The sequence below is a fragment of the Lynx rufus genome, unplaced genomic scaffold (assembly GCF_022079265.1).
Source record: "Lynx rufus isolate CCGP_SWC_20201006 ecotype Redwood Valley unplaced genomic scaffold, mLynRuf1.p SCAF_19, whole genome shotgun sequence".
Classification (NCBI taxonomy): domain Eukaryota; kingdom Metazoa; phylum Chordata; class Mammalia; order Carnivora; family Felidae; genus Lynx; species Lynx rufus.
The window spans coordinates 16,117,628-16,189,716 of record NW_025814833.1 but is presented as its reverse complement, the minus strand read 5'-3'; the positions used below and the strand labels follow the sequence as shown (position 1 = coordinate 16,189,716).

The 72,089-nt window shown below is 36.0% G+C and overlaps 2 pseudogenes; one reads left to right on the top strand and one right to left on the bottom strand.

Annotated features, from left to right (window-relative positions):
- Nucleotides 1-26,481: 26,481 nt before the first annotated feature.
- On the top strand, nucleotides 26,482-26,957 carry LOC124513807 (60S ribosomal protein L21-like; annotated as a pseudogene).
- Nucleotides 26,958-61,893: 34,936 nt separating this feature from the next.
- LOC124513810 (39S ribosomal protein L20, mitochondrial-like) lies at nucleotides 61,894-63,067 on the bottom strand (annotated as a pseudogene).
- Nucleotides 63,068-72,089: the final 9,022 nt, after the last annotated feature.

Sequence of the window (72,089 nt, the reverse complement as noted above, 5' to 3'; positions counted from 1 at the left end):
CGTTGAAAAAAATTTATATTCATTACAAATATAATTAATATAATGTATATTTCTATATTTAACAATTACATATTTTATATAAATATATATTTGATTTTTATTTTCATAACAAGCCCAAGGACAACCCCTAGTATATACCTCCTGGATACTGGGATACAGAATGACATGAGATTTATAGCAGGAGAATCTACTGATTCCAGATAAAGCAAGTCATATAACAGAAAGATAATTTCCATGAATACAACAGATTTTTAAAAATGAGGGACTCAATCCAAAGTGTGAGCATGACTGAGTTTCCTTTTCATTTCAAAAAATTTTCATGCACTGATATTCCTTAATTTTATTAGCATTCCAAAACATGTATGTCTGGCTACATATTCATACAACAGAGATTTTTCTTCATTGTTTGCTTTGGTTTTCAAAATGCTTTAAATTCTTATAGTATGGTAAATTAATATAGTATTTCAAAACATTTTAGTGATCCATAGTTGACATTAAACCCAAATCCATATTATCATTTTTATAGATGTTTGGCTATAGTATAGGACCAGGATTGGGCACAGGATTTGAGGGGTCATAGCCATGAGAATAAGCCCCCTCTTAAATTCTGTACCCCAGGGGAGCACCTGGGTGGCTCAGCTGGTTGAAATTTCTACTCTTAATTTTGGCTCAGGTCATGATCCCAGGGTCCTGGGATTGAGCCCTACTTTGGGCTCTGTGCTGAGCATGCAGCCTGCTTAAGATTCTCTCTTTTCTCCTCTGCCCCTCTCCCCTGCGCTGTCTCTCAAAGAAAAAAAATTCTGTACCCCAGAGACGTCACTCAGCTCACCTTAGTCCTGGCCCTGAACATTGGTAATTACAATTTAAAAGTCCTGGAGACTTTTGGTGATTAACAAAGGGATGCGATCCCTGGTGTTTTATTTACCATCCAATAAGCATCATGCCTGTGGATATTTCCACTAATTCACCAAAAGCAAAAAATGTGCTTTGATTACTTAAGTAGCAAAAGATGGGAGGCATTTTAGGGAGGTATTAATATTCCATTCACTTAGTCTCCAAATCTAAGTGAAAGCTGGCACACGAACTCCAGTAAGTGTTCAGCTATCTTTGGAACATGTAATATTTTCCCCTTACATGACATCCTATAAATATGTGTAAAAAACCCACAAAACATTAGCATCATGAGCAATTAATTCCATGTTCTCCCCAGCTGATAATACTAACTCAAACTTGTTTCAGGTCTGTTCCAGGAGATGAACTTTCTTGAACATAGTAACATTGGCAGAATTTAAGAGTGGTAAGCAATTTCTGCTTATCCGAGCAGAATTTTATCACAAGGTAACTGAATTACTGAGTTACTTACTCTATAAAAAAAAATGTCCCCATATGATCACACTCAAGGTCAGTAGTGATATGTTAAAGGTGCCTACAATTCATTAGCTGGGGAATCTAGTTTAGAATTCAATTTTTTATGTTCATAATTACAGGTATCAAAATTATTTGCAGAAATCAATTTTAGAAAATGAAATCAGGAGATTCTATTATAAAGCACCCTAGACTTTTCTAATTTTCCCATTTATGAACTTATCTTCAAAAGAATGAGCACAAGGAGAAAAAGATTCTTTGAAATATAATACAAACTTAGAGAAATAATGCTAGTAAATACAAAATATATGTCATTAAAATTAGTAAATATAAATATGCATCTTTTGCACATGGCCATAAACTGAGACATGATATAGAAGTGATGTACCTGACGGGGTGCCTGGGTGGCTCAGTCGGTGAAGCGTCCGACTTTGGCTCAGGTCATGATTTCATGGTTTGTGGGTTCGAGCCCCACTTCAGGGTCTGTGCTGACAGTGTGGAGCCTGCTTCAGATACTCTCTCTCTCTTCCTCTCTCTCTCCGCCCCTCCCCCACCTCCTCTCTCAGAAATAAATAAAACTTAAAAAAAAGTATGTACTTCAGAATTTATAATGTGTACTAACATCAAATGGAATAAAAGAACTCAATATTCATGACAAGAAGAGCTCAACAGGGGTCATTGAAGGCATTCAAATGTTAGGATAAATATTATGATAAAAAATATCTAGGTAACCTCAGGTAGTATGGAATGCCATTTTAAATATAAAACCTATTCCTATAACATTAGATGCTAAAAGTCTGCTTAATATGTCCTTCTGCCTTATTAAGTGGAATCAAGTGAACAGAAATATTAATTTAAGTTTCAAAGTCTCTTCTAAATTCCAGGATCATGTGGAAGCCATTTTGTCACATCACGCAGGATTACATGTGGATATAAGACAGGAGATAGACTGACCTTGGACAGATAGGGATAAGCGGCCCCTTGTTAACAACAATGGAGCAGAGAGTACCGGACCTTCTGAAACACCCACTCCCTGGAGCAAACGGCCCAGACCATATCCTGGCTCAGCAACTGCACAGTTACTCCCCCTCCAAAGGCCCCGCCACTATAAACCCATGTAAGCCTCCTTCTCAGAAGCCTTCATGGCCTCCTCTATAAGGAGCCCCTCCCCGGTAGTAGGAGTCTTTTTCTTTTGTCTCATTGTCACCCTAATACACTTGGGGCATGTGCTGCCCTTAACCTTGTTTGTTGGTTCCATTCTTTGGCTCCCTCAGAACACTACCCCTGGTTTTAAAAAAAGCAGTAATGGATACAGAGATAACATGATGTTTTGTAGTGAACACAGACCTGCCTGCAAGATATAATACGTTTTTATTTTCATTGTGGCTCTCCAATTACTTTTTCCTGTCATTTTATTTCTACTAAAACAAAAGGCAATGTCAAATTAAACGTTGACTCAGGGTCCTAGTTAGTCAAGTTCCCATTAAAGTTTTTATGAAGACAATTTAATTTAGTGTATTTATGTTAGCAGGAAACCATAAGTAAATAACCTTAACCACAATTATGTAATTGTCCCTTTTATGTTTATTAGGTACTTCCCTAGGAGATGAGAAAGAATTACTTTCCTTTACAGAGAGTAAAGTATTAAGGTAACTATCAATTCTAAAACATTAGAACATTAGGATTAGAAAAGCTCCTGAAGACTGTATAGCCTAACTACCTCATTTTACAGAGGAAGCAAAGGATAAAAAAATTTCTAGGACACAAATCAGTCAAAGTGAAACTGACAATTTGCCACGTCACCACCGTGATCATGTACTATCACATCTCACATTCATAGAGAGAAACTACTTAGAACACTGAAATAGTCAAAAAATAAGAATGTAAATCTGTTGAGATTTGGACGGGAATATACATGAAACATTAAACATTTCTTCCAAGTTATTGGTTCCTTCACAAAATCTACTTTCCTCTCACATGTCAAGGCTGATATATGATGTCCTGTCATGATTTTCTGGACATGACAGTCACATGAAAAAATTTCCCTTCATCACATAGAGAAAAGCTGTCCCGTTAATAGCCCTCGCAATCTTGCCTGTATTTTCCCTTTAAATAGCCATTGAGTTTTTAAACTAAAAAAATATACGAGCTAAAGTATACTAAAAAAGAATACTAAAAAATAAATGAGCAGATAATATAAAGTTCTCATTTACTATACCCTACAGTTTCCCACATTATTTACATCTTACATTAGTGTGTTTGTTGTATTTGCTACAATTAATGAACCAATGCTTACAGGTTATTATTAACTATGAGCATAATATACATTTATGGGAAGTTCCACTCTTTATGTTCTACAGTTCTAAGGGCTTCCATAAAGGCATAAACCAACTGTCCTCCATTTCAATATCATACAGGATAATAATCACACCAAAAATTCCTGTGTGTTGCATCTGATCAAACCTCTCCCTCTTGATCTCTGTAGTTTTGCCTCTTCCAGAATGTCATATAGGTTGGAATCATACAACACATATGCCACCTTTCCACAATTACTTCTTTGACTCAACAATACGCATTTAAGATCCACTCATGTCTGTTGTGTCTTAATAGGTCATTTCATTTCATCACTGAATAATATTCCATTACATGAATATACCATTGTCCCTTTATCCATTCACCTATTGAGGGATACCGGGATTGCTTTTACTTTTTGCCAATAATGAATACGGCTATTAGAGATATTGATACATACAGGTTTTGGTACGGACATAAGTTTTCACGTCAATAAGGTAAATATCTGGAAGTTCAAATGACAGATCATACCATCAGATTATTTGTAGTTTGCAAGAAACAACGAAATTCACATCCTACATGACTCTACATTTTGCATTCTGACCAGTAATGACAGTTCCTGTTGCTTGGCACGCTCAACAATGTTTAGTATTGTCAGTTTTTGTATATTTGCCATTCTAACAAGGATGTAATGGTTTCTCATTGTTACTTTAATCTACAATACCGTAATTACCCACGATAATGAGTATCATTTTTAAATGGTTTTTCAAGTTTATTTACTTTGAGAGAGAGAAAAAGCATGAGTGGGGGAGGGGCAGAGAGAGAGGAAGAGAGAGAGAATCCCAAGCAGGCTGCACACTGTCAGCACAGAGCCTGATGCGGAACTCGAATCCACAAACCATGAGATCATGACCTGAGCCGAAGTCAGACACTTACCCGACTGAGCCACCCAGGTGCCCCTGACCATCATTTCATATGTTTTTTGTTCCTACTATTTTCTTTGGTGAAGTATCTGTTCAGAACGATTGCCTATTTTCTTCCTGGATCATTTGTTTTCTTATTGCTGAGTTTTAAGTAGTCTTTTTATATTTTGGATACAAGTCTTTCAGATATGTACTTTGCACATATTTTTTATCAGTATAATTTTTTGTTTTCATTCCCTTAATCTTTCACAGAACATAAATTCAAGTCCAACATGCCATTTTTCCTTTCATATATTTTGATTTTGGTGTTGTACCTAAAATTCATTGCCAAACCTAAGGGCACATAATTTTTCTCCTGTGCCGCCTTCTAGAAAAATTGTAGATTTGCATTTTACGTTTGAGTCTATGATCCATTCTAAGTTAAATTTTATGTATATATAGTTTTACAGACATAGTATGTGAGTAGGGGAGAGGGACGGAGAGAGAGACAGAGAAATAGAGAGAGAATCCCAAGCAGACTCCATGCCCAGTGCAGAGTCTGACACAGGGCTCGATCCCATGACACTGGGATCATGACCTGAGCTGGTATCAAAAATCAGATGCTCAATCGATTGAGCCACCCGGGTTCCCCAGTGAGTTAAAATTTTTAAAGTGTAAGGTCTGTGTCAACATTTTTTTATAGGCATACAGATGTCCAATTTTTCTAGTACAATTTGTCAAAAGATTATCCTTTTTGTACAGCCTTTACTCTTAAGGATCACATGACTTTATTTACATGGGTCTATTCTTTAACTTCATACTTTAATTCATTCATTTATTTGTCAATCTTCAATATTGTGTTGGCTATTCTAGGTTTTTTATTTTCCACATAAATGTAAAGTCAGTTTGTTGAGACACACAAAATAACTGGAAGGGATTTAGATGGAGACTGTATTGAATCGATAGATCAGGATGGACAGAATCGACACCTTAATAATATTCACTCTCCCTATTTATGGACATCAAATATCTCTGTATTTATTTAGATGCAGTTTGACTTCATTCAGCAGGGTTTTAGAGTTTTTCTCTTATAGATCCTATAAATTCTGTTAGATTTATACATAAGTATTTTTTTCTGTTTTGCTAATGTAAATGTGTTTTTAATTTCAAATTACTTTTGCTCATTTCTGACATACAGAAAATCTCAAATTGATTTTTAGACATTAACTTTGTACCCTACAACCTTGTTTATACTTGTTTACTGGTCCCAGGAATTTTTGGTTGTTCTTGCTTCTTTGGGATTTATACACAATCATGTCATCATGAGCAAAGAGCTATTATTTCAACCATCCAAATCTGTGTACTTAAAAAAAAAACTTTTTAAAGTTTATTTATTTATTTTGAAAGAAATTGAGAGGGGCAGGGAGGAGCAGAGAGGGAGACAGAGGATCTGAAGCAGGCTCCACAGCGTGAAGCCTGATGCAGGGCTCGATCTCACAGACTGTGAGATCATGACCTGAGCCGAAATCAAGAGTTGGAGGCTTAACTGACTTGAGCCACCCAGGAATCCCCCAATCTGTGTACTTTTAATGCCTTTTTCTTACTGCATTACCTAGGTCTTACAATATGATGTCAAATTGGACTGAAAAGAGAGAATGTGCTTATCTTTTTCCCAGACTTAGGGGGAAAGCATCTAGTTTCTCAATACACGTGTATTTACAGAAAAGTTACAAAGACAATACAAAGATTTCCTATATATACTTCACACCGTTGTATAACATGATAATCTTACATTGCTGTGGTACATTTCTCAAAATTAAGAAGGCCATGTTGGTATATTATTATTAGAGAAACTCCAGGCTTTATTTAAATTTCATGAGTTATTCTATTAATATCCTTTTCTGTCTCAGTATCCCATCTAAGATAACACATTGCACTTAGTTGCTGTAACTCCTCTTAGTGTCCTCTAGTTGTCTCTTTCCTAGTTTTTCATGAACTTTACAGTTTTGAGGAGTACAGTTCATATGTGTTATGAACTGTTCATCTCATGATTAGAATGTGTATTTTGAGTATTTGGAAAGTACCATATCCGATCCTATTAAGGGTACATAATATTCATATGACTTATCCTGATGATGATAACCTTCACTGATAAATAAAGTAATAGTTGTCAAGTTTCTCCATTAAAACTTAACCATTTTTCCCTTTGGGGAATATATTCTTTGGGAAAGAGTCACTAAATCCAGTCCACATTCAAGGAAGTTTTAGTTCCTCTTCCTGGAATGGAAAGTATCTGAGTATACATCTTCTGTAAGGAAGAGTTGTCTCTTCTTCCTCATTTACTGAATATTTTACTGATGTCAGTATAGACTCATGTAATTGTTATATTACACTTTAAATTATAATCTAATACTGTTTTATTTGTTTTGTTGCTCAAAACATTCCAGTTTTGACCATAAGTAACTTTTTCAGGTTAGCTCATATACACTTCTGACACACACACACTTTTTGTTTGTGAGGCTCTCTGCTTCAACCCTAGAATTACTCATTTCTCCAAGGAGCCTCAATGCTTTAAATGAATGTTGATATTTAGAAACCAAGATATGGGCACTGCTTGCCGTAAGTTTCAACCAGGTAAATGATAAGATCATATCTGTGATTTTTAGATCATTCTAATATTACATTCTGGAGAAAATATTTAAGGGGGATAAAAGTGGACATGGGATGACGCAATGGGAAAAAAATGAAGTATTCAAGGTGAGATGTCTACCCTAAATTAGATTCATAGAAAAATTATACTTCATGAGTTTGTGTTCTATTTCACTGATCTCCTTGTCCATTCCTAAGCCAGTGTCACGATATTTTAGTTAATTAATCTTTACTACAATATTATAGTGTCTGATATGACACATTTCTGCTAACTATTCTCTTTCCAAAATTTTCATGGGCATTCCTGCATATGTTTTCTTACACTTGAACTTCACAATGCATTTTACACCCCCTAAATTCCAAGAGGGATAGTTATTGAAATTGTGTTAATTTGAGAGAAAATGAGTAAGTTGGCACAATTTAGTCTGGGGACATAGATTTATTCTGACAGAAAGTGTGACTCCAAGTAATAATATGAGAGGTGAGGTTGGGAAGGAAACATACGGGCAAGCCATCAGGCAGGATGCATTTCCCCATCACATTGAGTTGAGGACATTCTTGGAATTATGAACAGCCACAGAATCTCCTAATCCCTGTGGAGATATAAAAGCTAAAAAAATTATCTCTCAAACTTGTCATGAGGAACTTCAGTATGAAATAGAAATTCCTGCTTACCTAGAAATTCAACCTTAACCATGGTCCACAAAAATTACTTTTGAATAACTATAAAAAATGAATTAATTTAAAGTTGAGTAATAAAAACAGGAACCAGAACAAGATCCTGTATTTAACATTAAAAGAAGGAAAGCAAGTAGCAGGAAAGGCAAATGTCAGATAACAAGCATACGCAAGAAAAATGTTTCTATAGAACTTCTATAATTAAATAATTAACTCAAAGAACTTAATGAAAAATGGTGGTATTTTTTCCAGGCATTTATTTATTCATTTATTAAGTAAATCTTTACTTTAGAATTTGACTTACAGAAAATTTGCAAGGATATTACAGATTTCCCATATACCTGATACCCAACTTCCCTTAATTTTAACATTTTACAGGGGTAAGGTGTATTTATTATATTAATGAACAAATATTAATATATTATATCTAATGTCCATATTATGTTCAAATATCATTAGTTTTTATCTAGTATCATTCCCTTTTATAATATTCCATCCAGTAAACCACATTATATTTTGTATTCGTAGGTCTATAACTTTCTTGTGGCCGTTAGTTATTCAGGCTTCTTTTGGTGATCATCACCTTTTTAAGGAATAACACTGCTCAGGTATTTTTTCTAATGTCCTTCAATTGTTGTTTGGCTTATGATGTTCTCATGGTTAGACTTGGGTTATAGGTTTTTAAGTGGAAGATCAAAGAGTTAAAGTGTCATCCTCATCTTGGCATATGATGGGAACATATTATCAATATGACTTGTCACTTGGGGAGCCTGTGTCGCTCAGTCGGTTAAGCATGCGACTTGATTTCGGCTCAGGTAATGATCTCATTGTTCCTGAGATCGAGCCCTGTGGCAGGCTCCTCACTGATAGTGTGGAGCCTACTTAGTATTCTATATCTCCCTCTCTCGGCCCCTCCCTTGCTCTCTCCCTCTCTCTCTCAAAATATATAAGCTTTTTTTAAAAAAGTATTAAAAAATATGACTTATCACTATTGATGTAAACCATGATCACATGGTTGAAGCAGTGCTTGTCAGATTTATCCAGTAATGGTTAATGTTTAACTCCACTATCTACAGTATATTTTAGCAGAAAGTCACTCTTTTAAGCAATAAGAATTTATGTTACAGGAGTGCCTGGGTGGCTCAGGTAGCTTCCAACTTCAGCTCAGGTCATGATCTCACAGTTCATGAGTTTGAGCCCCACATTCAGGCTCTCTGCTGTTAGCACAAAGTCGGCTTTGGATCATCTGTCTCCCTCTCTCCCTGCCCCTCCACTGTTTGTACTCTCTCTCAAATAAACAATATAAAAAAATTTTTAATTTATGTTCTATCTCCTTGACTAGGGAAAATCTATATAAATTATATGCATGGCAGATTTGATAATTCTCCCCCAAATATTTTCTGATTAAATCATTTATAGCAGTATGTGCTCTTAGACATTTATATTTGATGTCAAAATCCAATACTTATTTAAAATTTTTATCTAATATTTATTTTGATACTTAAATTGTTCTAGATTTCAACATTGGGATATCTTTCAATAGGATCCTGTATCTCATTAACATACATTGACTAGTGTGGGTTGTTTATTTATGTGGAGAACTTCCTTATTCTTTATCAGTGTAAGATGCTTCAGTATATACATACATATATATGTATGTACATATATATAGTATGTATGTGTATATATATACATATATATAGAATATATATACATGCACATATATACATATATAATATATATATACATATATACATATATACATATATACATATATACATATATACACTATATACATGTATATATATATATATCTATTGCAAAGCACTACAATAAATTACTTATTCAAAGATTTCTGTTTCTGGGGCGCCTGGATGGCTCAGTTGGTTAAGCATCTGACTTCCACTCAGGTGGGTTCAAGCCCCGCATCAGGCTCTGTGCTGACAGCTCGGAGCCTGGAGCCTGCTTGGGATTCTATGTCTCCCTCTCTTTCTCTGTCCCCCCCCCCGCCCAGCTTGTGCTCGCTCTCTCTCTCTCTCTCTCTCTCTCTCTCTCTCTCAAATATAAGCATCAACAATTTTTTAAAAAATAAATATATATAGGTCTGTGTAGAGAGATATATATAATACTTAAAAAAAAACAAGATTTATTTTTCGTTATCGGACAGTATTAGAAAACAAAAGCTGGGAATGAGATGGGTTTATCCATACCGAGTTATGTTTGCTTCTAAGCCCTATCAGTGGGCAGGGCTAGGAAATAGGTGTGTGTATACTAACTCAAGCACACTATAATTATGATATGTATCCATTTATATCCATATTAGGCTAAACAAATTCATAATGATATCACCAACTTAAATGCAATGAGGCATGTTCCTTCCTTACCTGTAGCCACTGGAAAACCTGGGTCTTACTGTGTGGAATCCCCTTACACAATTCTTCAATTCTCATTTACAAGTATAATGGTTCCTGAATTGTTGATCCACAACCCCATGGGAAAAATCACCAACTAGAATACAGTGCTTACGTATAGTTCCTTTTACCTTTAGTCCTAGAATTTCCATTCGATTCAAAAGTAAGAATGGCACAGTTTTGTCCAGCCCCATTTAGTAAATTTATGTAATATATATGTAATTCATTTAGAGTATTTTAGGATAGTGTCCATTCCAACATGGGATCTACTTGCTTCCCAAATGATTTTTAAAGTTGCTTAAAGATCAATCCTTGTGTGGTAAAGTTCTATTCATTTTAACAAATATTGTGTTGTTGCTACCAATAAAGTAGCATACAGAAAAGTTGATCTGCTCTAAAAGCTACGCTGCGCTACATTTACTTAAATTTTCCCCACCTTGCACACATAGCAGCTCCTACTCTGTAATCTCTTAAAATTTTACTTGTAGAAGATGTTACATAAATGGAATGGCATAGTACGTAGCCTTTTCAGATGGTTTTCTTGCCGTTAACAATATTCATTTATAATTTATCTAGGTCTTTACATGGCATTATAGCTCACTTCTTTCTACCACTGAATAGCATTCCATTGTATGGATACACCACAGTTGAATTATACATTCATCTATTTTTTAATATCTTGGTTGCTTCCACTGTTTCATTTTTGTGAATATATATACTACAAATATTCCTGTGCAGGTTTTGTATGGCCCGAAGTTTTTTTTTAATATATGAAATTTATTGTCAAGTTGGTTTCCATACAACACCCAGTGCTCATCCCAAAAGATGCCCTCTTCAATACCCATCACCCACCCTCCCCTCCCTCCCACCCCCCATCCACCCTCAGTTTGTTCTCAGTTTTTAAGAGTCTCTTATGCTTTGGCTCTCTCCCACTCTAACCTCTTTTTTTTTTCCTTCCCCTCCCCCATGGGTTTCTGTTAAGTTTCTCAGGATCCACATAAGAGTGAAAACATATGGTATCTGTCTTTCTCAGTATGGCTTATTTCACTTAGCATCACACCCTCCAGTTCCATCCACATTGCTACAAAGGGCCATATTTCATTCTTCCTCATTGCCACGTAGTACTCCATTGTGTATATAAACCACAATTTCTTTATCCATTCATCAGTTGAGGGACATTTAGGCTCTTTCCACAATTTTGGCCTGAAGTTTTAAAATCAGTTAAGAAAATACCTAGGAGCACGACTGCTATATAAAAAGGTAAGAATATGCTTAGTTATGTAAGAAACTAACAAAATGTTTTCCAGTTGCTTTACCCTTTTCCATTCCCACGGGCAACGAAGGATACTCCACATCCTCGCCAAGCATTGGCACATCAGTTATATTGTATTTTAGCCAATCTAACGTGTTTGTAGCTGAAATACGTGGCTGATTCAATTTTCATTCCCCTAATCACATAGAATGCAGAACATCATTTTATATGGTTACTTGTCTCTAGAAGTTATTTGGGGAGTAGTCTGGTAAGGTCTTTCATCAATCTGTAAAATCTGGTTGGTTTTTTTACTGTTGAGTTGATCAATTGACAATGTATACAAATATCAAATGATTATGTTGTATACATGTAATTAGTATATATGTCAATAATACCCAAATAAAAAATAGTTCTTTGGTATGTGTTTGGTTAAGTCTTTTAGGGGTTATATGTTTTATAAATATCTTGTCCTGCTTAGTGGCTTGTCTTCTCATTCTTTAAACATTTTCCTTTACATAGAAGAAACTTTTCATTTCAATAAGATCCAAATTATAATCCTTTTTGTTCATGGATGATGCAGTTAGTATCAAAATCTCATAACCAAACTCAAGGTTACATAGATTTGCTCGTATGTTATCTTCTAGAAGTTTTATAGTTTTAGATTTTCGAGTTAAGTCTATGATCCATGTATAGTTAATGTTTGTCAAAAGGTTAAGATCTATGTTTAGTTACATTTTTTGTGTGTATTGATGTCAAATTGTTCCAGCACCATTTGTTGAAAAATCTACACTTTCTCCATTAAATAACTATGGTGTCTTTGTCAAATATAATTTCATTGTATTTGCTTGAATCTATTTTTAGATTTTCAACACTACTATGCTGATTTAAATGTCTTACTATTTTTCACCAAATCCATACTGTTTTGGTTATGTTATTTATTATTAAAGAAATCTTGAAATTTTATTGTGATATTCTTCCAATTTGGTTCTTTACTATTATACTGAATCTTCATTTTCCTTTTTATATAACTTTGAGAATCAGTCTTTCAGTATCTTCAAAATAGCTTGGTGTAATTTCATTTGGCTCTGCATTAAATCTATAAAATTGGGAAGAATTGACATTAACAATGAGTGTAACAATTCATGAATTGAGATTTATTTAAATGTCCTTTTTTTCTCTTTTCCCTGTTTTTTAGTTTTCTGCATACAAATCAAGTATACTGAACTAAATTTATATTCCAGTATTTATTTCTGGTGCCATTGTGAATGTTACTATTTTTTTAACTCTAATTTCAAATGTTAATTGCTGGTATATAGATAAACAATTCACTTTTATATATTTATTCTATATCCTGAAAACTTGCTATATATGCTTATTAGTTCCAGCAGGGTTTAATTTGCTTTACTTATTAATTGAATCAGGAAATTTTGGGTAGTTTTTCAGGTGGAGTTTTCTACATAGACAATAATATATGGGAATAAAGGCTGTTTTATTCCACCCTTATAATGTGTAAAACATAAAAACAAAATCTTATTGTAATAGCTGAGCTTTTCATTATGAATCAGATAAAAGTGGTAAAGAAGAAAATCCATGAATTTTCTCCAATCATAAAAGTAAAGTGTCCAGTATATCAACATTTACAGTAATGTTAGATGCACATTTTTAGATGTCACTTATCAAGATGAGAACGTTCTTTTATTTCTATCTTGCTGAGAGTTTTATCATGAGTGAGCAAAATACTTTTCCTATATGAATTGATATGATTTTCCTTATTTAGCTTGCCATGATAGATTACACTCATTGAATTTTTAATATTGGACCAGTCTTACATATCTGGAACACATCTGCTCATAATTTTTTTTAACAATTTTTAGATTCAATTTACTAAAAATTTGTTGAGAATTTGTGCACCTAAGTTCATAAGAATTACTGGTCTGGAGTTTTCCTTTTCTGCAATATCTTTATTGGGTTTTATTAATCCTAGTTACACAGAATGTGCTAGAAGCGTTCTTTCTACTTCTGTTTCCTGGATAGATTGTATAAAATTGCTGTAATTTCTTCCTTAAATCCCTTACAGATTAACCAAGAAAACATATATCACTTTCCTTCTGGAAGGTTATTAATTATTCACTCAAATGCTGTTATGTACTAACACTATTCATATTAGCAATTTCCCATCATGTGAATTATGGTAGTTGGCCTATCACATAAGTGGTCCACTTCAGTAAGGTATCAAATTTGTGAGTTTTCTTTCAAACCCTGAGAATCTCTGTCTTCCACTGGTGCATGCAGATCATTCACATTTAAAGCCATGTGGATTATAATTACATTAATATTTACTATATTTATAATAGTTTTCTACTAACTGCTTTTTAAAAATTTCTTTTTCCTTCATTTCCTGCCCTTTATATTTTCATTGAGCATTTTCTCTATTTTTACTTTATATCCTCCTTTTTAAAAGTTGTTTTCTTGGTTGCCCTAGAGTATACAATACAACTTATTAATAATACAAATCCACTTTCAGGGCACCTGGGTGGTTCAGTCAGTTAAGCGTCCGACACTTGTTTTTGGCTCAGGTCATGATCTCATGGTTTATGAGTTAGAGCTGTGCATCAGGCTCTGTGCTGACAGTGTGGAGCCTGCTTGGGATTCTCTCTCTCCCTCCCTCTCTGCCCCTCTCCTGCTCACTCGCTCTCTCTCTTAAAGTAAATAAACTTAAAAAAATTTAAAGGTATAAATCCACTTTCAAAGAACATCATACCCACTTCATGTACAATACAGATACCCTATAATATTTTGCTAATTCCTCCTTTCTATTGTCACATTGCTGTCATTCATTCCACTTGTACATGCTATAATGACCCAATACATATTTTCTACATTAAGTAAACAGTCATCATTTAGGTCAATTAAGAAAAATATTTTAACTTCATTTATCTTTCTCTGATGCTCTACCCTTATTTAAGGAAATGCAAATCTGAACATCAAACAAATATGATTTTCCTTCTGCACAAGAAACTTCTTTTCATTTTTCCATCAGGAGAGATCTGATAATGAATATTCTCAGTTTTTGTCTGCTAATTTCTCATTCTGCTTTGAATTAATTTCTCTGGATGTATATTGTTACATGTTTTATTTCTCTCAAGTCTTTACAGCACTCGATTAACTTGCTGCTTGAATAGTTCCAGAGGATAAGTTCACTGTATTTTTTCTGCTTGTTTTTTTTAATAATTTTTTTAATGTTTATTTACTTTCGAGGGAGAGAGAGAGAGAGCGTGCAAGCAGGGGCAGAGCAGAGAGGGAGGGAGACACAGAATCCAAAGCAGGCTCCAGGCTCTGAGCTGTCAGCACAGAGCCTGATGTGGGGCTTGAATCCACGAGCCATGAGATCATGACCTAAGCTGAAGTCAGATGCTTAACTGACTGAGCCACCCAGGTGCCCCCTCTGCTTGTTTTTTTATAGGTATGATTTTTGGTGTATCATTTTTCTTTATTTTTATTATTTGTTTTTTACATTAACCCTTTTGTTATAGGCTAGCAATGCTCCAAATGGCAGAGCTTCTACTGGTCTTTCAACTCCTCAGTCTTCTGATGGCAGAGTTTATTGTGACAGCAGAAATGGGGGTATAGGTTCACACACCACCAGCTATGATGTTCATACACGAACCACAATGCCAGATCACCATAGCTTGACTTTTCATCTTTGTTCTTCCATAGAAGGAGTAAGTCTACATGGCATGCTCAATTATTTTACTCCTCTTCCACATTTTCCTAAGGCAGCAATATAACAGGTCCTGCCTTTACAGAGGATTCTGACTTTCTTGGTGCATTTACCCAGGTCACATGCTCCAAACTAGGTCTGAGCCCAGGCAGGAAGAGACACGGTGTCTGGTGTATCACGTTTTAAAGATTTTCTCTATTGTGATTTTTTTTATGCAGTTGGAATATATATCTAGTTGTAGGTATGTTTTTTAAATAACACTTGGTATTTCTTGGAGTGCCTAGGCAGCTCAGTCAGTTAAGCATCTGACTCTTGGTTTCAGCTCAGGTCATGATCTCACAGTTTATTAGATCGAGCCCTGCTTAGGATTCTCTTTTCCCTTCTCTCTGTGCCCCTCCCCCTCTCATGCACTCTCTCTCTAAACTTAAAATAATAATAATGATAATGATAATGATAATGATAATGATAATGATAATGATAATACTTGGTATTTCTGAGTATACTGGACCTGTAGTTCATTGTCTGCCATTAAATTTGGAAAGTTCTTATATATTACTGCTCCAAATATTTATTGTACTCATTATTTCTCCTCCTGGTATTCTAGTTATATGCATCTTACAACTCGTTATATTTTCCCTAGATGTTCTATTCTGTATATTCATGATTCTCTGTCCATGTGTTTCAGTTTGGGAAGATTCTATACACCCATCTTCAAAGTCAATGATTATTTCCTTTACCATATCCAGTCTATGTTGAGGCCATCAATGGCATTCTGAATCACAATGGTTATTTCTTACCAGCATTTCCTTTTGATTCTTAGAGTTTTTAACTGATTTTCATCTTTTCTTGTATCTTATCTACTGTTTCTATATTTCAGTCCATAACATAATCGTACTGATTTCAAACTGCCAGCCTGATAATTACAACATCTGTATCAAGTCTGAATCTGGTACATGGGCTATTTTCTCAATACATAAAATTCATATTGTGTTTTCTCATGTTTATAACACCCTTGTAAATTTTTCTTGAATACTGGAAATGCATCAGAAATATGAATGGAGATATATACTCCTTTCTAATTAGGCTTTATTTTACTCTTTCTATTGTGTTTTCCATATTCCCTCTCTGTAAGTGATTGATGCTTCAAATTACTTGAATGTCCACTTTTGTTTCCCATTATCACAATGGGATTCCTTAAGTATTATAGTCAGAAAGAATCTGGTTCCTATAGCAATTTCAGGTTTAATCCATTTTTATTATACTGGTGCTCTATTGTTATGGTTGGAAACTGTAAAGCTGGGGAAAAAGTGTAAAGTTGGGGGGATTTAAAGAATCTTATGATTAAGGGGCACCTGGGAAGCATAGTTGGTTAAGTTCCTGGCTCTTAATTTCAGCTCAGGTAATGATGTCATAGTTCATGAGATTGAGCCCTGCATCAGGCTCTGTGTTGACAGGGTTGAACCTGCTTGGGATTCTCTCTCTACTTCTCTCTCTGCCCCTCTCCCACTCATGTGCATTCTCCCTCTCTCTCAAAATAAATGAATAAAATTTAAAAAAAAGAATCTTATGATTGAATCTCCATCTTTTAGTGGGCCTATATTGAATTGCTTTGACATTCAAAACTGTTACTCCATTTGTGTAGCTTTTTTCCTCAGCTCATTTATTCTGCAATGCCTGGCTCCAGCATTCCAGTCAATTTCCTTGAATCCTTCAACTCTTTTGACTACATCTTTTGCCCACAGGTGAAACCAAAACACTAAAGGGATATGGAATCAACAAAATACCCTTCACACAAATGGACTAAATACCTGAAGGTCTTTAACCCTGGAGTATGATTTTGTTATGAAAAAGGCTCTTGATATATTTCACAATTATCACTCTTCCCTAATTTTTTCAGAGACGCAAGTGGACCTTCCTTGGATATGCATTATGAAAACCTGATGGGCTTCCTTTACATAAACCCATGAAAGTATGGGAAACTCCTGAAACACTGAAACACTCAGGAATTCTTTACTGTCATGATAGTTACAAATCGACCTCTAGCAATTCATCAAAATGATCATTTAAATTTTCCTTCTAATTTATGGCTTTAATGGCTTATGAGACAAATAAATCAACCTTAACAGTGACTCTTCAGAAACACACATCTCTATAGGTTTGGGGATGTTTGTTTGCTCTACAACCTAACTTATATAATTAGTCTAAGGAAAGTCACAGATTTTAATTTAGTGTCATTTTCTTATACTAAATTTGGAAATGTTGGTTTTTAAACTCTACTTTTTGGGAGTTGAAAATGTAATTCCAAGTTGACATTAAATAAAATCCCAAAATAGAAATACAGTAGAAAAATAATGAAGCAATTCAAAAATATGAAAAATGATTCCAGAAAAGAAGCTTAAAAATAGTAGAGAAAAGTGAAACCATCATAAAAATAAATGCCATATTCAAAAAGGAAAAAAAAAACATGAGGAGCACCTGGGTAGCTTGGTCAGTTAAGCATCTGGCTCTTGATCTCAGCTCAGGTCATGATCTCACAGTTCATGGGATCAAGGCTTATGTCAGGCTCTGTGCTGCCAGTGCAGAGCCTGCTTAAGATTCTCTCTCTCCCTCTCTCTGCCCCTCCCAGCTCATGCTTTCTCTCTCTCTCTCAAAATAAATAAACTTAAAAATAAATAAATAAATAATAAAAAATACAGAAAACAAGCCTCTGAAAAGTCAGCTGAAAATAGAGAGGAGAAATTAAGTAAAGTACTATCTAACATATGCAAAAAAAAAAATGTTCCTGAAGAAGATGAAAGAAATGCAAACATTTTATTCAGAAAATCATTCAGACTAAAAGATTTAGCTGTAAGATTGAAAGTTTCCTTTCACTCAGATGAAAAATTGGTACAAAAGAAAAACAAAGATAGCTTAAAATACTCCTAGTCTTTGAGATAAAGGACACCGTGCAGTGAAGCAAAAGATGAAACTTAGGCCCATAAAAAGAAAATATCAGTCTGGCTTCAAAAATCTTCACTGCAACAGTCACTGATAGAATACAGGGAGCAATGTTTACAGAAGAAAGTAACCTAACCATTTTATGCCCAGGTACAGTGTCACCTCGTTATAAAGCAATAGACAAAAAAAAACTGAACTATGCAGATTCCCGGGAAGAATCAAAGTAGGCATGAAGTAATTCCTAATTCCTCAAGTGGAATATCAAGAGATTAAAAACTCTCACACCTCCCTTTTGGGTAGATTACAGTTCTAAGAATCTTAGCAAGACATTGGCAAAATCAGTGTTGGGTTTGTGGTTTCCAAATACCATTATTTTCTAACTTAAAGGTACTATTAGGTGAATATTTTGGTACTTCATAAGACTTATAGTTGCATACAACATAGAATGGAGCATAGCCAACATCACCATGAGGTGGACTAATGGTGATTCTTTTCTCTGCCTTATTTTAAGTTGTAACTTCCACTCCACAATAAAAATACCATTTTCCAGGGTGACTAGGTGGCTCAGTCTGATAAGTAACTGACTCTTGGTTTCTGTTCGGGTCATGATCTTGCAGTTCATAGGATTGAGCCCCACACTGGGCTCTGTGCTGACAGCAAGGAGTCTGCTTGGGATTCTCTCTTTCCCTCTCTCTCTGCCCTAAACCCTCTCACACTCTCTCAAAATAAATAAACTTTAAAAAAAAAAGAAAAATACCATCTTCCCATCTAGATTCTGGCAATCCATGCACTGATACGCAGTTACCCTTTACCTCCTACTACTCCATACAAACAACAAGGAGTTTTTCCTCCTTGGACATGGGTTAATGTGTTACGGAGACAAATTTGACACCAATACTCATTCCTCACCTTGCCTTATCCCAAATTTAATTCCTGTGGACCTACCAATTTAGCCCCTAATGCTACAAGTCATCATCCCCCTCTCTTTTTTAGGACAGATCTCTTACATTCTTCTTTACTTTCCATCAACAGAGAACTCAGAGATACATTCATTATCTCCTGCGAGGTTGGGCTCCTCTCACCTTATTGACTTTAATCATCACCATCAATTTTCTAAGTTGGAGTCATATCTTAGAATGGGGTAGTTCTGCACCATCCCATGGACCTGGTATAGCTTGGGTTCCTACACACTGGGTGGTAATGGACAAAATGTGCTGCCCTTCCCCTGTGGTCTGCTGTCGTTAAGTATGTGAAGTTTGGTAGCAAGCTATATTACATTAACTCAAGCGAAGCAGACTTTTTGTTTTTTCCTTATCTCCTACAATTAGAACAAGAAGGTAAGCTCAGAAGGGCATTGGGTAGGGAAAAAGAATACTCATTTTATCAGAAAGGGGGACTTAATGAGAATGGGTTGAGGCTGAAGAGATGATTTGTGCCAGGCAAGGACAGGGTGGAGTCTTGGAGGGGAGACAGGCAATGAAGAAGAGAAGATAGGATAGGATCATCTGACCTTGTTACCATGTCTGAATCTGAATTTAAAGGTCTTCATATTCCTTTTGATGCTTGTGGATCTTAGTCTCCTAAGTACACTAGGATCCTCTATTTCATTGTCACTTTAGCCATGTTAAAACCTCAGAATTTCTACCAAAGAATATTGCCTTGCCCTTAGATACCATTCCATAGCACGCTAAAGACCACAGCCTTTCAACATTGTGGGGTCATCACAGTACTTTCCTTAGCCAATGGCAGCTATTAGAGATGAACAGCTCACAAGTCACCATTCTGACACCACCCTGGAAGGCACGGATTCTGGAGGGGAAAATGAAGTGTAGTTTGAAATAGGGGATGTTTCCTTAGCACCCCTAAAAAGCCTTCCCAGTTGACCTCCCACTCTTTCTCATCTTGAAATGTCCACTTCTTATGGTACACAAGTCAAGGATGTTTCCTCTAAAGCATTAATCATGGCCACCATCCATATCCCTAGTTAATTTTCTCTCCCATTCTTCACTATCAAGTACTAGTTTGGAATACAAACTCATTGGATATAGGAGTCATCCCATTTCTCTCCAACTAATTCCTTTTAGATGTTTTAAACATTGTTCATTTTGTGGGGCACCTGGGTGGCTCAATCAGTTGAGTGTCCAACTTTGGCTCAGTTCATGATCTCACAGTCTGTGGGTTCAAGCCCTATGTTGGGCTCTGTGCTGACAGCTCAGAGCCTGGAACCTGCTTAGGATTCTGTGTCTCCCTCTCTCTCTGCCCCTCCCCCACTTGCACTCTGTCTCTCTCACAAATAAATTTTTTTTTTAATTTAAAGACTGTTCATTTCCTACTACCAGATAATTTTCTCATCCTTTCTTTCCCCAGTGTCCACATAGATCATATCCGTTTTCTGTTTTCCAGTGTGAACTCACTTCCCCAGACTATCAAGAATCTGACGGCAAATCTTGCTATATAGTATTGTGGTCTCACTCCAAATATAGGGGTTCATGTTCACTTCAATAGCTATAGTAGCCAAATGTGCTTTGTACCACTGTGGGAGTACATACAAATATTTATCTGGTGGAAGGTGTTCTAGATATTTGTATGCAGATAACAACAACATATGGATGACAAATACTCTCAGTGAAGAGTTTGGGCTAATCAGGCATGACATACATGAAAAACTTTGTAAATATATGTCAGCACTTAACAGTAACTTTTATAAACCTATTTTACTGCTGGTACTATTTCCATCCTATTTACCTTCACTATTCTGGAGAAATGGAGCTTATCTTATGACTGGTGGCATTCAATTTTATGAATAGTGATAGCAAGCATCCAGCTTCCTAGAGGAGACAAGACCTCCAAGATGAAGTTCTCTCCAATTAACTCCCTAGATAGAGGAGCTTTAATTCAGATTTTTGGCTCTGAAGGAAAACATATGATAAGGTTAGCTACAGGTCTATGATTCTAAATTACCAACTATATTCATATAGCTTGTGGCCATTACAACCTCTAGACCAAGCAGGGTTTTCCTGAGTTTCCCATGGGGCACTCAATTCCTGGTGGAACCCAAAAACGTTCATGACTTAATGCCCATGTACTGTTAAGTTACATGGTGACTGAGATTTAAGGCTACAAAAGAAATTAGGGCCGTTAATGAGTGGACCTTAAAATAGGGTGATTGTTCTGAATTATCTCTATGTGTTCATAAAAGTGGAAGAGGGGAAAAGAAGTCAAAGTAAAAAGTAAAAGGAGCAATGAAATTAATGCAATGTGATACTCAAATTTGCTAGCTTTGAATATGAAAACAGGAGCCTATAAAAGAAATGAATATATTCTCAAGAAGGAAACACAAAGCAAGAAAACGGATTATACCCCAGAACCTCCAGAAAGGAATGCAGCCCTAAGGATACCTTGAATTCATCCCAGAGAGGCACACATTGGACTTATTCTCCCAAAAATCCTGTTACAATAAAATTGTGCATTTTTTATTGGTAAGTTTGTAGGACCTTGTTAAAGCCATAATACAAACATAATACAGGTCACAAAGTATATTAACTCATTAACAATTTATTGATAACCTGCTTTGCATAAATACTGATAGGGGCATAGGATGACACACTACTGAAAAACACATGATCCCTAAATCCAAACAGGTTCTAGCTCAATAGAACAAAAAAGTCTTGAAGGAACATCTCAGGATCATAAGTCAGTTTCTGATGACCCCATTCTCCAAACTTCTATTCCTGTTATTGTTCCCTGGTCTCTGTTCTCAGGCCCTCTTCCTTCATTACTCTCATAACCATCCTGGGACATCATCACTTCTATTGAGAGCTATATATCTGCTTATTCTAGTGTTTCCTGTGAGGTTCTCCCCAAAGTTGGTATAGATCTTCATTGAGACAATCCCCTAATAGCAAAGTCTTGGATTCTAAGACTGTCTCAAACCAGAAAACAACCTATTTGTTGATAGGATCTTGTCTTTTCTCTGTATGTCTCTATTATCTGCCAAGGATAATACTTCATCACTATAAATGCTCAATACATCTTAATTCAGTTAGCAAATGCCACCATTATTATTACTACAGAGTCAGTAGGTAGGTTCCAAGGACACAATGGTCACATTGGTTTTGAAGTCAGAGAAACCCGGGCATAAGAGGAGAAACTTAAGCCAAAGCCTTATGATGACTTAAAATCTACAAAGCTTGAGGCTCGGTACACTTCTTGATGGATACAGGAAGGAACAACAGGTTTCACAGGTTATGTGAAAGGACACTGGTATGATTCAGAAGCAAACAAATTTAACTTGAGTTGTGGATCATCAGCGAATTTTGTGGAGCTAGGTCACAGATTAGTGAACATAGAATGTTCAAATGTATAGGGCACCTGTGTGGCTCAGTTGGTTGAGTGTCCAACTCTTCATTTTGGCTCAGGTCATAATCCTAGAGTCATGGATCAAGCCCCGTATTGAGCTCTACACTAAGCATGGAGCCTGCTTAAGATTCTCTCTCTCTCCCTCAGCCCCTCCCCAGCTAGCACACATGCATTCTCTCTCTTTCACACTTAAAAAAAAAAAAGAAGAATGTTCAAATTTATTAAACAACCATTCCAGTAACTTCTCTGAAATCTGGTGAATCATATCCAACTCCTTCCCTCAGAAAAAATTCAGGGGTTAACACATATGTCCAAATAAGTGTGACAAATAATGTGTAATAAAACAGGAGACTCTGGTCAAGAGGTAAGGGGTTTTCTGAAATGAAGCCTCAAGAAGTGAATGCCATCCAGTGTGCAGAGAGCAGGTTTATAAACACATAAACTTTATTGTCACTTCTAGGTAAGCTTATATACTTACTTCTGAGCATCAGGTTTATAAAAACATAAATTTTATTGTCACTTCTAGGTAAGTTTATATACTTACTTCTGAGTATGCATCCAAGAGAAACACTCGTATAATATCCGAGCAAACGTAAAAGGCTAGTATTCACAGCAATTCTGAGAAAGTGAATATTTAGAGACTTGGTGTTCATCTATGGAGGTAAAATTAACTAAATGACTCACTCTGAAATACTAGCCAGTAATTCAAAGTAATGGACTAAACAACAGGCCACATACAGAGCACCATGTATATCACATTGACATAGACCCTGAATGAAATTAATAGTGAAAATGATATGGTGGCTGACTTTGTTTTACAAATACTCTAACAAAAATATAGAAATAAGTGGGAGTTGGATAAAATATAAATAGTAAAGTATTTACAACTGTTGAAGTTAGATAATGTACACATTATTAGCATACAAAATCTTTTCAAGTCATTTGCCAATTTTTTGTTGTACTAAAATACCTGTAAGATTGAATTCATCATTTGAACCATTTTTAAATTTAAGTATTCAGTGCCATCAAATACATTCACAAAGACATGCATTCATAATCACTATTTCTAGAATATATTCATTGCTCAAGCAAGAAAACCATAATGATTAAGTAGTGTGAATGCAAGCCAAGAAAATATCTTTAAAGTGCATAAAGGGAAAAGAAAAATGTCAACCAGGATTTCTACACCATTGACAATACTTCCAAAAGGAAGAAAAAATAAAAATTAAAAAATAAAGAAATTAAAAAATTAAAAACAAGTCATCACAAACAGACCTCCAATACAGGCCATGTAAAAGGAATTCCTTCAGCAAGAAAGAGATTTCCCATGGGAATATGTATCTACACAATACAGTGAAAACACTGGAAAATAGAAATATTTGGAAAAATATAAAAGTTTTTCCATAATTTTAAAAATCCCTTTGAAAAATAGTATTTTAAATGAAACAATCGTAACAACTTAGTTTAGAATTTAATGCATATGTAAAAGTCAAATAAATAACAATAGTACAAAAGTCATAAGGGGAGATAAACAGTAGTATATTGTTATAAAAATATTATTGATGAAGTGTTATCACATAAATGTGGACTTTCCGAAGCTATAGTTGGACAACCACTACAATATCAACATAAACAACTATAGCTAATTAGAACAAAAGATATAGGGGTGCCTGGGTGGTTCAGTTGGTTAAGCATCTAACTTGATTTTGGCTCAGGTCACTATCTCAGTGGGCTTAAGCCACACATTGGGCTCTGCACTGCCAGAGAAGAACCTGCTTGGGATTCTCTCTCTCCCTCTCTCTCTGCTCCTCCCCTGCTCACATGCTCTCTCACTCTCTTTCAAAATAAATAAATAAACTTCAAAAAACAAAAGAAAAGGGGTGCCTGGATGGCTAAGTCAGTTAGGTGTCTGACTTCAGCTCAGGTCATGATCTCACGGCTTGTGGGTTCAAGCCTAGCTGACAGCTCAGAGCCTAGAGCCTGCTTTGGATTCTATGTCTCCCTCTCTCTCTGCCCCTCCCCTGCTCACACTCTGTCTCTCCTTCAAATAAACATAAGAAAGAAAGAAAGAAAGAAAGAAAGAAAGAAAGAAAGAAAGAAAGAAAAGTGGCACCTGGGTGGCTTGGTGGGTGAGTTGAGCATCTGACTTCGGCTCAGGTCATGATCTCACTGTTCATGAGTTCGAGTCCCGAATCGGAATCTGTGCTGACAGCTCTGAGCCTGAAGCTGGCTTCAGATTCTGTGTCTCCCTCTCTCTCTGCCCCTCCCCAGCTCACGCTTTGTCTTTCTCTCTCCCTCTCAAAAATAAACAAACATTAAAAACAAATAAATACATAACAAAAGAAAAAAGACATAAAGCAAATTAATGAATATAACTAACTTAAGAATTTAGAAAAAGAGAAAAAAGGAAACAAAGTACAATGTAACAAATTGAAAATGAATATAAAATGATAGATTTACAACTAATCTTATCACATTAAATGTTAATAGTATAAATATCCCAATTAAAGGCAGAGATTATAATAATAAATTAGTAAAATAGAAATATATTTTATGAAGAAATAGAAAAAAAACACTTCAAATATAAACACAAAGATAGTTTTAAATTAAAGCATGGAAAAATAATGTGACAACATCAAGAAGAATCTGGAATAAGTGTATTAGTATAATACAAATTATATTTTGGTAAAAAGATTGCTATATATTAGTAATATTATGTAATATTACTAGAGATTAAAAAGGTCATTTTATATTACTAATTAAACCAGTTCATCAAGAGGACATAATCATAATATCTTAATCAACCAACAGAACTTCAAAATACATGAAACAAAAATTGATAGAAATATAATGAGAAATAAACACACAATTATAATCAAAGATTGAAATACCATTCTTTCACTGACTCATTGAACAAACAGAAAATCAATAAAAATATAGACAACATAAAACACCATATGAATCAAATGGACATAACTAACATTTATAGAACACTCTTCCCAGCAAGAGCAGAATAATCTTTCCAAGTAAACTCAGAATATTTACCAAAATAGATCATATTCTGTGCCAAGGAAACAATTCTCAATAAATTCTAAAAAAAAATTTTTAAGGTTTATTTATTTTTGAAGGAGAGAGAGACTGAGCGTGAGCAGGGGAGGGGCAGAGCGAGAGGGAGACACAGAGTCTGAAGCAGGTTCCAGGGTCTGAGCTGTCAGCACAGAGCCTGACACGGGGCTCACACCAATGAACTGTGAGATCATGACCTGAGCTGAAGTTGGACGCTTAACCAGCTGAGCCACCCAGGCGCCCCTCAATAAATTCTAAAAGATTCATCATATAATCATTAATATCCAGAATGGTATTAAATTAGATATCAATGACCAAGAGATGTTCATTTATCATTTATGTTGTCCATTAAGTTCAAAGTATTGAACCTCCCCTATTTAGATGATATGACTATATATATAGAAAATCACAAAATATCTAAAAATGTTCTGAGAAGTATCAAATATAGCTAGTTCAAAAGAAACAAAATCAACATGCAAAAATCAATTTTACTTCTCTATAATAGCAATGAAGAATGAGAAAATATTATTAACTACCACTTGAAATAGATTCAAAAATGAATTATTAGGAATAAATCTAAGTAAATAGATATAAGAAAAGTATGCAGAAACCTACAAAACAAACTGAAAGAAAAATTTAAAACCCTAAATAAATGTAAATACAGACATTTTATGTTTCTATAATATGAAAATTCATATAAGAACTCAATTTTCTTGACATAAACATTCTCTATAAATTGATATATCTAATGCAATCCTAGCAAGGTTAATTTGTATCTGTAAAGACGCTTGAATGAAAATTTACAAGAGCTTTCTTTCATTTGGAACTTCCATCTTCCAGTAATTCGCCAAAATGAGCAACATAAAAGGAAAAAGGAGAGGTACCCACTGTATGTTCTCCAGGCCTTTTAGAAATGGTGGAGTTGTTCCTTTGGCTAATTACATGCAAATCTACAAAGAAGGTGATATTGTATACATCAAGGTAATGGACAATGTTCCAAAAGGAATGCCCCACAAAAGTTACCATGGCAAAACTACAAAGTTACGCAGCATGCTCTTGGCATTGTTGTGAACAAACTTGTGAAGGGCAAGATTCTTGCCAAGAAAATTAATATACACATTGAGCATATTAAATACTCAAAGAGCCAAGAGAGCTTCCTGAAGCTTGTGAAGGAAAATTATCAGAAGAACAGGGAAACCAAAGAGAAAGTTACTTGGGTTCAACTAAAGCATCAGCCTGCCCCACCCAGAGAAGCACACATTATAAGAATCAGTGGGAAGGAGCCTGAGCTACTAGAACCCATTCACTATGAATTCATGGCATAATAGGTGTAAAAAAAAAGAAAGAAAGTCTTCAAAACTGTAAAAATTATACTCTTGAGTAGAACTGTGCTGTCCTCTCCCATAAAGAAATATTTAACGCAAAAAAATTAAAAAATGAACATGAAATAGAAAAGGAGGTAGATTAGCCAAAAGAATTATTTAAAAGACTACAAAGCTAAAGTACATACATAATTTGAATTATTAACATAAAGCTGGAGAATTCAAGAAAGTTTAATATTAGAAAACGGTTTAAAAACAGATAAATAAAAGTGAAGACACAGTCCAAAATTTGAAAAAAGACACATGTTGAATGATTTTTTTTAAATGTGTAAACATAATAAAATGAAGAAAACTTGTTATTTACAATAAATGATGCTGTAATACCACTAAAGTAACCCACTAAACTGTTCAGTGTAACTATTGACCATATAAAAAAAAAGCATGATCAATATAAGAAAAGAATTGATAAATAGGAATTCATCAAATTAAAAAACTTTAGACATGTAGGGGCGCCTGGGTGGCTCAGTCCATTAAGCATCAGACTCTTGATCTCAGCTCAGATAACAAGCTCTCAGTTTGTAGGGTTGAGCGCTGACAGTGCGGAACCGTCAGCACAGAGTCTGCTTGGGATTCTCTCTCTTTGCCTCTCTCTCTCTCTCTCTCTCTAAATAAAAGAATAAAATAAAATAAAAAATTTAAAAACTTTAGATATGCAAAACACACTAGAAAGGCAATAAAAAGTACATCATGGGGAATATAGTCAATATTATAATAACTTTGGTGACAGATGGTAACTACATTTAATCATAGGGATTATGTCATAATATATATAACTGTCCAATCACAATGTCATACATCAGAAACTAATTTCATATATGTGAAGTGCACTTCAATAAAAAAAAGACTATATCCTCTGAAATAAAAAAGACTATATCCTCTGACACCAATAGAATTAATCTTTAAATTAATTTAAAAATGTTAAGTAGAACATACCTAAGGGGTTGGAAATTAAGAAACATGCTGCAAATAAGCCATGTGTTCAATGAAAAAAAAATTTTAATAATTTTAAGCAAGGTGCCTGGGTGTCTCAGCTGAGTGTCCAACTCTTGATTTTAGCTCAAGTCATGATCTCATGGTAGATGGGTGTGAACCCTGCATCAGGCTCTTTGCTGAGCACGGAGCCTGCTTGTGATTTCTCTTTCTCCCTCTCTCTCTGCCCCTACCTTGCTTGTGACTCTCTCTCGCTCTCAAAATTAATAAAATGTAAAAACATAATAATTTTACCTAGACAATAATGAATATATCACATAGATCTTTCAAGATGTGGATAAAGTTGTACATAGGAAAACACGTAACCTTGAATGCATATTTAGGGAAAAAGGTAAGGCTGAAAAACGAGTATAGAAGTTTGCATCCAAGAACACCAGCAGGTTGATCCTAAGTAATACAAAAGAAGAAAATAATAAAGAGTAGAGTTGAAGTCAATAAAATAGAAAATAAAAATATTCTATGGCAAATAATGAAAAACTTGTTTATTGCAAAGATTAATAATATTAAAGCACTGATAAAATGATGAAGAAATGTCAATATATAGAGACTATATATGTATATACTTTATATATCAAAAACTAAAAAAAAGAATGCAAAACTTAGAAGTGATGCCATTTATAATAACATCATAGATATTATAAAATCAAAAGGCTGTTTAGAAACTCAAAATACTAGTAAGGAAAGATATGCAAGAACTTAACACAAAAAAATTACAAAACATTACTAGTAACACCATCCCATCAGACACAAGAAAAATCGTTTGACAAAATTCAAAGCCCATTCTTGATAAATGATATCATAAAAGAAAGCAAAACATTAAATTTAACAAAAACGCAAGCCCTGTACAAAGCCAACTAAAAATATTTTTAAGAGCAAGTATGAGAGAAATATTCCAACTTCATGGATTACAGGAATTAATATTAGATAGTTCTCCTCTAATGTGTCTAATATATTCAATGCAATTCCCATAAAAGTCCCAGAAGATGGTTTATAGCTATTGGGAAATGAATACTAAAAATTATATGAAATAGCTATTTGGAACAATCAAAACTATTAAAAAATAACAAAATGGGGAAGGTATAACACCTGATAACAATATTTATATCAGACTAATTGGAATTTTTTAAAAAGCTTGTAAAAACAAAGAAGATATTATATAAACATAAAGGAGAGAATCCAACAAGAAGATATAACAATGGTAAATATTTATGCACCCAACATGGAAGAACCCAAATATATAAAACAATTAATAAAAACATAAAGGAACTCATTGATAATAATACAGTAATACTAAGGGATTTTAACATTCCCTTACATCAATAGATAGATCATCTAAAAAGAAAATCAACAAGGAAACAAGGGCTTTGAATGACACAATGGACAAAAATGGACGTAACAGATATATTCAGAACATTCCATCCTAAAACAGTGGGATACACATTCCTTTCAAGTGCACATGTGACATTCAACAAAACAGATCACTTAAGATAACAAAACAGGTCTCAACAAATACAAAAAGACTGAAATCATATCATGCAACTTTTCTGATCACAACTCTATAAAACTAGAAGTCAACCACAAGAAAAAATCTAGAAAGACCACAAATACATGCAAGATAAACAACATGCTACTAAACAATGAATGGGTCAACCAGGAAATCAAAGAAGAAATAAAAATACACAGGAAACAAATGAAAATGAAAACACATCAGTCCAAAACCTTTGGGATGCAGCGGAAGCGGCCCTAGAAGGGAAGTATATAGCAATACAGGCTTACATTAAGAAGAAAAATCTCATATAAACAACCTAACCTTAAACCTAAAGGAGCTAGAAACAGAACAACAAATGAAGCCTAAATCCAGCAGAAGGAAAGAAATAATAAAGATTAGAGCAGAAATAAATGTGGGGCACCTGGGTGGCTCAGTTGGTTAAGCGGCCAACTTCAGCTCAGATCATGATCCCACGGTTCGTGAGTTCGAGCCCCTCATTGGGCTCTGGACTGACAGCTCAGAGCATGGAGCCTGCTTCAGATTCTGTGTCTCCCTCTCTCTCTGCCCCTCCCCTGCTCTTGCTCTGTCTCTCTGTCTCTCAACAATAAATAAATGTTAAAAAAAAGAGCAGAAATAAATGATACAGAAACTATAAAACAGAAAAGATCAATGAAGCCAGGTGTTGCTTCTTTGAAAAAATTAATAAAATTGTTAAACCCCAACCAGTCTTATCAAAAAGAAAAGAGAAAGGAACCAAATAAATAAAATCACAAATGAGAGAGGAGAGATAACAACCAACACCACAGAAATACAATTAAGAGAATATTATAGGAATAACAATGAAAAGAACCACTATATACCAACAAGTTGTACAACGTGGAAGACATGGATGAATTCCTAGAAACATGGAAAGTACCAAAAATGAAACAGGAAAAAATAGAAAATGTGACCAGACAGAAAAGCAGGAAATAAATTAAATCTGTAATCAAAAAACGCTCAACAAATATTAAATCCAGGGCCAGATGACTTCAAAGGTGAATTCCACCAAACATTTGAAGAAGAGTTAATACCATTTCATCTGAAACTATTCCAAAAAATAGAAAAGGAAGGGAATTTTCCAAATTTATTCAATGAGGCCAGCATCACCCTAACACCAAAACCAGATAAAGAAACCACTAAAAAGAGAACTACAGGCCAAAATCCCTGCTGAACATGGATGCAAAATCTCAATAAAATATTAGAAAACCAAATCCAACAATATATTAAAATAATTATTCACGAGGATCAAGTAGGATTTATTCCTGGGTTGCAAGGGTGGTTCAAGATTCACAAATCAACAGTATTACTCCACACTAATAAAAAAAGGGTAAGAATCATATGATCATTTAATTAGATGCAAAAAAAGCATTTGACAAAGTAAAGCATCCATTTGTGAGAAAGAAAAACCTCAAGAAACTAGGTTTAGAGTAAACATACCTCAAAATCATAAAGGCCATGTATGAAATACTGACAGCTAATATCATCCTCAATGGAAAAAAAGTGAGAGCTTTTCCTCTACGGTCAGGAACAAGTCAGTAACGTCCACCCTCACCACTGTTATTTAACATACTACTGGACATCCTAGCTACAGCAATCAGACAACAAAAAGAAATAAAAAGGAACCAAATTGGCAAGGAAGAAGTAAAACTTTCACTCTTTGCAGACATCACGACACTCTGTACAGAAAACCTGAAAGACTCCACCAGAAAACTGCTAGAACTGATACACAAATTCAGTAAAGTCACAGGACACAAAATCAATGTACAGAAATCTGTTGCATTTCTATATACCAATGATGAAGCAACAGAATAGAAATTAAGGAATCAATCCCGTTTACAACTGCACCAGAAAACAAGATACCTAGGAGTAAACCTAATCAAAGAGGTAAAAGACTTGTACTCTGATGAAAGAAAGTAAGGATGACATAAAGAAATAGAAAGACATTCCATGCTCATGGAATACCCAAAGCAATCCACACATTTAATGCACTCCTTATCAAAATGCTAACAGCATTTTTCACAGAACTAGAACAAACAATCCTAAAATTTGTATGGGAGCACAGAAGACCCTAAATAGCCACTGTGACCTTGAAAAAGAAAAGCAAAGCTGGAGGCATCACAATTCTGGACTTCAAATTATATTACAAAGCTGTAACGATTAAAAACAGCATGGTACTGGTGCAAAAGTAGACATATAGATCAATGGAACAGAATAGAAAACCCAGAAATAAACCCACTGTATGGTCAATTAAGTTTCGACAAAGCAGGAAAGAATATCCATTGGGGAAAAGAAAGTCTCCTCGACAAATGCTACTGGCAAAACTGGACAAAAACATGCAAAAGAATGAAACTGGACTGCTTTCTTATACCATACCCCAAAATAAATTCAAAATGGATTAAAGAACTAAATTTGATTCAGGAAACCATCAAAATCCTAGAGGAGAACACTGGCAGGAACAACTTTGACATCGGCTGTAGCAACTTATTTCTACATACGTCTCTAGAGGCAGGGGAAACAAAAGCAAAAATAAACTATTGTGACCTCATCAAAATAAAAAGCTTCTGCACAACAAAGGAAACAATCCACAAAACTAAAGTGCAACCTACAGAATGGGAGAAGATATTTGCAAATGACATATCTGATAAAGGGTTAATATCCAAAATGTATAAATAAATTATAAAACTCAACACCCCAAAAAACAAATAATTCAATTAAAAAATGGGCAGAAGACATTAATAGATGTTTTTCCAAAGAAGATCTACAGGTAGCCAAGAGACACATGAAAAGATGCTCAACATCACTGATCAACAGGGAAGCGTAAATCAAAACTACAATTACCTCACACCTGTCAGAATGGCTAAAATGAACAACACCAGAGACAACAGGTGTTGGCGAGGATGCAGAGAAAGGGGAACCATCATGCACTGTTGGTGGGAATGCATCGTGGTACAGACACTCTGGAAAACTGTACAGAAGTTCCTCGCAAAGTTAAAAATAGAACTACCCTGAAATTTAGCAACTATACTCCTAGGTATTTACCCAAACAGTACAAATTTAGTCATTCAAAGGAATACATGCACCCTCATGTTTATAGCAGCATTATCTACAATAGCTAAATTATGGAAATAGCCCAAATGTCCATCAACTGATGAATGGATAAAGAAGATGTGGTATGTATGTATATATGTGTGTGTGTATATGTGTATATATATATATATATATATATATATATAAATTCTTAAAAAAATTAATGCCTTGAGCAAATGACAAGTGGAAGTCAGAATTAGGAAGCAGAGGGAAATGAACATATATTATGCTAGATGCATATGAATATACATGTATATGGCCTTAATTTAAATCTTGTACTAACCCTGCAAGGCAAATTTCTTTTTTTTTTAATTTTTCTTATGTTGTATTTTATTTTTTTTAAATTTTTTTTTAATGTTTTTTATTTATTTTTGAGACAGAGAGAGACAGACCATGAACGGGGGAGGGGCAGAGAGAGAGGGAGACACAGAATCGGAAGCAGGCTCCAGGCTCTGAGCCATCAGCCCAGAGCCTGACGTGGGGCTCGAACTCACGGACCGTGAGATCGTGACCTGAGCCGAAGTCGGACTCTTAACCGACTGAGCCACCCAGGCGCCCCTGTTGTATTTTATTTTTGAGAGAGAAAGAGTACGTGAGCTGGGTAAGAGCTGAGACAGGGAGACAGAGGATCCGAAGAGGCCTCCATGCAGACAGCCAAGACCCAATGTAGGGCTTGAACTCATGAACCGTGAAACCATGACCTGAGCCAAAGTCAGACACTTAACCAACTGAGCCATCCAGGTGCCCCGGCAATTTTCTATCATACAGTACATTATGCATGATACTACTTCAATTATTCGATTGAGGAAACTGAGGTTCTAAGAACTTAAGATTTTTTGCCAAAGTCACAGAGTAAATGGCAAAAGAGGATTTAAAGAAATTTGCAAATTTCTATTTCATTATCAACCTAAAAAAATTATCTGGTTTTATGAAAGATATTCCAAGTAGAAAGTGAAATGTCTGTGCAATCATCTCCAAATAATGAAGAAACTCTCAATAATTCCTTCAGTTTCAAATGCTGGTGAAACCTTTTTGTGAAGTACAAAGTGCTGCATTGGCCAGCTTGGCTACACTAAAGCCACACACAGTCAGCATTTCCATTCTTAATGCTGTAGGGGCACACTGTAACTCAGCCATAATCAATCTATGTTGGCCTAAGGTTTGTCATTAAAGGCCATGACTGAAGAGCGCCTTTAAAATAAAAACTCCATTTAACCAACTTAAATAGGAATAGGGCACATGAACAGAGGCTGATTTTCCAAATGATTATAATTCACAGCCAGGTGTCAGATGTAAGTATTTGCTTTATGCTTTCCAGAAGATTGTTGCTGTTTATTTGCACCTGCAAAAAATAATCAAACAGCAGGAGAAAATAATTACAGGTACAGCTAAATCAGGCAATGTCCTTATCCAAAGATACTATGAACATTCACTTCCATTTTCAAAAGGCTTATCATACTAAAATCTCAAAACCACAAACATTGCAGATACCAGTGAAAGAAAACGAAGATGAGAACATAGGGCTAAAGTAAGTAAATATTCTGACCCGGAAGTTGAACATAACAACTTGACAGTGACTTGAGGAATGTAAGAACTCCGTAATTGTCTAAAGAAAAAAAAGGTAAGTATGAATATTAATGAAATGAAGTACTGGAAAAAATTCCAAAATTGCAACACATCCTGGAAGACTAGTCCTAATGTCATCTAATAAAGACGTCAGTATAATTAGGCAGATTCAAGCAAGTTGGCCATGAGCAGTGGTGTACGTGTAAAATAGCTCTCTACAAATAGACCCTTTCTTTGTATCCTTTGCTCATTTCTGTGGTAGAAATACCCAAAATACATGAATTTAACGGTATGAATGTGACACCACTGCATGCAGGATTGAAAACAGATGTTTACCACTGGCTCTACTAATCAGATGTTAGCCACCTATGTCACACTGATGGCTCAAACCAATAATATAATCTTCTACCATAGGGTAGGATATTAATAAGAGCAAATTAAATCTAAAACATACAAAATAAAGAAATTAATAAAGATTAGAAAGGAAATGTATACAATACTAAATAAAAACAACACAGAACAATCAATGTAACCAATGGTTGGTTGATTTGTTGAAAAAAATCAACAAAATTGACAAGCAGTTGGCTGAATTAAAATGAAAAAAAGACAGAAGAGAAATCTTATTAAAATAAAAAGTATTGGGTGCTTGGGTGGCTCAGTCGGTTGAGCGTCTGACTTTGGCTCAGGTCATGATCTCACAGTCTGTGGGTTAGAGCCCTGCGTTGGGCTCTGTGCTGACATCTCAGAGCCTGGAGCTGCTTCGGATTCTGTGTCTCCCTCTTTCTCTCTTCCTTCCCCTGCTCATTCTCTCTCTCTCTCTCTCTCTCTCTCTCTCTCTCTCTCTCAAAAATAAACATTAAAAAATTTTTAATAAAAAGTATTATAAGGAAATATTATGAGTAACTACTTCCCAAAAGTAAAGGAAATAAATAAAGGAAATGCACAAGTTCCTGGAGAGACACAAACTAGTGAAAATGATTCAAAATGAAAGTGAAAACCTGAAAGAACCAATAAACAGCAAAGCTATTGAATCAGTAATTTTGTAAAAATTCCATACTAAAGAAAAGTTCAGGACCAGAAGGCTTCACTGGTAAATTCCTCCAAACATTTAAAGAAGAACTAATACTAATCCTTCATAAATTCTTCTAAAAAACAAGAAGAGAAGGGAACATTCCCAACACACTCTACAAGGTTAATGTTGCCCTTATACCAAAACCAGACAAACATATTAGAAAAAAATTACACAATAATAATATTTATAAATATTGACACAAGATTTTCAACAATATATTATCAAACCAATCCAGCAACTTATAAAAGGGATTATACTTCATGAACAAGTGGGATTTATTACAGGATTGCAAAACTGGTTCAACAATAAAAAGTCAAAGTAATACAACATACAACAGAATTAAGGGCAAAACCCACATCATCATATCAATGAGGGAAAGAAGAAGCATTTGAGAAAATCTGGTACTCTTACATGATAAAAACACTAAAAAATTAGCAACAGAATTGAACTTATCAGCCTGATAGAGGGCATCTACAAAAACCAACCTCTAATCATGACATAACACAGAAATCATCCCCTTAAATTCAGGAAGAAGACAAATATATCTGCCTTCACCACTTCTTTCTTTCTTTCTTTCTTTCTTTCTTTCTTTCTTTCTTTCTTTCTTTCTTTCTTTCTCTCAAGAGTGTGCAAGTGAGAGAGGGGCAGAGAGAGATGGAGAAAGAGAGAACTCCACAAGGAGCAGAGAGAAAGGGAGAGAGAATCCCACACAGGCTCCACACTGTCAGCACGGAGCCTGAAGCAGGGCTTGAGCTCACTCAATGCAAGGCTCCAACTCACAAACCCTGAGATCATGACCTGAACCAAAGTCAGATGCTTAATGGACTATGGCACCCAGGCACCCCCTGCCTTCGTCTCTTCTATGTAATATTACACTGTAAACTCTGGCTAAGGCAACTAGGCAAGAAAAAAATAAAGACATCTAAATTGGAAAAGAAATAAAACTCCCTCTTTGCACATGATACAATCTTATATGTAGAAAATCATAAGGAAGCCACTAAAATAACTATCAGAATAAATGAGTTCACTAAGGATGCAGACTACAAAATTGACGTACACAAATTAACTGTTTGTATTAGCAATGAAAAATCAAAAAAGAAATTATACAATTATGTAAATTTCATTTATAATAGCATAAAAAATACTTAGGTGTATATTTGTCAAAAGAAGTAGAAGGTTTATATATTCAAAACTTCAAAACATCACTGAGAGAAATTAAGTAAGTACTACACAAATGGGAAGACATCTGTGATCACGAAGTGGAAGACTTAAGACCTTGTTAAAATTGCTATACTACATAAACTGATGTACAGATTCAACATAACCTCTATCAAAATAGCATCTAGCCTTTTAGAAGAAACAGAAAGATTATCCAAAATTTCATATGAAAATACAAGAGACCCAGAATATCCAAGAGAATTTTAAAAAAGAATGATCTTGGAAGAGACATATTTCTCTAAATCAAAACTTAGTACAAAGCTATAGCAATCGAGAAGAGTTTGGTACTTGCCAATAGAAAGACATATAGACCAAAGGAATGAAAATGAAATACAGAGATAAAGCCTGTATATTTATAATACATTAATTTTTTATGTTTATTTATTTTAGAGAGAGAGACAGAGCATGTGGGAGGGGCAGAGAGGGCGGGAGACAGAGGATCTGAAACAGGCTCTGCACTGACAGCAGAAAGTCCTATTGGGGGCTTGAACTCATGAACTGTGAGATCATGATCAAGCCAAAGTCAGACGCTTATCTGACCGAGCCACCCAGACACCCTGTAATATATTGATTTTTGACAAGAATGCCTTGATGACTCATTGAAAAATAATAACCTTTTGAACAAATGATTCTAGAACAAATGAATATCCACTTGCAAAAGCATGAAGGTGAACCCTACATCACACCGCATTCAAAAAGTAACTCAAAATACATCATAGACCTATGTGTAAAATCTAAAACTATAAAATTCTTTGAAGGAAATCAAGGACTAAATACCCATGATTGTAGATTAAGCATTCATTTCATAGATATGGCTTCAAGAGCACAAATGTCAAAAAAAAAAAAAGAGGATAAATTGGACTACATGAAAACTAAAATCACTTCTGCTTAAAGAACTACCATAAAGTGAAAAGATAATTCACAGAAAGGATGAGAATTTTTGCAAATCATATATGTGTCATAACAGAGTTATATCAAGAATATATAAAGAACAATAATAACTCGATACTAAAAAGACAAATACCTCAACAGATCAATGGGAAATTAGATTTAAAGGAAAACCTTTCTCTAGTCTAAACACTTCTGACACCAAATGTTAGGTTTTTTCCCCATACCAACTGATTTTCCAACTCCCTGGACACCAATAGGGTGCCCTATAATGAAATTCAACATTACTCCAGGTACTTAGTGTCAGACTCTAAAGGTTTAATGGCTCTGTTTCACCGACTACCCTCACTTCAGATGCCAGCTGCACGTAATGGTCCCCAGGATATTCACATTTCTGTCCCACCCAACCAGAAACTTGAAGGTTCCCGTAACCTCCCTGCCTCAGGTTTAATTATTTGTTAGAATGGCTCATAAAACTCAAGAGACATGTACTTATGTTTAGCAGTTCATTATAAAGGATATTATAAAAATATAGATAAACAGTAAGATGAAGAAGTACATAGGACAAGGTCTGGAAATGTCTGGAGTATAGGAGCTCGGGGTGCATCATCCTCCAAACACACCCATGCATTCCCAATCCTGAAATTTCTCTAAACAACATACTTTCAGAATTTTTATGAAGGCTTCATGACATAGGCATAAACAGGTATTCACTACATTAATCTAGACAGCTCTTCCCTCTCCTTCCTGTAGGATGTGGGTGGTACTGAATGTTCCAAGCTTCTAATCATGGCTTGGTCTTTCTGATAATTAGTCCCTGTGCTGAAGCTACTCAAAAGCCCACCAATAGTTGCCAGATTTGGACAAAAGACCCTCCTAACACCCAGGAAATTCTAAGGGGTTTGGAAGCCCTGTGTCAAAAACCAGGGATACATACCAAATATATATTTTGTATTATGTCACAAGATTTGGAGCAACTACACATAAAAAAATAGTCAAAATCATTAGTCATTTAGGAAATGTAAATCAAAACTACAATGAGAAACCACTTCACACATGCTAGGAGAGGTAACATTTAAAAAGAAACAAATACAACACCACACGACAAGTGTTAGGGAGAATGTAGAGCAACTAGAACCCTCAGACATTGCTGGCGGGAATATAAAATGCTACAGTTGCTTTTGGTAACAGTTTGCCATTTCCTCAAAATTTTTCAACATGGAGTTACATAGGACTGAGTAGGTATATACCTACTCCTGTGTATACACCCAAAAGAAATTAACATAGAAGTCTGAACAAAAACTTGTACACAAATGTTCCTAGGAACATTATCAATACTAGCCACATAGTAGAAACAACATTTATCAAATAATGATGGGCAAATAGCATGTGATATGTTGATACAACAGAATATTACTCAATAGTAAAAAGAATTGCTGATGCATGCTATAACATGGATGAACCTCAACAGCATTATTCTATATTGTATGATTCCATTTATCTAGCTGTCTAGAATTGCAGAATCTGAAATATCATTTCCTAGAGCTGGAGGTGGGGGAAATGGGAAGTTAATGCCAATGGCAACATGTTTATTTCTAGGAGAATAAAAATGCTTTAAAATTAGATACGGTAATGGTTGTACGTGAATTTACCAAAAAGCCCTAAATTGTATATACTAAATGGGTGAATTTTATGGAAGTAAATTATAGTATCTCAGTAAAGCTTTATAAAAAAAAGTAAAATCAACTAACATTTACAGAGTACTTATTAAGGCCCAAGCACTATGCTATTTATTATATACTTCTTATCTGACCAAGTTCTAATGATAATGCTATGAGTTAGGTATTATCATTAAACGTGTTTAAAAGAAGGATAATCTAAGGATCAAAAGTCAAGTATTCCTAGGTCTGACAGCTAGCAAGTAGTAAAACTGAATTTCAACCCAGGTTTGTTTTATTTCAAAGGCCATGCCTGCAATTTAACCACCGCCTGGTCATTGGGAAAGAGAGGGTCACTGAAGAATAAATGGACACAGTGAAAGTGTGTAGAAAGAGCAAGCAAGGGTCTACGGAGGGAACATTGGGAAACTATCATTTGAAGGGCCAAATAGAGGAAACAAAACAGAGAGGATGAAAAAGATGAATAGAAAAGTGAGAGAAAAGTAGCTCAATGGAATGATATTAATTATATGCGCTTATCATATGGTAGCACACAGGTGCTGAGAATACAGCAATAAATAAGACATAGTTACTGTCCCCAAAAGATACTAGAGAAAATAGATAATTATTTTCTTTAAAAGTCAGAGTCTAAATGGAGGTTTGACATAGCGCCTGTAGACTTCTGCCAGATGCTATTCAAGGACGTATTCACATGGACTTCAGGAAAGACAGCAGAGGCAAATTTCAGTTTAAATGGCTGTCTTCAGCATCACATTATTGATCCTTTTTGTATTACTCCATCTCACAAAACACCTTCCCTTAAGCTCCCTTACCTTTCCGATGCTTAGCAGTCTATTTTAACTTCTTCCCCTTGTTGTCTGCAAATAACCAGCTATCAGTCACTTAAACCACAGTGTGAATGAGTTAGTATTATGTGAAACTTTGGTAGAAATGAAGTGAAATAAATCACAGGTCTTATGAAAATTCTCCAAAATTTAAAGATGCAAAGTGCTCAGAATAATATATTATTTAGTCTGTACCATTTATTGCATAATCTATATAAACATAATCTAAGTATCAAAAACTTGACATATGGGGCGCCTGGGTGGCGCAGTCGGTTAAGCGTCCGACTTCAGCCAGGTCACGATCTTGCGGTCCGTGAGTTCGAGCCCCGCGTCAGGCTCTGGGCTGATGGCTCAGAGCCTAGAGCCTGTTTCTGATTCTGTGTCTCCCTCTCTCTCTGCCCCTCCCCCGTTCATGCTCTGTCTCTCTCTGTCCCAAAAATAAATAAACGTTGAAAAAAAAAATTAAAAAAAAAAACTTGACATATATATATATATTAATTTTTTTTCAACGTTTATATATATATATATATATATATATATATATATATATATCATGTTTTTCAGAATATTCTATAAATACTTTGAGAGCAAGAACCATATTTTCTATATATCCTAGACATATACTTCGCAGAGTACCAATGCAGGAATAAATATATGCTCACGACTTGTTTGACTGATTAGGAATTCTGTTAATTTTATCCAAATAATATTTCATGATATTTTCCAGGGAGTGAGAAATAGGTTTGATTTACTTATGCCCTTTACCAAAAACCAGAGGAAATTATGATAATTCCCTTCCCATAGTAATGATTTCTGAATTCACATTTTAATAATTGTAGGACTTTCCTTTTGATTATATCAATATTTTAACTCTAGTAGAGTAAAAATAATGGACTTTCAAATGCACTACATCATTCTCTCTTCACAAAGAAGGGCTTCTTATATTTTTGAAATTCTAAGCTGTTGAACTAGACCAAATGAGTGATTTGTCCCTTAGAAAAGGCAGATGTCTGTAGGTATGTTGTTTAAGAAACCCCTTGGGGCAAGGCTGGAGGGAATATATGCTAACTTCAAACCTACATATCTTCAAAACTCTCTTGAATAAAGAATACCTATACACAGTAGGCCAAGTCCTACAGGTCTTTCTTAGGAAAAGTTCCCTTTGGACTCAGTAGGAGCTTTCTCTGCATAAGGATTTCTAGCTCAGTAGAGCCTGAACTGACAATAAAAAATCCTTCACCCCTGCAGGCAAATCCTCAGATTAAAGTATATAAAGAAAATTAGAAACAAGGAGTTTCTGGTGAAATATCCCCCTAATCAGGTTTGGAAGCTGCTGAAACCTATAGCCCCTTAAATTTGTACACAAAGAAAAAGTACTTAATTCAAAGCTTACCAGGAAGGCGAAAGGTCCTTGAACAAGAAATCATCTCTTGGAAAAGAAGAGCAGGTTCTGCCTAACTTGAAGATCATCAGTTGGAACCCTTCCCTCCATGACTATTTTCATCCCTGTTCTCTCTGGTTCTGAAATGCTGGCAACACTGGAGCCTTAGAAAGGAAAAATTGGTGATTAATATTAATTGCACATTTACCATGTTCAAGGCATCAGTACCTCAGTCCTTCTAACAACCTAATGAGTCAGGATTATTATTCCTATCTTTAAAATGAGTACACTGAGGTACAAGAAAGTTCAACAATTAGTCCAAGGCCACACAACTAGCAAGTGGCAAGGACATTGAACACAAAGTATAATGCTCCAGGATCCAATACTCTGAATATGGAGACACCCACAGTCCTTCAGGCTAGTCATGAAGGTCACAGAGGAGAAACAGTGAATTCTCCAGTATGTTTAAAATGGCTGATTTGGCAGGTGAGAGTGGGAAAGTGAAATACCTATAACACACTTGAAAAAAAAATTCCCGTTCGGGTGCCTGAACCTTAGAAATTAATTTAATGTAACCTGTCTACAGGGGATTTTCTGTATGGCAAGAGTATTTATTCATATACCATCATGAGAATTTGTGCCTTCTGCAAATACTATAACCCCTACTGGTATGTGAAGGAAATATTTATCTGATTTTCAACCTCGAATAAATATTGCTGTAAGAATCTTCTGGAGTGTTTTTTGAAAATAAGTCAGCAGCTAATACTAATTTTCCCTTAAAGTTCTATAAACTCATTGCAAAAAAGCCATTTTCAGGAAATTTGCCTGTTCACACTTGTGTAAATCTACAAGGCAGGTATTACTTCATATCCCATAAAATATAATATCAACTCAAGGCAGACAAATAACATTTATCATCCGTCAGTCAAGTGCTTTCATTTTGCAGTTTTATCTGCTATCCAAAAGCTGTTTACTGGGCACTCTTATCTTTTCTCTGCATGAACTGCCCTTGCAATAAAGCAAGCCCAGGATTTTGACAATGCATGGAGATTTGGTTTTGATTTGAAACCAGGTCAAGATTTCACTTTGATTCCCTTCTCTTAGATGCTTGTATTTCATACAAAGCCATAATACCAAACCTGGCCTGAACTGTGAGCATCTCTCTCTATTATGGGAAGAAGGAGAAATATCTCCTGAGTAGCTCACCAACAACAAATTAATCTCTAGGTTTGTCAAGGGATTTTCTCAGAGTAATAAATGATCTGATACGATTGGAATTGCTGACATCTAGTCAAAGCAATATAAAAAGGGAACAGTCTATTGACTCTTCTAAGCATTTCACTTTGGAAATAACACTCAATAGGTGTCAAAGGGTAAAATGAAAGCATCATCTTTTTCAATTGCCAAATGACAAAGATGCTCTATTTAGGAGGAATTGAAAGGCCCATCTTGCCACAAATCTCTCCCCCACCAGGATATCGGGTTTCTTGAACATACTGCCATAACCATTTCTTCTCAGAGAACTGCTAGAGGGAGATGTAGTCATTTTACTCATTTAAGAGGCTGTATTAACAACAAATGTTAAGTATCTTTCTTCTATGTCACCATTATATACTATGCCAACCTTTCTCATCACATTCATCATTCTGCATCATGATTGCTTATATTCAGCCTCTCATATAATCTCTTATATCCTTGAGGAAAGGGACTGATTAGGCTAAAATTTTCAATGCCTAGAAGGATATCCAGTCTACTAAGTCATATCTCCATAGTAAATATTCTAGGAATGTATAAATGAATGGAGAGAGGAAGAAGTAATACAGACATGAATTAGAAATTGGAATGACAAATCTTATTATTAAGCCATTATCAACCAGAGCACAAAGCAAACTCCCCCAAAAGAGGGTACAACCTGGTGGCTTTTCAAGTTACATGAAACCTATAGATGAGTTTTAGGTGATTCATACAGTATAATCAAGAAGTGTTTAAAAAAATTACTTCCATTGTTGAACACCTAGGAGATTTCATATTATTTAAAAACAATCAATTATGTCTGGTTCTTCATGCGAAGCTGGAAGATAGCTCGATCAGTCAATATAAGGGTCAATATTCCTATGGGGCAGTCATCTGCTGTCCCCATTAGATGGGGCTTGGACTTTCCTTTTCTTTACGGTCCCTAGACGATCCAGTTTTTTTCTTTATATAAACTGCCTAGCCAATATAACTCCTTGAGATTGTGCACTAAAGGAAAAGCATACATGAATAGCACCTTCTCTCTTATCTATAGAGGTTAGGAGTGAGAGAAGAGAAGAGTCATGTTCTTCTGAATTAGAAGAACATGAGTAAATAAGGACCAAAATGAAAAGTACTAGCACTTCCTGAGTACACTGGCATCATGGGGAAAGGCGCACCAGTACTAAACAAAACCTCGGCCTTGCCACATCAGTTTTTTAAAGAGTAAATCCTATAAACAGGAACAACCAAACTACAGAATGAAGTGTTATGACACCCTCATTCTTTATAGACCATAATGCAGCATTTTGGCTAACTGAAAACTTTAGACAACAAACACTATTTTCACTGAAGTGTTTCAGTTAATGTTGAGGCTGAAAATAAATGAAGAAAGTGGTTCAGATGGTGTTTGCTCAATTAAAGAGCCAATCAATAATTTCTTTTCATGAACCTTGGGATATAATTTTGCTTTCTTCCATTCACATGCAAATGCGCTATTTCAAGTGAACAAAAGATGCACAAAGAAAGAAAATCAAACATTATGTATCCTAATACTAGGGGTATAACATGCCAAGTCAATTTTTTTATAAAGCATTTTTTTCAGCTTTTGTACAATAGGGCAGCTGTTTCTATTCATCCAGAGTCTGTCTGTCTTTCTTTCTTTCCTTTTTCCCTTTCTTCCTTTTTTTCTTTCCTTTTGTCTTTCATTCATTTCCTTTCTGAGGAAACTGGTGAATATGATTACAGCAGAGTGGCTTCCTAAAATCATATTCAAAATGACAGCATTTTCTTTTTAAGTATCATTGACAAATGTAAAGTGTTTCTACAACAAAGCCAAATTATAAAAACCCAAATGTTTGTTAGCAGCAAGAGTCACTGCGGAAACCATTTCTATACATTGGTTTTTTTTTAATTTTTGGGTAGAAAAGTGTATAAAAAGATGGTAAACTAAAAATGTTAGGAAGAAAGTATGAAAATGTGCACCAATCAGACTTTGAGATGATTGCATCTACTATCAAAACCAGCAATATTTCTATTTACAAACTAAACATACTACTTCCAATATAAAATAACTTGATAAATTTTCTCATTACTTTGAGTGGCTTTACAAAGCACGTAAGGTGAGGTAGGTTGATAAAAACACTTGAGAAAATAGATATTGATATGCAGAGAAAAATTCAGCTGAAATATATAACTACAGAGAAAAATTCAACAGATGAAATTACTACTTTTTTGCTTCTATCAAAATAATTAATAAGCATTCTCTAAATCACTGACTAAACACTAGACTCCACAACTGTATTATTATGACTTGAATGAAGAAACAGGAACACCCTTTGACAATGTTATAATCATTTTAGGTTTTAATTTATAAGGAATAATTGATGTCTGTGAATGACATGCTACTTGTTGAAGGAAGGTTCTTTTCTTAAACTTTTTCTTTAATGTTTATTTATTTTGAGAGAGAGAGAAATAGAGGGCAAGCAGGAGAGAGGCAGAGAGAGAGGGAGACAGAATCCCAAACAGATCCACGCTGTCGGCACGGAGCCCAACGTGGGGCTCCATATCAGAACCATGAGACCATCACCTGAGCCGAAATCAAGAGTTGGGCACTTTAACCAACTGAGTCCCCCAGGGGCCCCTGAAGGAAGGTTCTTTTAAAACATCAGATGTTTTTATTCACTAAACAAGAGAAGTAGTATTTATTGAGGATTATTTGTATATGGCTACACATGTGTTATACATCTCAATATAGATATATATCTCAACATATATAATCACATTTCATAAATATAAAATGAGTATAATAATATTTATTTCAGGGGCACCTGGCTGGCTCAGTCCATAGAGAATATGACTCTTGATCTCAGGGTCATGAGTTCGAGCCCCACATTGGATGTAGATATTACTTACAAATATATTATTTATCACATAATGTAACTATATGTACCACACTTATATCTAAGAGAGAGAGAGAGACAATATGATCTAGACATGATTATTTTCCTCACTTTACATATTAAAAAACTGAGAGAAAGTGGTAAAGTAGCTAAATCAAGATCACATGATTAATCAATGGTAAAAATAGCATTCTGATCCATCTTTCCTAAACTCCAAAGTTCATCCACATTGCATTTGGTTACACAAACTTACACTATGGTCAATGATTCCCATATTTTAAATATTAAGGTATTCTTTTCCAGGTAGGAGACTGAATTTTCAGTAAGTTATACACTTTTTGCTTGATTTCCATTATAACAAAGAATACCAGAATCGCTACGGAAGAGAAACATGAGTCAACATTCACTACTGAATTGAGCGAGATGACCTGGATGAAAGCTGTTATCCATATCTTTCCAAGGCAAAGCAAAAAGAAAAGGATTAAAATGTGGCCTTTAAGCAGGCAGAAACTCCTGACACCAAAAAACTTCAACTGACAGTAATCTGGCCAAACCCCCAAGCAGAAGGTTGGCTTCAAGAAATGTGGTAAAGCTCAATTATTATTTGTTTTAATTTTTTAATGTTTATTTTTGAGAGAGACACACACAGAGTGCAAGTGGGGGAAGGGCAGAGAAAGAGGGAGACACGGAATCCGAAGCAGGCTCCAGGCTCCGAGCTGTCAGCACAGAGCCCGACACAGGGTTCTAAGCCACGAGCTGTAAGATCATGACCTGAGCTGAAGTCGGACGCTCAACCGACTAAGCCACCCAGGCATCCCAGCTCAATTGTGATTTGTAAAGAAAATATACCAAATTCTGCACAATGATACAGAAGTTGCCTTTTTTGTAGGCAGGCAGGGCCTAAAACCTAATCTTCTTTGTCACAATTGAAGAAACAAATGTATGGTGACCAACGGGAAAAAATGAATTAAAATCACCTCAGATTCATTCAGAAAAAGAGATTTGATAAAAGCTTTTCTTCTGTTCTCATCTCATTCTAGAGAATATCAGTATCTTCCTTCAATTATGTTCTCTGATCTAAAACAACCCACTTCTAATTTAAAACAGTTTTATGGAGGTGGGGCAACTGGGGGGCTCAGTCAGTTAAGCATCCAATTCTTTTTTTTTTTTTTTTTTTTTTTTTTTTTTTTATGAAGTTTATTGACAAATTGGTTTCCATATAACACCCAGTGCTCATCCCAAAAGGTGCCCTCCTCAATACCCATCACCCACCCGCCCCTCCCTCCCACCCCCCATCAACCCTCAGTTTGTTCTCAGTTTTTAACAGTCTCTTATGCTTTGGCTCTCTCCCACTCTAACGTCTTTTTTTTTTTTCTCCCTTCCCCTCCCCCATGGGTTCCTGTTGAGTTTCTCAGGATCCACATAAGAGTGAAACCATATGGTATCTGTCTTTCTCTGTATGGCTTATTTCACTTAGCATCACACTCTCCAGTTCCATCCACGTTGCTACAAAAGGCCATATTTCATTTTTTCTCATTGCCACGTAGTATTCCATTGTGTATATAAACCACAATTTCTTTATCCATTCATCAGTTGATGGACATTTAGGCTCTTTCCATAATTTGGCTATTGTTGAGAGTGCTGCTATGAACATTGGGGTACAAGTGCCCCTATGCATCAGTACTCCTGTATCCCTTGGGTAGATTCCTAGCAGTGCTATTGCTGGGTCATAGGGTAGGTCTATTTTTAATTTTCTGAGGAACCTCCACACTGCTTTCCAGAGCGGCTGCACCAATTTGCATTCCCACCAACAGTGCAAGAGGGTTCCCGTTTCTCCACATCCTCTCCAGCATCTATAGTCTCCTGATTTGTTCATTTTGGCCACTCTGACTGGCGTGAGGTGATACCTGAGTGTGGTTTTGATTTGTATTTCCCTGATAAGGAGCGACGCTGAACATCTTTTCATGTGCCTGTTGGCCATCTGGATGTCTTCTTTAGAGAAGTGTCTATTCATGTTTTCTGCCCATTTCTTCACTGGGTTATTTGTTTTTCGGGTGTGGAGTTTGGTGAGCTCTTTATAGATTTTAGATACTAGCCCTTTGTCCGATATGTCATTTGCAAATATCTTTTCCCATTCCGTTGGTTGTCTTTTAGTTTTGTTGGTTGTTTCCTTTGCTGTGCAGAAGCTTTTTATCTTCATAAGGTCCCAGTAATTCACTTTTGCTTTTAATTCCCTTGCCTTTGGGGATGTGTCGAGTAAGAGATTGCTACGGCTGAGGTCAGAGAGGTCTTTTCCTGCTTTCTCCTCTAAGGTTCTGATGGTTTCCTGTCTCACATTTAGGTCCTTTATCCATTTTGAGTTTATTTTTGTAAATGGTGTGAGAAAGTGGTCTAGTTTCAACCTTCTGCATGTTGCTGTCCAGATCTCCCAGCACCATTTGTTAAAGAGGCTGTCTTTTTTCCATTGGATGTTCTTTCCTGCTTTGTCAAAGATGAGTTGGCCATATGTTTGTGGGTCTAGTTCTGGGGTTTCTATTCTATTCCATTGGTCTGTGTGTCTGTTTTTGTGCCAATACCATGCTGTCTTGATGATGACAGCTTTGTAGTAGAGGCTGAAGTCTGGGATTGTGATGCCTCCTGCTTTGGTCTTCTTCTTCAAAATTCCTTTGGCTATTCGGGGCCTTTTGTGGTTCCATATGAATTTTAGGATTGCTTGTTCTAGTTTCGAGAAGAATGCTGGTGCAATTTTGATTGGGATTGCATTGAATGTGTAGATAGCTTTGGGTAGTATTGACATTTTGACAATATTTATTTTTCCAATCCATGAGCAGGGAATGTCTTTCCATTTCTTTAAATCTTCTTCAATTACCTTCATAAGCTTTCTATAATTTTCAGCATACAGATCCTTTACATCTTTGGTTAGATTTATTCCTAGGTATTTTATGCTTTTTGGTGCAATTGTGAATGGGATCAGTTTCTTTATTTGTCTTTCTGTTGCTTCATTGTTAGTGTATAAGAATGCAACTGATTTCTGTACATTGATTTTGTATCCTGCAACTTTGCTGAATTCATGTATCAGTTCTAGCAGACTTTTGGTGGAGTCTATCGGATTTTCCATGTATAATATCATGTCATCTGCAAAAAGCGAAAGCTTGACTTCATCTTTGCCAATTTTGATGCCTTTGATTTCCTTTTGTTGTCTGATTGCTGATGCTAGAACTTCCAGCACTATGTTAAATAACAACGGTGAGAGTGGGCATCCCTGTCGTGTTCCTGATCTCAGGGAAAAAGCTCTCAGTTTTTCCCCGTTGAGGATGATGTTAGCTGTGGGCTTTTCATAAATGGCTTTTATGATCTTTAAGTATGTTCCTTCTATCCCGACTTTCTCAAGGGTTTTTATTAAGAAAGGGTGCTGGATTTTATCAAAGGCCTTTTCTGCATCGATTGACAGGATCATATGGTTCTTCTCTTTTTTTTTTGTTAATGTGATGTATCACGTTGATTGATTTGCGAATGTTGAACCAGCCCTGCATCCCAGGAATGAATCCCACTTGATCATGGTGAATAATTCTTTTTATATGCTGTTGAATTCGATTTGCTAGTATCTTATTGAGAATTTTGGCATCCATATTCATCAGGGATATTGGCCTGTAGTTCTCTTTTTTTACTGGGTCTCTGTCTGGTTTAGGAATCAAAGTAATACTGGCTTCATAGAATGAGTCTGGAAGTTTTCCTTCCCTTTCTATTTCTTGGAATAGCTTGAGAAGGATAGGTATTATCTCTGCTTTAAACGTCTGGTAGAACTCCCCTGGGAAGCCATCTGGTCCTGGACTCTTATTTGTTGGGAGATTTTTGATAACCGATTCAATTTCTTCGCTGGTTATGGGTCTGTTCAAGCTTTCTATTTCCTCCTGATTGAGTTTTGGAAGAGTGTGGGTGTTCAGGAATTTGTCCATTTCTTCCAGGTTGTCCAATTTGTTGGCATATAATTTTTCATAGTATTCCCTGATAATTGTTTGTATCTCTGAGGGATTGGTTGTAATAATTCCATTTTCATTCATGATTTTATCTATTTGGGTCATCTCCCTTTTCTTTTTGAGAAGCCTGGCTAGAGGTTTGTCAATTTTGTTTATTTTTTCAAAAAACCAACTCTTGGTTTCGTGGATCTGCTCTACAGTTTTTTTAGATTCTATATTGTTTATTTCTGCTCTGATCTTTATTATTTCTCTTCTTCTGCTGGGTTTAGGCTGCCTTTGCTGTTCTGCTTCTATTTCCTTTAGGTGTGCTGTTAGATTTTGTATTTGGGATTTTTCTTGTTTCTTGAGATAGGCCTGGATTGCGATGTATTTTCCTCTCAGGACTGCCTTCGCTGCGTCCCAAAGCGTTTGGATTGTTGTATTTTCATTTTCGTTTGTTTCCATATATTTTTTGATTTCTTCTCTAATTGCCTGGTTGACCCACTCATTCGTGAGTAGGGTGTTCTTTAACCTCCATGCTTTTGGAGGTTTTCCAGACTTTTTCCTGTGGTTGACTTCAAGCTTCATAGCATTGTGGTCTGAAAGTATGCATGGTATAATTTCAATTCTTGTAAACTTATGAAGGGCTGTTTTGTGACCCAGTATATGATCTATCTTGGAGAATGTTCCATGTGCACTCGAGAAGAAAGTATATTCTGTTGCTTTGGGATGCAGAGTTCTAAATATATCTGTCAAGTCCATCTGATCCAGTGTCTCATTCAGGGCCCTTGTTTCTTTATTGACCGTGTGTCTAGATGATCTATCCATTTCTGTAAGTGGGGTGTTAAAGTCCCCAGCAATTACCACATTCTTATCAATAAGGTTGCTTATGTTTATGAGTAATTGTTTTATATATTTGGGGGCTCCGGTATTCGGCGCATAGACATTTATAATTGTTAGCTCTTCCTGATGGATAGACCCTGTAACTATTATATAATGTCCTTCTTCATCTCTTGTTACAGCCTTTAATTTAAAGTCTAGTTTGTCTGATATAAGTATGGCTACTCCAGCTTTCTTCTGGCTTCCAGTAGCATGATAAATAGTTCTCCATCCCCTCACTCTCAATCTAAAGGTGTCCTCAGGTCTAAAATGAGTCTCTTGTAGACAGCAAATAGATGGGTCTTGTTTTTTTATCCATTCTGATACCCTATGTCTTTTGGTTGGCGCATTTAATCCATTTACATTCAGTGTTATTATAGAAAGATACGGGTTTAGAGTCATTGTGATGTCTGTATGTTTTATGCTTGTAGTGATGTCTCTGGTACTTTGTCTCACAGGGTCCCCCTTAGGATCTCTTGTAGGGCTGGTTTAGTGGTGACAAATTCCTTCAGTTTTTGTTTGTTTGGGAAGACCTTTATCTCTCCTTCTATTCTAAATGACAGACTTGCTGGATAAAGGATTCTTGGCTGCATATTTTTGCTGTCTAGCACCCTGAAAATCTCGTGCCAATTCTTTCTGGCCTGCCAAGTTTCAAAAGAGAGATCAGTCACGAGTCTTATAGGTCTCCCTTTATATGTGAGGGCACGTTTACCCCTTGCTGCTTTCAGAATTTTCTCTTTATCCTTGTATTTTGCCAGTTTCACTATGATATGTCGTGCAGAAGATCGATTCAAGTTACGTCTGAAGGGAGTTCTCTGTGCCTCTTGGATTTCAATGCCTTTTTCCTTCCCCAGTTCAGGGAAGTTCTCAGCTATGATTTCTTCAAGTACCCCTTCAGCACCTTTCCCTCTCTCTTCCTCCTCTGGGATACCAATTATGCGTAAATTATTTCTTTTTAGTGTATCACTTAGTTCTCTAATTTTCCCCTCATACTCCTGGATTTTTTTATCTCTCTTTTTCTCAGCTTCCTCTTTTTCCATAACTTTATCTTCTAGTTCACCTATTCTCTCCTCTGCCTCTTCCATCCGAGCTGTGGCGGTTTGCATTTTGTTTTCCATTTCCTTTAAAGCGTTTTTCAGCTCCTCGTGCCTGTTCATTAGTCCCCTGATGTCTGTAGCAAGAGATTCTCTGCTGTCCTGTATGCTGTTTTCCAGCCCAGCGATTAATTTTATGACTATTATTCTAAATTCACTTTCTGTTATATTATTTAAATCCTTTTTGATCAGTTCATTAGCTGTTGTTATTTCCTGGAGATTCTTCTGGGGGGAATTCTTCCGCTTGGTCATTTTGGATAGTCCCTGGTGTGGTGAGGGCCTGCAGGGCACTTCCCCTGTGCTGTGGTGTATAACTGGAGTTGGTGGGCGGGGCCGCAGTCCGACCTGATGTCTGCCCCCAGCCCACCGCTGGGGCCACAGTCAGACTGGTGTGTGCCTTCTCTTCCCCTCTCCTAGGGGCGGGATTCACTGTGGGGTGGCGTGGCCCGTCTGGGCTACTTGCACACTGCCAGGCTTGTGATGCTGGGGATCTGGCGTATTAGCTGGGGTGGGAAGGCAAGGTGCACGGCGGCAGGGGGGGCAGGCTTAGCTCGCTTCTCCTTAGGTGATCCACTTCAGGAGGGGCCCTGTGCAGCCGGAGGGAGTCAGATCGCTGCCGGAGGTTTGGCTCCGCAGAAGCACAGAGTTGGGTGTTCGCGCGGAGCGAGCAATTTCCCTGGCCGGAGCCGGTTCCCTTTGGGATTTTGGCTGGGGGATGGGCGGGGGAGATGGCGCTGGAGAGCGCCTTTGTTCCCCGCCAAACTGAGCTCTGTCGTCCGGGGGCTCCGCAGCTCACCCTCCCTTTGTCCTCCAGCCTTCCCGCTTTCTGAGCAGAGCTGTTAACTTATGACCTCCCAGACGCTAAGTCGCGCTTGCTGTCGGAACACAGTCCGTCAGGCCCCTCCGCTTTTGCAAGCCGGACTCGGGGGCTCTGCTTGGCCGGCGAGCCGCCCCTCCGCCCCGGCTCCCTCCCGCCAGTCCGTGGAGCGCGCACCGCCTCGCCGCCCTTCCTACCCTCTTCCGTGGGCCTCTCGTCTGCACTTGGGTCCGGTGACTCTGTTCTGCTAATCCTCTGGCGGTTTTCTGGGTTATTTAGGCAGGTGTAGGTGGAATCTAAGTGATCAGCAGGACGCGCGGTGAGCCCAGCGTCCTCCTACGCCGCCATCTTCCTAGTATCTGATAGACATTGTTCAAGCATCCAATTCTTGATTTCAGCTCAGGTCATGATCTCTCAGTTCATGAGATCTAGCCCATGTCAGCTCTGTGCAGCATAGAGCCTGCTTGGGATTCTTTCTCCCCCATTCTCTCTACCCCTTCCCTGCTCACTCACTCACTCTTTCTCTCCCTCTCTCAAAATAAATAAAACTTTTTTTAAAAAATAGAAGTTTTATTGAGGTATATTTACATACTCTAAAATGCACCCATCATAAATTTACAATTCAATGATTCTAGTAAATGTAAAGTTGGCGCAATAATCACTACAATTCAGTTTCAGAATATTTACATAACTTCAAAAAGTTCCTTTGTGCCTATTTGCAGTTTCTGTTTCATCCCAGTACTAGGCAACTACTGATTTGCTTTCTGTTTCTATAAATTTCCTGTTCTGTAATTTCATATAAACAGACATACAATATGTAGTCTTTATGTGTGGCTTCTTTTTTTTAAACTTTTTTAAATTAATTTTTTAATGTTTGTTTGTTTTGAGGGACAGCATGAGCAGGGGAGGGGCAGAGAAAGAGGGAGAGAGAGAATCCCAAGCAGGCTCCCCACTGTCATTGCAGAGCCTGATGTGGGGCTCGAATGCATGAACCATGAGATCATGACCTGAGCCAAAACCCAAAATTCGGACACTTAACTAACTGAGCCACCCAGGCACCCCTGTGTGTGGGTTGTTTCACATAGCACCTTTTGGCGGTAAATTTATTCTGTAGCATTTTCTAAGAGTTTCTTCCTTTTTTGTTTGCGTAGAGTGACACACAATGTTACATTAGTTTCAGGTGTACAACTTAGTGATTTGACAATTTTATGCATTACATTCTGTTCACAAGTGTAGCTACCATCTGTCACATTACATCACTTTAACATATCATTCACTGTATTCCTTATCTTGTGCCTTTTATTCACATGACTTATTCATTCCAAGCCTGGAAGCCTGTATCTCCCTCTTCCCACTTCTCTTCACCAATATACTACACACACACACACACACACACACACACAGGAATATTATGCATCCATGAAAAAGAATAACATTGTGCCATCTGAGTCAAAATGGGTGGATATCGAGGGTACTATGTTAAGTGAAATAAGTAAGATATCTATAAACTGCATTCCCTTGGGGTAAGTGGCTGGCTCAGTCAGTAAAGCGTGTGACTTTTGATCTTGGAGTTCTGAGTTCGAGCCCCACACTGGGTATAGAGATTACGTAAAAAAAAAAACTGCATTCCCTCAATTTGACAGGTGATGTGATGAATGTACATATCCTTTGGAGCCTACCAAAATAAGTTTAAATTCTGTCCATTGCTTGAAACTCACAGCTCACAATTTCATCAACTCTAAAATGAACATTATACTAACTTCATGGGGAAGTTATGAGAAGTAAATAAGATATGGAGTGATTTGCAAGTATTTCTAAAAAGCCTCAGAAACTTTTATTCAAATTAAATCTTGGGAAGCCCATCACATACAACAGATAAATGCACAGCTAATAAAGACGCCACCAGGATAGAGAAGGAATTCAAGAAATTTGGAAACGATTGTGATTATGTATACAAAGATTTTAGTGCTTGCCATAAAAGAGCAGAAAATAAATGGCAGCAATTAATATTACATAACCACTGTTCTTTAAATCAGCACTTGAAAAGAAACTTTAGTCATGGACCACTGGGAATAAGGTTGGAAGCAAAAGATATTTTGGCCCACTTATTTCACTTTAACAAGTTTGTTACAGGGAATGTTGCTTTTGAACTTTACAATTCCAAATCAAATTACAATTTAAATGCACTATAGCAGTTGGTCACTTAACAGACTTTGTTCCTAAATTTAGCATCTACACAAATAATTATTTCTAGCATAGTTTCTGTGTTGAAGAAACCATGAGGCATAAGAGAGCACACTGAACCTCACGGTAAGAGACCTAATTTCTAATTTGAATTCTAATACAAACTACATAAAAAAATTTATAACCTTTAAGTTTACTGATTTTCTTCTAGCATGGAGGTCAGCACACCTTTTCTGCAAAAGGCTAGACACTAAATATTTTATGCTTTCTGAGCCACAGATCTCTATTTTAATGACTCAATTCAGCTGCTAAGGCCCAGAATCATTGATAGTCAATACATTAACAAATGGTTACAGCTGAGTCTCAATGAAATTTTATTTACAAAAACAGATGGGGGACAGGATCTGGCCCCCTGGCCATAGATTTTCAAACTCTGCCAAAAAAAATACCAGAGTTGGACCAAACTATTAATTTCCAACCTAGCTATGCATCGTGATAATTTGGAGTAGCTTTCATAAAATACAGATTTCTGGCCCCAATCACAACTCACTGAATCAAAATACCAAGAGTAACATTCAACAATCTCTAAAACCCAGGCTCCCTAAGTAATTTAAATGCAGGTTCACATACAATATTTATCAATTCCTGAACTACATGATTTCTAAGGCCTCTTCCAACCCTAATGTTCTTTGATGCATAGGTATCTTCCACAGTCATTTTGATCAATATTTAACATACTTATAAATACATGATATATTGAAATAATTTCATATCTTTTGGTGAAAGAAACTGGGAAAAACTTATGTAGAATATATGAATAGATTAATTTACATAACAAAATGTGTATAAAACATGGACATGCTATAAATATTACTACTCTTAAAAAAAAAACCCAGAAGTCCTTGGACTTCACATTCTGACACATTTCTCTTAGAACAATGATTCTCTAACTATTTGGTCTTTAGGAAGCCTTAACACTCACTGTTTATTTGTTGAGAACCTTAAAGAGATTTTCCTAATAAGGATGTAGGCAAAGTTTGAGCATATCTCTTTATATTTTTTATATTTCAAATTAAAACTGACAAAAATTGTAAATTAGCTATTATTGTAATAATACGAAACCTTTAGGAATGTCTGGGTGGCTCAGTCGGTTAAGCATCCAACTTCAGCTCAGGTTATTATCTTGCGGTTGGTGGGTTCAAGCCCTGTGTTGGGCTCTGTGCTGACAGCTCAGAGCCTGGAGCCTGCTTCAGATTCTGGGTCTCCCTCTCTGTTTGTTCCTCCCCTGCTCACATTCTGTATGTCTCTCAAAAACAAATAAAATATTTAAAAAATAATAATAAAACTTTACATGTTAATATATTTTTTAAAAGCTATACTTTAAAAAATCTTGACAAAAGTAGCATCGTTTTGCAGTTTTTCATCTTTCTAAGATCTGGTTGAACAGGGGGCACCTGGGTGGCTCAGTGGGTTAAGTGACTTCAGCTCAAGTCATGATCTCACAGTTCATGAGTTGGGCTCTATGCTGACAGCTCAGAGCCTGGAGCCTGCTTCAGATTCTGTCTCCCTCTCTCTCACCCCCTCCCTCATTCACGCTCTGTTTCTCTCAAAAATAAACATTAAAAAAATTTTTTTAAAGATCTGGTTTAATAGAAGAGAGTTAAGTTTTCCGATCTGCCTCTGCATTCAGTCTGTTGCTATACATCGTATTGGTTGAAGTATATGATGAAAATTGAGCCAAACATCGATATGTAATTGTAAACTAGATATTTTAAAACCATTTTCAGATACATGTAGATATTCTCATTTGATACTACACCAAAATTGAACAACTATCATTTCAAGGTTAATTGAAACGTGGAAAGTAAAATTTTAACAATATATTTTTTGGTTGGCTACATTCAAATTCATTGGTTTATCTTGCCCTCTGAATGCACCTTTTACTCCATGCTCAATTTTGTAACATCAAACATTGGTCATCTGAAAACTACTGGTCAGATTTTCCAAATGCTAACACCTTTCATTATATAATATCCCCAAATAGTATGTATTAATATGACCACCAATCTCATAAGAAAAGCTATCAATTATTGGGTAACAGTCACAAATTTTCCAAGATATTAATTTTTACCCCAAATCACAAAATTTAACATTGGTAACTCTCTGTTGTCTTCTATGAAGTGGCAAGCTGGCTTGATTAATTAAAAAAAAAATCTTTAAACACCTAAATGTGATTAATCATATTTTGTAGGTCTGTCAGGTACAAATGGTGTTCCATGGAAAATTGGTCACTTCACCTAATATTTTAAACAACGACACAAATGGATTTCAAAAAAATCACACTTGGAAAATTAAAAAAATACTTTAATTACCCAAAACTGGGATTAGATTGCAAGACTTGAAGGATAAACATGCTGGCACAATCATCAAAATGGGCCTGCTGACCAGAAACTGAAATTAATTCAGGACAAACTGATAAAAAGAAACAAAAGTCTATTTTTTTTTTTAATTTACAGTCATCTAAGCTATTTGGGAGAGAAAACAGCCACAACTACTATTAACACAAAAGATTATGCGATCTTCATGTAACTCATTAATAGGGTATATTTCAGCAAATAATGGGTGGAAATTCAAGGAATCGAACAAAATTTCTGTCAGATCTATAGCAAAGCAACAGTGGTGTAGCCCTAAATACTTGTTATCAGCCTACACAAATATCAAAGTCTTTCTTTTAGGAATGAATTATTCTATTTTCAATCAAAATTGAAAAATGGACACTAAGAATTTGTTGTGGTCAGGGGGGCCTGGGTGGCTCAGTTGGTTGGACATCCGACTTCAACACAGGTCCTGATCTCGCAGCTTGGGAGTTGCAGTTCCAGAGTTGGAGCCACACATCTGGCTGTCCGCTGTCAGCACAGAACCTGCTTTGCATCCTCTGTCTCCCTCTCTCTCTGCCCCTCCCCTGCTCAGGCTCTCTCTCTCAAAAATAAATAAAAATTTTTAAAAAATGTATATACAAAAAAAGAATTTATTGTGACCAAGACATTGTATTAAGCACTACTTAAAAATGAAGGTATAAAAATACGGCTTCAGACATAATAAACGACATGCCTTTCCCATTACTCAAAAGGCTGTTCCTCTCTCTCTGCCCCTCCCCCACTCATGCTCTGTCTCTCAAAAATGAATAAACGTTAAAAAAAACTTTAAAGGCTGCTCCATTCTTTCTTGCCTTTATTCTCAATATTCTGCCTACAATGTTCTCTCCCCAAATGTCTATGTCAAACAAGAAAATACCCTGCTATTAAAGGAAAATCTTACACTTGCAACTAATGCACATACCCCATAGTAACACTTTCAACTTTCTCTCTCCAGAAATAAGCATTACCCAGTGTTTTCACTGTGTGTCATATACATTTGTGGGAGGCAGCCTCTAAGATGGTCCCAATGAGTCCTACTTCCTGGTATTCACGCCCAACGGTAATCGTTCCCCATCATTATGAAATAGAGACATGCTTCTAACAAATAGAATATGGCCAAAGTGATGAGAAGTCACCTCTGAGGTCAGGTTACAAAATGATTGTGGCTTCGATCCTGAGCCCTCACTCTCATTCTTTGCTTACCTTCCCTTGAGAATCCAGCTGCCATAATATTAGCACCTCGAAGGAAGGGCCCCCCTATCATGGTAAGGAATAGAGTCCCCAAGACATGAAGAGCCTGTGAGAAAATAACATTTGGCAACCCCCACATGAGCCAGCTTAGAAGTGCATCTCTTAGCCCCAGTAGAGTCTTGAGATGAGTGCAATCCCTGCTGACAGCTTGACTACAACCTCAAGAAAAACCTTGAAATAGAGGCAACAACTGAGTTGCACGTGGATTCCTGAACCACAGAAACTGTAGGATAATAAATATTTGCTATTTTGGGTACTGAAGCTTCAGTGCAATTTGGTACACAGGAATATATAGCTAATACATCCACTATGTTTTCTAATTTTTACTATATTTGTATGTATACATTAACAATAAATAGTTTTATTTATGGGTTTTAAAACATATTGTACAAACTCATTTCCACCTTTTTAATTTCACAGTATTTTTGAGCTTTGTCCATGCTCTTATATGAATAGGTATACATTACTCATTTTAACTGCTGCCTGGTATTCTGTATCATAATGAAATCATTTATTTTTTCAACCACTCATTGGGGTAAAGATGGATTGTTTATACACCATCACCATAATAAACATTATGGCAAGGAGCCATGAGTACACATGAATCCCTCTGCACGCGCTTAAAAATTTCTTCTTGAAACAGTATTGCTGTGTTATAGGATATATGCATTCCAACTTTATGGCTACTACCCAACTGTTCTCACAAGTAATTTTATCAACACAATTTTCACCACAGATGTGAAAAACTTCCTTTCCCCACATCTCTACAAATATTATCAGAAGGATCAGTGCTCCAGAAACAGATGGGCAGTCAAATGATGATAAATAAAGGATGATTCAATAAAAGAATTAACGTTAAGTGGTGTGGGCAGGTTGTAGGGAAAAGACGTGGGATTGTGTAGCATCCTAGATCTGTGACCATTACTGGCTCATAAGTGATGAGGAGTGGGAGTGCATACTAGAGTAAGGAAGGAAGTCTCATAAGTCCCCTTCAGAGAGGGTAGGAACTTCAGACAAAGGACATAGCTCAACCACTGACCAATCCGGCAAGGAGTGAGTCTGGGAAATCAATGTCTATATGCCACTCTCTTATACTGCTCTGATCTCTTCTCAATGCTCCTTACTGATGCACATTAAAAAGCATTGAGAAGGACACCCACCAATGTACTCCATACATGTCGCCACCTGGAGCAAGACTGAAAGTGTATCTCGAGGGAAAAACAGAAATATGATGAAATTCCATTCCTTACCTCACAGCGTTATCTATTCTTGTCCTTCATAGAGATGAAAAATATAGATCTCTAAACACAGGGAACACAGCAAGTCCATCATATAAATTAAGAAGCATGGTGTGCTATTAATGTTATATTCTGACTTAGAACCAAAAACTGTACCTACCATCTATGTAAGATATTGAAGGTGATTTGTGTACCTGTGATGTCACAAAATACCAATGATTATACAGGTAACACTTCTCAACAATGAAATTTTCCTTCCATTCCATGAATATGTGAATAATTCAATTGCAACACATATTTTGAGACTGGGTCTTAGATTCACTTCTAGTACCATTTATTGTCTCCCTCAAGGGGCACCACAAAACAGACGGCACCCAAAAATTAGAATGAAGGAAATTATTTACAAATAATAGGCATAGAGCAGTGTAAAAAAAGGGATAGTGCAGTATCCCAGGACTGTTACAACTTCTGCATCCCAAATGGATAAGGATAGAGAGAGTAGTAATAGGAAAGCATTAAAAGATAGAAAGTTGTCTTGGAAATATTTTTGGACTTTTATTCAAGGGATGAGATGATCCAGAGACCAGTCCACAGGAAGGCAACCAGAATAATTTCCCTGAAATCACTCTCTCCTTACACTCTGATATACTCCTTAATCCAACCAGATGATGGAGGAAAAGGAAACTCAAGTGATGTGCTCCTTACAGGTCAGTTTCCTGAACAAAGAAACAAGAGTGTATTAAGAGGGGACAGACTGAAACTACTGGGCTCATCAGGTTTTTTAAGATTTGACAATCAAAAAAGTTTGACATCATATTTTTGCTTTAATTAATAACCTTATTGTGCAGTAAATCATACAGAAGATTATCACACGTTTTATAAGCATTCTAGTTTGCTCATCCAGTATTTTTTCTATTTCCTTCATTCACTTTCACAATGTTTTCTTTTTTCTTATTAATATCACACTTTCACAACTCAGATGATGTATAACTTTTTAAGTCTTCCTGATTTCTTATGTACCCCAGAAGTAACTCCCTACATGATTTATAGTTTACTGTGACATGTCAACAAAAACAATAACTAAGAACCAGTATGATTTGATTGAACATATTGGCTGGAATCTCTGTCTACTGAAACTCTGACTTATACAGTACCTATAACTTAATAGGTAGTCAATAAATGTTTCAATAAATGAATAGTACTCAAATACTATCAGGGTATTTATATTTCTGGTTCCCTAGAGCTCAGAACTGAGGTTAGATTTAGAGAGAAAGATTTTGTGGGCACCTGGGTGGCTCAGTTGGTTAAGCATCCAATTTTAGCTCAGGTCATCATCTCACAGTTCATGAGTTCAAGGCCCGCATAGGGCTCTCTGTTGTCAGCACAGAGCCTGCTTTGGATCCTTGTCCCCCTCTCTCTTTGCCCCTCCCCTGCTCATGCTCTCTTGCTCATTCTCTTTCTCTCTCTCAAAAATAAACATTTTAAAAATAACAGATTTTGGAGTCCAGCTGTGTTTCAGTATAGTTAAATTTGTGAAGATTAAACCAAGTAAAGAGAGTTAAGGTCAAAAATTGGGAAATACCCATACCACACTGGTAATAAGAAAAGGAATGAATAAAAGGAAAAGATGAGAGGATAAGAAGAAAAGCAGAGGGTACAATCATGGAAGCCCTATGACAAAGGAATAGTAGAAGAAGGAAAAGAAGAAGAAAGAGGAAGGGGGTGGTAAAAATCAGAAGGAGGAAGTTGACAAGGTAAAATACTACAGTATCCATGAGTCATTCAGATGACTTGATTTTAGATACACACACACACATATATATATGTATATGTATATGTATATATATATGTGTGTATATATATATATATATATATATATATATATATATATATATAGTTAAAGCGAATGCAAGTGGGGGGAGAGGAGAAGAAGGAGCCTTAAGCCCTAATGTTGGGGTTGATCCCACAACCCTGGGATCATGACCTGAGCCAAAATCAAGAGTCAGATGCTCAACCGACTGAACCACCCAGGCACCCCTAGATACATTTATTTCTTTATGACTTGTAAAACCTTATTATCACTGTAGAGGGATGTAATGATATCCCCTATCATAATTGTGAACTTCTTTTGTAAGTTGTGGTTCTCTAAATTTTTGCTTTATATATTTTAAGTGGACATAATCAGGTATTATAGGATACTCTATTGTAACTTTATAAGTGAAAACAAGAATGTATCTAAACATAATTTTTATCCCTTTATACACTTATAATATTAAAATATAATGATATAAACTATCTGATTAATATTTATATGTTTTAAACTACTCCATCCTTGTACATCAATCTCTTTGTATACTTACATTTTATGAGTGTATCTGTTATAAACTGCATACTGTTGATCTTTTTTTCTTCAATACCACATGAGCTTTATTCACAGAATCTGTGCAAGAGATTTCTGAATCTGTTCCAATGAGGGAAGAAACCCTTCTCTAAAACCAGTTACTAAAATGTAAATTAATATGATTGCCTACCGAACATATACACTGTTTACAAGAGAACATATACACTGTTTACAGGTAATTTTTAGCCTCTATTTTAGTTAGGGTGATCAACAGGGAGAAAAAAATCTTTCCCTAAGATACTCAGCTGCAAATGGCAGGCAGAGTTGGACTCCCCCTCAGTGATACTGCACCACTCTGGAAAATAGACCTTCAGGCTCATTCCTGGTGCCAAAGGCAGTAGCAATGATGAGGGAGCTTGGGGCAAGCTGAGGGCAAAATATAGGATGGCATGCTCACACCCCCATCCCGGGTGGAATATGTGTGATATTCCTCAGACACTCCTGGCTGGCTACCCAAGAACAAAAGAAAGGGGTATAAGTGCTTGCCATGGTAATGTGGGAAACTAAGGCAAATGAAAAATGAAATTCCCTTACTGCCTTTAGCCCACTGACAAGTCCTTGAGACCAGCAGAGTGATGTCACTCTAGGAGCTCCACTGCCTCAAGGATGACACTTTGCTGGGGTCAAAAGAGAACCTTGGCTTAACATTAATCCCAACCTCAAGGATCCTGTAGGTCTACTTCCTTTATCTCAACTGCCCTAAGATATATGCTGGCAATCATTCTGCAAGTGTATGACCCATCAATATACATCTTAAGGGTCTCATGACTGTGGTTTTATTAAACAGTGATAAATGGTGTTTCCCTAGCAACAGCTGCCCTTCAAGGTCCTGAAAACCTTGCTTCCAAAATTCCTTAGAGACATACTCTATCCCTGACCCCCTCCCAGCCTGAGGGTATATAATCAGTTACCCCTCACAACCCTAGTGCAGCTCTTCCTGCCCACGGGTCCTGCCTCCGTGCTTTAATAAAATCACCTTTTATTTTCACCTTTTTACACCAATGACGTCTTCAAGAATTCTTTCTTGGCCATCAGCTCTGGACCCCATGAGCCCCCCATCACTCCAAAACTTCATCAGCAAATCCTTCCTGTTGCCTTCTGATGGCCAAAGCAGTCAAAGATTTAAAAGTCTTTGGTTCATAGATGGCTAGACCTTCAGGTACTTTCCTGTTGACCTCCACCTGGCACTTAATTAAATTGACAATGAAAGCTGGGTGTACTGCAGGCTGTATTCCTGGGAAGCAGGCATAATTCTATTAATCCAGAGTGTCCTCATGCTCCTCTTCAGTCTTCGCACTTTTTTACATTTCACAAAAGTTCTGGTGACAGCTCCGACCACCAGTCTGTAGCGCTGATTCTTCCTTCCCTGGAAATGCCCTGCGAGTTGAAGCACCTCTTAGACTCTCCAGTACCTCTCAGGGAGGCAAAGCTGTGTGGTGACGAAGACCATAGTGCCTGCGGGCCAGCCTTGCTAACCATTTTGAATCCTTTCTAAGAAAGTTGGTCTTTTAATGGAAACAATGAGTCTACTTGTAAGTAATGTATATTTAATTTATATTTAACACCTATAGGATTTATTCACACCATTTATTTTGTCCCCAAATAATCTTTGATTCCTTTTTCCTTCCTTTGAAACTAATTTTTCAATCTTGCCACATTATTCTTTTCATTAATTTAAAATATATACATTCCATTTCTATTCTTTTAGTGCTTTCTCTGGAAATTTGTGCATGCATATTTAAGTTAATTCTAAAGTGGACCAATACATTTTCTCTCTTCCTAGATCATATACGTATTGTGGAACACATTAATTCTTTTACCATCCATTCAGTTTTAGATCCTCCTTCAGCTGTGAATAACATTTTCATTGAATGCATTATCCTACGTTGCGCTTTAGGGTTTTTTTTTTTTGGCAAAAGTATAATATTCTGCTGGCCTTTGACTTCCATCACTGCTGTTGACAAGTCAACTGTAAATTCACTGGTTGCTCATCTCTTAAGTATATTTTCTCTTCGAAGATATCCTACATGACCTCACTTTTAAATATCAATAATTTTATTAACATGGGCCTACTGTACAATTTCCTTTTATTTCTCTTACTTGGAATATTTAAGGTTTCTTAAATCTTTTGGACAATGTCCTTCGTTGTTTTGTTTTTTTTAATGTAATCCCTATGCCCAACATGGACTCACCCTTACAACACCAAGATCAAGAGTTGCACACTCTACAGTCTAAGCCAGCCAGGTGTCCTCCTTTAATTATTTTTAAAGTATCTCTGCTAGTATGTCCTTTTATTCTGCTTCTGCTCTATCTCTTCCTATTCTGTTAGTCTGATTAAAGGATAACACCCCTATTCCAAACATGGAATGAACAGCATTATTCCTGTTACCTCTTAATGAATTACCCTTAAAATGTAAAACAAAAACAAAAACAGAAACAAGAAAACACTTATTATGAAAGAATAAAACAGAAAAAAACCCAATTATGTTGACATGTGATTATCCACCTTCATTTAGTTCTGATGAAAGGAAACGAATCCTGGTACAAAAAGAAACAAACACAAAAATGTCCAAAGCTTCATTCAACCCTAATACATTATGCAGAATGCCAATAGTGGAGAAGATAGGTGATCATTTTTGTGGCTGCTCGGGTTAAGAGTGTGGTTAGAGGAGTGCCTGGGTGGCTCAGTTGGTTAAGTGGCTGATTCTTGATTTTGGCTCAAGTCATGATCTCCCAGTTTGTGAGTTCAAGTCCTGCTTCAGGATCTGTACTGACAGTGCAGATCCTGTTTGGGATTCTCTCTCTCTCTCTCTCTCTCTCTCTCTCTCTCTCTCTCTAAATGCCCCTACCTGGCTCATATTCTCTCTACCTCTCTAAAAAATAAATGAATATATTTTTTTTAAAAAGAGCATGGTTAGAAACAGAGTCATACATTGTCTACTCAAAGGAGGAACAGCATTACAACATCATAAAGGCCATATATGATAATCCCATAACAAAGATTATATTCAATGATGAAAAACTGAAAACTTTTCATCTAAGAAAGACAAGTATGGCCACTCTAGCAACTTGTGAAACTACCTAACCTATTCAGAACAATCAGGGAAGAAAAACAAACAAATATAAGTCATCCATAAAGAATTAAAATTTTCTGTCTCTAGGTAACACCATCCAGTATATAGAAAACATTAAAGATTCAACAACAACAGCAAAAAACTGTTAGAATAAACAAGTACAATAAATTTCCTTTCAACACAATAAACATTGAGAAAAAAAGTTGCACGTCTATACACTACCAAAATCCACGTGAGAGGAAATTAAGAAAACAATCTGATTTACAATAAAAAAACAAAAAAGCATTTATACACCAAAGAGAAAAAAAATCCTACAAATAAATGTAATCAAATGGGTGAAAGATCTGTAGACCGAAAGCTATGAAACACTGATAAAAGAAACTGAATGGACAAAAAAATTAATTAAAGAAAGAAAGAAAGAAAGAAAGAAAGAAAGAAAGAAAGAAAGAAATGTTCATGAATTAGAATACTTAATAAAAAAGTGTCCATATTTCCCAAAGCGATGCATATAGATTCAAGGCTATCTTCTCAAAATACTTATGGCAGTTTTTTATAAAAGTATCAAAAACAATCTCAAAATCCATATGGAACACAAACAAAAATAACCAAAATAATATTGAGATATAAGAACAAAGATAAAAGCTTCATACTTCCTGATTTCAAAATGTATTACACAGAGTAATCAAAACATTAAAAAAACTTATACAAAAGAAATATAAAGACCAATAGAACAGAATATAAAGCCCAGAAATAAAATCATGCACACACAAGTGATATTCCATAAAGGTGTCAAGAATACACAATGTGGAAAGTCTCCTCAATAAGTCATGTGGGAAAATTAGATATCGTCATGCAAATGAATGAAATTGGACCTTTATTGTATGTATACCATACACAAAAATTAACTCAAAATGAATTAAAACCTTAAATATAAAACCTTTTGAAATGGTATAACTCTTAGAAAAAACAGAGGTGAAAGCTTCATGACATTGGTTTTTAACCATCATTCCTTACAAAGGACACAAAAAACAAAAGCATCGAGAACAAAAATACACAAGTGGGACTGTATCAAGCAGAAAATTTTCTGCACCAGAAAGGGAATGGTGACAGAGTGAAAAGGAAATCTAAGGAATGAAAGAAAATATTTGTAAACTATATATATGAGAACAGTTAGTACCCAAAATATTCTAGGAACTCCTACATCTCAGTAGCAAAACACTGATAATCTGATTACAAAATGGGTGAATATTTTGGATAGACTTTTTTCAAAGAAAGACATTCAAATGGCCAATAGGCATATGAAAAGATGCTCAACATTTCCAGTCACCACCAAAATGCAAATGAAAACTACATTGAGCTATCCCCTCACACATGATAAGATGGCTAATATTGAAAATAGAAGAGATAACAAATGCTAGTGGCAGTACAGTGAAAAAGGAAGCCTGGTACACTGTTCCTGTTGCTGTAGACTAGTACAGACATGATGGAAAGCAGCATAGGTGTGCCACAAAAAATATTCTAATAAATACTATATGATCCAAAATTTCCACTTCAGGATATTTATCCAAAAGAATGGATATTAGGATCTCAAGAAGGTAGTTTTACTTCCAAATTCATTCCAGCATTTTTTTATAGAGGTTCCAACAACCTAAATTTCCACTGATAGGTGAATGAATAGGAAATGGTGGTAAACAAATAAAATGGGATATTATTTAGTTATGTAAAGGAAGGAAATCCTGTCATATATGATAACTTCTTAAGAACATAAGTGAAATAAGCCAGTCACAAAAGGAAAATCACTGCATGGTTCTAGTTCTATGAGGCATCTACAGTAATCAAACTTACAAAGGCAGAAGGTAGAATGGTGGTTGATAAGCACTGAGGAAAAGGGAAAATAAAGAGCTGCCATTAAATGAGTGTAAAATTTTAGTTACGAAAGATAAAAAAGTTCTTGAGAGATACTGTCCAATATTCTGCTTATAGTTAAAAATGCTGTACTGTCCACTGAATTTTTTAAAAGGGCCGATTCCATGTAATGTGTTTTTCAGTATGACAAAAAATTACTCAACAAAAATGGTACATGTAATAGATAAAGAACATGTATACAAGATGTTTCATAGAGTGCCAGTTATTCATTTCATCACGGTATTGTTATTACGGTAACTAAATGTCTTCACCACATTGTGCTGCATATAATACACTCAGAAAACACATACATATTGGATACATTTAAAGAGTGTAAACTTTTCGTTGCATCCAGGTATTCTTATTTCAATGGATGAAATAGGTACAAGTTTGTATATAATACTCTGAAAATACATATTTATAAAAGATGTTTCAGAGAATGCTACCCATTCCTTGCATCAAGACAGTGTGGTTTCAGTGAATAAATGTGTTTATCACACTATAGTATACGTAATATAGTTTATCACAAAATATGTATATAGCTTTTTCTCAGAATGCTACTTGGATTAGTAAATCAGAACAGTGATATTTCAATGAAAGACTGTGCTGACCACACTATGGTATATGGAATAAACTATGAAAAATAAACATGCATAAAATATGATATTTGTAACAAGTATACACAGAACCAATAAGAAAAGACAATGGATTAAAGACACCTGTTAAAAATCACAGTTTATCAGTTTAGATTGAAAAAAACCTAAAAACCACTTGTCTAATAGTTGTCTATAGTAGCAAATTTTGATATCTAGATGTCCCTCAATAAATGAGTGGATAAACACATTATCATATATACTATCAAATAAGGAATGAACTAGAACCCATGAGTAACAAGAAAAAAATGACCAGATAATTAAAGCATAATAAAGAATAACTGTAAGTGTGTGTATGCACATGATTATAAACATACAAATTCATGAAAAACCAGATGAAAGCTGAACTTCTATGAAGAGAAGAGGGAAATTAAATAGGTTGGGATTGGTCGGACTTCCCCTTTTTACTCTAATTTTTCTACACTCTAATTTTTATCAAGAAAATATACTGAGCCTGGGTGGCTCAGTTGGGTAAGCATCCAACTCTTGATTTAAGCTCATGTTACCATCTCATGGCTTCTGAGTTTGAGCCCCATATCAGGCTCTGCTCTGACAGTGCGGGGTCAGCTTGGGATTCGTTCTCTCTCTCTCTCTCTCTCTCTCTCTGTGCCACTCCCTTGCTTGCCCTCTCTCTCTCTCTCTCTCTCAAAATAAAGAAATAAATTTTAAAAAATGAAAGAAAATATACATACATGTTAACAAAAAAGAAAGCACTTCAAAAGGCAATATTACACTCTCCTCCTTTCAGGATTTCACAGAAGCTAGTTTTTTCTCTTCTCAAATTTAATTCGTCCAGACTAAATAATCCTTACCTTACAACTCTGCTTTCACACTTCAGCCTGCTGACCTTTCAGATTCTTTTATTCATATGATAGCTTCTGTTTCCCAAGATGATTATGAAGCATTAGAAAGTGCAGAAAAGAATACAACTGAAACGACAAATAACATGAATATCTCAGTAATTGTTCTAATTCTACTTTCAACCTATTTCTTCACTCCAAACTAGTCTTCTATGGCTTGAAGTGTGAGTAGAGATAAAATATATGCACAGTACTATGTGTTGATGTTTTATTTTAGAAAGGCGTAAGGAACAGTCTCTATTTTTTAATGTTTTTTTTTTGTTTTTACTTTTAAAAGAGAGAGAGAGAGAGAGACAGAGTGTGAGTGGGGGAGGGGCAGAGAAAGAGAGAGGGAGACACAGAATCTGAAGCAGGCTCCAGGCTCTGAGCTGTTAGCACAGAGTCCGACTTGGGGCCCAAACTCATGGACAGTGAGATCACGACTTGAGCTGAAGTCAGATGCTTAACCACTGAGCCACCCAGGTGCCCTTCAAGTTTTATTTTGAAGTGCCGTTTCACATACATATGTTTAATGGACATATAAAACATACAAAGAATATGTTAAGTAATATAGGAGCCTAGACAGAGTAGTCTTTCAAGTAAAAGGGCCACTTTGGGGTGGACATAATCACTTTACAGAGGCACAAGCAAATATTCCTTACTTTTTCCATTAGAAAAAGCCATTATACAAAAATAAGGATGTCACTGAAAATGTACTAGAAAGATATTAGGTAGGACAAACATACAAATACTAGAGTAACAATGAGGAACACAGCAATTACACATGGAAACTAGCAGAAAACCAGGGGTTAAATTACAAAAAGAATGAAATTATGTTCTAACATATCATATTGTCATTATTAAAAATGCTACGGGGCACCTGGGTGGCTCAGTCTGTTGAGCGTCCCACTTCGGCTCAGGTCATGATCTCACATTTCGTGAGTTCAAGCCGCACTTCGGGTTCTGTGCTGACAGCTCAGAGCCTGGAGCCTGCTTCAGATTCTGTGTCTCCCTCTCTCTCTGTCCCTCCCCTGCTTGTGCTCTGACTCTGTCTCTCTCTCTCAAAAATAAAGATAAAAAAAATTAAAAATGCCACAACACCTATTGGTTTTGTGATGTTTTCTATTTGTATTGTAGTTATTGAGTATTCACAAAATTGGACATGTTTTATATTGATTTGGGTATCTTTTACAATAAATGTCAGGGTCATATATACCATGAGTAAATGTTGATCATTAAAATACAAATTAGCTCCTTCTTAACAAAAATTGCAGAAGCTGAAAAAAAAAAACTCAGTAACTTCATCTGGGTATCTCTTATCTTTTTTGATGGGGTTTTGGAGTGATGTGGGTATGGAGCTGATGTCCAAGAAAGAATTCTTGACATGCCTTTGGTGCAAAAAGGTGATTTTATTAAGGCATGGGGACAGGACCCCTGGGCAGAAAGAGCTACACTGGGGTAGTAAAGACTGACTGGTTATATACTATGGAGTTGGGGGAGGTAAAGACAAGAGCAAGTTTCCAAAGCTTTTTCATATGCTAAAGAAGGAAGACTCACAGTTATTATCAAGCTAAGGTTGTTTTCCCTTTGGTAAGGCATTAACATTAGGGGGATAGGGGGTTCCTGGAGAAATGTTATACTCTGTATTTGCCTCAAGTATTTGTCAATGGGCTGCAGGTTACAAGGAATTTTAATTTTACCTGCCATTTCCTTCTTGCCTTTGTCCCCCCATCACTAAGGAGGACAAGGTGATGTTGGGGATCCAGGAAGCAAAGTCTATAGGTTTCTGGACATTAGGCTATTGATGAGATTGCCTTTTTCTTGTAATTGACTAAGATATTTGTAAACTGATGGAGACTCCTGTCCTGCAGGACTGTGATCTCTATCAGTTAACCATTTGTTTTCTTTCCTTTCCTTTATTCTTAGGCATCCAGGAGTGCCTGAGGAATATCACACAGATCCTATGGGGTGGGGGGAGGCAGTGTTTGTGGGGTGTCAGCTTGTCTTATGCTCCCTCATGACTTTTCAGTAGCATGTTTCTATGATAATATATTCTAATATTAGTCTCAGTCCTCAAATGAGTATGTGATTGTTAAATTCACTCTTTAAATAATTATATATACACACCTTATACCTCCACTTAAAGATATTATTTCTTCATGTACTAATACTAACTTTCACACATAGATGCATTGTTTTTTGGAATTGGAATTTTATTGATATTCTCAATAAACTGAAATAATAGATTTTTAGGAAAAACTCATTATTGGAATAGATTTTAGAATTCATTTAATTCAAAACTTCATTACAGACCACAAAGGATATTTTCAGTGGTACCCTTGAAAGATGACCTAAGAAAGTGCTTATTTGACAAAGTGACTTGTCCTACCTTTGAAGAAACTCTAATTGTTGCAAATTTATTGTTTCTATTAGAAAAAGAGCTTCTTCCCTCTTCTTCATACAATAGTTTTCTCAAAATGAGGTTACCACGTTCCAGAGTATGTATGACATGATTAATTGAAATAAACTACTAAAACATATATACCTTTTAAAAACACCAGAAAATGACAGATTACCACTGGGAATAGCAGATTAAGGACCTTGCAAAATCATCACCTGAATAAAATAAAAAATAACACTGACATAATTGTCATAGTAAATTTGTTGAGAACTATAGAAATAAAACAAAGCCTTGCAACAATTCGAGAGAATATATTAATGAAATAGCTGCATCTCAGTAATAATGGGAAAATTTTTGGCAATATAACTTGCTCTATTCTCATCTCCCATACCGCAAACGTGTGTTAAACTTGAAAATAAACAACCTTTCACTATGAAAACAAGTAGCTTGATAACTAATTGAACGGGAACTGAGATGGAGCTCTTTCAAAAGTGCATTACTAGAGAATGATCATTACTTAACCAACCTGGTGGTTTCCTAGAAGACCTGATTCCAAGGCCTCATTTTCTTTGACCTGAATCAAGTTTTGCCAGGTGAGAACAACTGTTACCTAGGATCATTTGTAAAATATAATGAGTAGCAATGTTTTGTTACCACAGCAGCCTCAGGCAGAGGATAAGAATTGTTGTAAACAGGCTAAACAAAAAGCTTAAAATGAAGCCCTGGGGAAAGAGATGTCCATAGGGGACTTATTGTTAGGAATATAAGACATTTGCCAGCAACAAAGCCAGCTGAATAGAATGAAATGGGAGAAAAATGCAGAAAAAAAAACACAATTAGGAAAATTCAGTAGCTAGTAAAAACAGAAAAAATAACAACGAATCCTGGAGAGAAAAAATAATTTTATTTCTAGAATTGCTGAATTATATTAAATGTCTGGTTTTGAACAATAAGACTAATATGCAAATGAACAAGATGGTACATAGTATAAAAAATTTTAAGAAAACTGTCCCTGAGGAAGACAATCCATTGGGATTACTAGACAAAAACTAAATCAGCTACTTTAAATTCAATCAAAGAACTATTGGGAAGCAAGATTAAAGAACTAATGAAAAGTATGAAAAGTTTGTCTTACCAAACAGAATATCAATAAAATGTACAAGTAGTTATTTTTAAAAGACTCAAAGAGAGGTGTCTGGGTGGCTCAGTCAGTTAAGTGCCTGCCTCTTGGGTTTGGCTCGGATCATGATCTCACGGTTCGTGAATTCAAGGCCCGCATCAGGCTCTGTGCTGACAGCATGGAGCCTGCCTGGGATTCTCTCCCTCCCTCCCTCTCTCTGCCTCTCCCTTGCTCTTTCCCTGTCTCTCAAAATAAATAAACAAGCTTAAAAAATAAAAGACTCAAAAAGAAATCCTGGAGTTGATATGAACAATAACAAATGAAAAATCACTAGAAGTGCTTGACAACAGAATTCAGCAGGCAAAAGAAAGAAAAGGTGAATTTGAGGGTAGGTCAGTAGAGTTCACTGCATCTTAACAGAAAGAGGGGGAAAAAACAATATTGATGAGCTTAAAAGATCTGTGACACAAACAAGCATTC